The 72,089-nt window shown below is 42.8% G+C and overlaps 1 protein-coding gene and 1 pseudogene across 1 annotated transcript; one reads left to right on the top strand and one right to left on the bottom strand.

Annotated features, from left to right (window-relative positions):
• Positions 1 to 25,212: 25,212 nt before the first annotated feature.
• Positions 25,213 to 69,955, bottom strand: LOC147455566 (ras-related protein RABA1f-like). Its single transcript, XM_086514322.1, has 2 exons — positions 69,349 to 69,955; positions 25,213 to 26,240 (listed from the first exon to the last, which is right to left on the bottom strand). The coding sequence occupies exons 1-2, from the start codon at positions 69,564 to 69,566 to the stop codon at positions 25,808 to 25,810; spliced, it is 651 nt and encodes a 216-aa protein (XP_086370448.1). The 5' UTR covers positions 69,567 to 69,955; the 3' UTR covers positions 25,213 to 25,807.
• Positions 29,111 to 65,607, top strand: LOC147455567 (peptidyl-prolyl cis-trans isomerase CYP40 pseudogene; annotated as a pseudogene).
• Positions 69,956 to 72,089: the final 2,134 nt, after the last annotated feature.

The following is a 72,089-nucleotide window of genomic DNA, read 5'->3' as shown; positions in this document are numbered from 1 at the left end:
TTCTCAGACTAGAGAAGCCATATTACGTAGGAGCGCAATAAGAGATCACCTTTGCTTCAATTGTTTTGAGTCTGACCATGTGTCTCGAGATTGTTCGCTTAATGATCCAGAGAATTATGAACTTGCAAGACAAGATGATGCTCGAAGTATGGATACTAACAAAAACCTTAGATATTCACAGTTTGGGTCTAATACAAACCAGATACCACTACAAAACCAAGGGAATTTCAGACCTAGGAATCCAATCTTTACAAGAAATGGACAATCAAATAGACCAGCTTGTGCACATAGGCATGAGAAAATGACAATAGAGAATCTTTAAATGCCCCATCTAAATGAAATAGGCCACCATATATTAATGCAATGACAAAAATCTGGGTATACCATAACATCAAAAAAAAGTATGACAAAATAACTAGCAGAGTATCGGACCCTATGTAGGGATCGACCGGTCCACCCATCCAGTTCCGCTCTACTACGGACAAAGAGAATTTCACTTGGCCGTGAGCGACCCAGAACACCTCCAACCTACCTGAGCCACACTTAAGCTGGGGTCGCTTTTCCTTCCTCCATGCACCCGAGCTCTGGAAGGATCCCAAGAAAAGTACAAAGGTGGAAAAAGGAATTAGTCTTGTAGCAAGTCCCGCAGTGCTAAAGGCAAGAGTGACATAGAATGCTACCATTGTGGCAAGAAGGGTCACATGAAAAGAGACTGCAGAGAATGGAAAGCAGAAAAAGGCAAAGAGAAAGCTGAAGACCATGGTGAGAAGAACAAGTCCTCAGTGAAGATTCAAGAAATAAATGTGACCAACACTGTTGCAGAGGATGACAGTCTAGTGTTAGGAGACATCTACTTCTTGAAGAATACAATGGACTCAGCTCTTCTTACAGCATCTGATGGAAATGCACTGAGTGACTGGATTATAGACTCAGGGGCATCACTTCATGTGTCTCCAAACAAGGAGTGGTTTACTTCTTATGTGACCACTAAAGATCATGTTCGGCTAGGCAATGGGCAGACATGTGAGATCTTAGGTGTTGGAGATGTTCAATTGAAGTTTCAGAATGGCTCTTCTTTCACGCTGAAGAATGTGAGACATGTTCCCGCAATTACAAAGAGCTTGATTAGCACAGGTTTACTTGATGATGCTGGCTACGTCACCACTTTTGGACAGAACATGTGGAAGATATCCAAGGGTTCTATGACAGTAGCACATGGAGTAAAGTCTGGAGGACTTTACATGATTTATGTATCAAATGTCTCTAAAAATGTAATCAATGTAACCGAGCAGCCGAACGTTTCTTTGTGGCATAGCCGGTTAGGACATATGTCCAAGAAGGGAATGGAAATCTTGTCTCGTTCTGGTTATTTGCCTGGCTTTTCATTTAATGATTTTGAATTCTGTGAACATTGTCTGTATGGTAAGCAAACACAGAAGCCACATAAGCATAGAAGCAGTAGAAGAGATATACAGTTGGCACTTGTTCATAGTGATTTGTGTGGACCTATGCCTAACCTATCTCTAGGGGGAGCTTCTTACTTTATGACATTTATAGATGATTACTCGAGGAAAGTATGGGTTTACTTTCTCAAGCACAAGGATGAAGCGTTTAGTGTTTTCAAAACGTTTGTGACACTTGTGGAGAATCAGAGTGGCAAGAAGCTTAAATGCTTACGCACTGACAATGGTGGAGAGTATGTTTTCAAAACGTTTGTGACACTTGTGGAGAATCAGAGTGGCAAGAAGCTTAAATGCTTACGCACTGACAATGGTGGAGAGTATGTTTCAAAGGCCTTTCAGGACTTTTGTGAGTCAAAAGGTATAAAATGCACAGCTAATGCACAGCGTCAATGCACATCTGCCAAATGGGTTTTGGGCTGAAGCTGTATCAACAGCTGTTCATCTTGTAAATAGATCTCCTAGCAAGGTTTTGCAGAAGGATTCAGTGCCAGAGATGGTATGGTCAGGCAAAATGCCCTCATACAAGCATCTCAGAGTCTTTGGCTGTGAGGCATATACTCACGTTCCAAAGGAATCTAGGAACAAACTTGAGCCAAAGAGTAGAAAGTGCATCTTTCTAGGCTATGGTAATTCTGGTGAGATGGGGTACAGACTTTGGGATCCCGAATCCAGAAAGGTTGTCCGCAGCAATGATGTTCACTTTAATGAATCCAAATATCATTCTAAACCAGAGAGGGTTGAGGAGATTAGAAGAGTTGTCTTCCAAGAAGATGGACCTGCACGTGCAAGACAAAATGTTAGGGCTCATGAGGAGCAAGGACAGGATAGAGTGGAACCACAGGTTGTGGCTGAGCCTGAGCCACCTATTGTGCGTAGATATGGACGTGTCACGCGACCTCCTGATAGGTTTGTTCCATCTATGAATTATGTCATGTTGACTGATTGCAATGAGCCTTCATGTTACAAGGAAGCAGTGCAAATGAAGGACTCCGGGAATTGGCAATTGGCCATGCAGTTAGAGATGACAGCTCTGCATAAAAATAAGACATGGAAGCTAGTTAAATTACCACAGGGCAAAAAGGCTCTACCTTGTAAATGGGTTTACAGGTATAAGATCACCGCTCATGATAGTCAGCCAAAGTACAAAGCAAGGCTTGTTGCCAAGGGCTTTAAGCAAGAACAAGGCATTGACTTTGATGAAGTCTTCTCTCCGGTGGTCAAAATGACTACATTGAGATGCTTTCTTGCATTGGTTGCCATATTAGATTTGGTGTTGCACCAAATGGATGTCAAGACAACGTTCTTGCATGGTGATTTAGATGTGGAAATTTACATGCAGCAGCCATAAGGGTTTGTTGAGAAAGGCAAGGAAGATTGGGTATGCCAGTTGTTAAAGAGTCTTTATGGCTTAAAACAATCACCGAGGGCATGGTACCATAAATTCCACAAGTTTATGCTTTCTCAAGGCTACAAACGAGTGAGTTCGATCACTGTCTATATACAAAGAAGGCTAAGGATGGCAGTTGGCTGATCCTTATTTTGTATGTGGATGACATGTTGATTGCTGGCAAGCACTTGGAAGAAATTTCAGCTTTGAAGTCAAATATGGCAAAATCGTTTGACATGAAAGACATGGGTGAGGCAAGTCATATACTTGGTATGCGCATTGAGAGAGACAGATCAAAGAAGTTGATTTGGTTATCTCAAACAGAGTATATTGACAAGGTTTTGCAACGTTTCAATATGGAGAAGGGAAAGGCACTGAGTGTTCCATTGCCACCATATGTGAAACTTAGCAAACAAGATTGTCCTGTGTTTGAGGAAGAACAGGCTGAAATGGATAAGATTCCATATGCGTCTGCAGTGGGTAGTTTGATGTATGCAATGATTGCTACTCGCCCAGACATTGCATTTGCAGTGGGAGTAGTAAGTCGATACATGTCAAACCCAGGCAAGAAACATTGGGAGGCAGTGAAAGGAATATTGAGATACCTGAAAGCTACAAAGAGTATGCGTATATGCTATGGGAGTCAGGAGCTAAGTGTAAAGGGTTTTACAGACTCAGATTATGCAGGTGACTTAGACAACCGAAGGTCTACGTCAGGCTATGTCTTTACATTGGCTGGTGGAGCAGTATCATGGCGTTCTAGATTACAAGATTGTGTTACTCAGTCTACTACAGAGGCTGAATATGTTGCAGCATCAGAGGCATGCAAAGAATCAATTTGGCTTAATCGACTAGTAACAGATTTGGGAATCAAAGAAGAGATGCATGTGTTATATTGTGATAGTCAAAGTGCTATACAATTGGCTTGCAATCCAGTTTATCACTCAAAGACAAAGAATGTGGATGTGAAGTATCATTTCATCCGGGAAATGCTCGAGGATAAGCAACTTCAGCTTGTCAAAGTTCACACCACAGAAAATCCTGCTGATCTACTTACAAAAGGACTTCCCTCAGAGAGCTTTGCGCATTTTTGCAAGCAGTTAGGTGTAGGGTAGTACATCACTTCTCTACATCTCTTGTATATTAGCTTGTACAGTAGCTTCTCTCACACTTAAAGTACCACATTGGACTTTAAGTGGGAGGTTGTTGGGGTATAAAGCCCAATGTGGTTGCCCAGGTAAGTGGGCGGGCCGCCAGGTATGTACACATATTCTTTTGTAAAAACCTAATAAGAACTCACTATGCTCTACACATTACAGTAGAGCGAGTTCACCATATCGTCGTGCTCTTCTTCTCGCACTCTCTCTCGCGTCGCACTTCCGCTCGTACTCCTTCACCCTCTTCTTTCATAGTTAAAGTCCATTGAATCTAAAAATAAGTGTTCTTAATGCGTACTTGTGTAAAGAAATCAGTCTGACACAACCTATGTTCTCCTTGCCATCTCTCTCTCTCTCTCACACACACGCACACACACACACACACACACACACACACACACACACACACACACACAAAGGAAAACCCTCTCTTTTCATAGTTAAAGTCCGGTGAATCTAATAGTAAGTGTTAGATTCTCTGACATTGGTATCAGAACTGAGGTTTTTCTTTTCTTGCCTAAGAAAAGAGATCCTTGAGTAATCTATGAAAGGTTTGAGTTGTTCATTGCAATAGGGTAAGTGGGACTGGGATTTATTAACTTAGTTGGTATACATATTTACAGAGTACATGGGACACCATCAAGAAATATGGTCTTAATAATGCAGTCTTTCGGGACTTGCCTTCTATGACTTAACGATTATTGATCTATTAGCAAGCTCGATAGGAACCAGTGCCAACCTCACACTGTTAAACCCACTCCACTACTTGTTGCAATTAGCAACATTCTAAACAACAGGTGTAGTTACTCGAGTGCTAATTTTCAAAGGATAAGAGGAGAGGTAGCCAAGGTTTTGGAAGTGCCAAGGAAAGAGTTAGCATACACATATAAGAAAATTTAGTTATGGAACAACATAATTAAGAGAATGTAATTAATATTGAAAACTTAGATTTGACTCATGGTATAGCTTTTGATGATGGTTGCATAGTTGTCACGTCAATAGAAGCAATAGGAAACCTTATTTTGCAAGCGCAGGTTCAAAGCCAAATTCAAGCTCTTCAAGCCCAAGTTCCCTCAAATGTCCAAGAAGAGAGAATTCCTACGAGACCTCCAAAAGAGGAATCTCTTTAAGTAATGAAAAGGAGATACTTGAAGGACCTCCAAGGCAAACTATTCAATAAGGGAAATGTTGGGATAATTCACAAGGTCACTAGAACACCGAGCTGATCGGGTGGGAACCCGTGCTTTAAACAATTGAATGGGTGGCCACGGTCATAAAATGTGAACACACAATAAACAAAATGATGTCGAGCTTTGCAACAACAGTGCCGATAACCAGGAAGCTCATAGCAAGCGATGGCGAGTGTTTTAGCAGAGGGTAATGTGTCAAAAATTCCTCAGATAGCCAGGGCGACCATGTTCATGCAAAGTTTGCGCAATTTCATGCAGGTTGTCCACCTCTTGTGCCTTTGCATAAGCAGCTGCTCCCAAGAGATGCATCGAGTGCAAGCTTCGAAGCTGACCCCAAAGCTCTGATACCATGATAGGTGTAAACCTGCAGTTGCAATACATGCGGTGCATAGGCATGTTCCAAGTGCCAAGCAAGCTCTACAACATGCTCAAACACATACAAGCAAATAATATCGTGTTGTTCTTATTGCTGTGTCGAGCTCTTTCTCTCCTCTCCATATCTCATTCTCCTGCATCTTCTCCTCGCCACCATGAACCCCCATCGGATTCATCCTCCCTAGCCACAGTTCCCAACACATGATGCATCATCTTCATGACCTTCAACCATATTGATATGTCGCTTGTTCTTCTTAAAGCATTGTCCAATGAATGATTAGTCTTTCCATAATGGTGCAAGTATTTTTGTTGAAACAATCCTTGGTTTGATGGTTGTTGCATCCACATATAGCACAAGGTCTAGTGCTGGTAGTAGACCTGGTGGAATTGGCAATTGAAGTGCAACCACAGGCTACATATGCAATTGGTACGAAAGAGCTGATTCGTGGTACTCGTTTCTCTTCTTCCTGCAATGAGTTAACAATACCATCCAAAGAAGGCAGAGGAACCTTCCCCAGTCCTTCCCCTGACAACTAAGGTTGTTCCTTTGCCTTTGTCCATTGTCTTTCTATTGGTTTCTTCAGTAAGCAGACTTCCTTCTACACCTGCTATGTTCAAACCATCTGGAGGTGCAGAATTACTCAAAGCTGTGCGAAATGTGTCCCAACTTTCCGGCAATGTGATCAATAGGAACATAGCTCTAACAGGTTCATCAAACTTGACACCTTGAGCTGACAACTGACTATAGATTGTGTTGGATTCATTCAAATGATTGGACATAGGTGTCCCTTCTTTCATCTTCAAGTCAACAAGCTTCTTAAGCCAGTATACCTGTGAAGCTACACTCTGCTTCTCATAAAGATCACTCAGCTTTATCCATGCTTGATAAGCCGACATCTCGTCTGCTACATTGAAGTAAACGCTTTATGCCAAAGTCAGCATAATGGTAGAAAGTGCCAATTCATCCATTTCGCTCCATTCATCTTTGTCCATATCTTCTGGTTTTATCCCCTTGAGCTTTATAGGTTTTATCTTCTTCTTTTGTACCAACACGTGCCAAATCTGCTTCTTCCACAATGGGAAATTGGTTCCATCCAGCTTCTTGATATTTTAAAGAGCAGTGTCCTGTGATCCAGCCATAGCTACGCTTCACAGTAGTTTACTTTCCTGGGAAAAATTCGGCAAAGTTTCCCCTGTAAACTGACCTCTGAACCAATATCAACCTGTCAAATGAACCAAGAAAGCTTCAGATTCTGCAGAAATTTTGGCAGAGTCTCCTTTGTAAAATGGCTCTGGTGTACTAAAAACAGACCAAAAAACAGCTCAAAAAAAAAAACCACTGTCTCTCTAACACTGTAAGCTGTGGGTAAACCTGTCCTACACCTGTACTGTCTCTGACTGTCCTGTCACTATCCTGTAAGCATAGACTGCGACAATGCCTCAACGGCAGTAAAGCAAAGATGCAATCCCAACTGTCTAACTCACAGTCAATACATCCTAGCTGCCTATCTAAGGGTGCTCGAGGGATCGCTCCAAGACCTGTATCACCGAAAGGATCTCAACATTCGAGAATCCCCCAGCTCAATAAAACCTCACTCGACCCTCAACAAAGGCTTCAGTAAATCTGACAGTACATAGACTTCCCACAAAGTCATACATCCACAAATTTCCCACTATATGCAGTAACCGCTGCGGCGGTTGTTTGCTGCGTGACTCACAGCCAGCAAACCCTCAACAAACATACATCATCTTTGACAATACATCCCATGTGGAAGTACCTGCAATGTCACGATGAAATCTGGAATATCAAGCAGCAAACACAAGCTACCTGATGAACTAGTGGATGTTGCCTACAGTCTGTGTGTAGATGCGCCCGTGTCGTATGTGACACGCCTCCAAGAACTGTGAGCCGTCCTTCGATGTGTAGACAGCCACAAATCAACACTCTGGGAGTGTCGATATCCTCAGCACCTGCAGTCGTAGGCCGAAAACCCCAAATTTGCAGAGTCGGATCTACACCCGCCGAGACCACGTAGTTGAACATGGCCTGCGTAGACCTTTGTCGAAGCCGAATGGTGGCCGAGATGACCTCAGAATGAAATTCTGAGAACACCGAGCCCTTCGGGCTCGCCCACAGGATTTGGGGCCGTGTCTTCGCCTGTCGAATTTCACTCCAATTTGAGCTGGTGACTCTAGACTCCTGCAATGCTGCCCCGAGCCTCGATCTGAGCTCTGATACCAGTTGAAGGAGTACGAGCAGAAGTGCGACGCGAGAGAGAGTGCGAGAAGAAGAGCACGACGATATGGTGAACTCGCTCTACTGTAATGTGTAGAGCATAGTGAGTTCTTATTAGGCTTTTACAAAAGAATATGTGTACATACCTGGCGGCCCACCCACTTACCTGGGCGACCACATTGGGCTTTATACCCCAACAGAGGGTTTTCCTTTAAGAGAGAGAGATAACAAGGAGAATGTAGAATGTGTCAAGCTAATTTCTTTACACAAGTACACATTAAAAACACTTTAGCCATGAAGATAGTTCAAATAGAATAACCAATTAAGATTGACAACTCGATGAGGAACGGATTTACTTGGATCTGGTCCCCCTTCCAAAAGGTCTTGTATTATAATCCTCTCAAAAGAGATCTTTGTTACAATATATGTTTGTGCTCTAGTGAAGCCTTGCTTGAATTAAGAAGATGGTGTTCTTAAAGATTCCATGGTATAACCCTCCTTCTCAAACCCTAAACACCCCAGAAGGGAAAGAAGAAGATGAAGGTGAAGAGAAGTATTTTTCAAGCAAGAGAATTGATATTCCAGGTACACTTGCTCATGAGAAAGCTCTTAGTATAGCGTAGTAATAAAATAGTAGATACGGAGAAGAAGAAACTTTCATCGGCTTGGATTTGCCAAGAGCCAAGAGCATGAGCATAGAGTCTGTCTCTAGAGCTCCAGAGAGAGAGAGAGAGAGAGAGAGAGAGAGAGAGAGAGAGAGAGAGAGAGAGAGAGAGAGAGAGAGAGAGACCTTGCTTTGCCAATCTTAAGAGAGAGTGTGAGAGGAGCAAGAAGCCTAGAAAATACAAGAGCCCTCTCTTATATAGCTATGTAAGAATGCAACTAGTCTTAAGTTAGAATGCTTCATACTTAACCAATGAGGTGGGAACACCTCCTAATGCAACTCAAGAATGTTCCAACACTTTTTCCTCTTCCCTTGCATGCTAGAACTTTCCCTCCCCCCCCCCCCCCCCCCCTCCCTCTTGGGACTCATCTTGGCAAGTGGAGACACCAAACACACTCACACACACTTAATTAAGTTCACACAAAGTAAGCATGTGCTACCTTGGATATGTGTCCTAGACAATCTTAGTAAACAAAGACTATAGTTAACTTACTAAATGAGGAAATGTTGAGCTAACCTCAATCTTTAGCTTTTTCCTTTAATTTAATAAAAACCATAAACTTACCCTTTTATTAATTAGCTTGGGTGAAAGTTCTTTGCACAAACCTTGGAGCGTACGAAGTTGACTTGAGGCTACAACCTACTTGCTAAAGGACCTGCTAAATGAGTATTATCTTTGGCAAAAATGAAACTCACCCTTTGGGCTTTGAAACTTTTGCTTCTTGTGCAAACCTTAGCATAGTGCTTTGGAGGTGTTGCCAAGATGCTCCCAAAACCTGCTAAAGTTAGATTTGCTAAGTTTAGATATTTTGTGGCAAGTTAGAATTTCCCCCTAAGGCTTCCCAGACTTCATACTTAGAGTCTAAAGAGCTATTCTGATGACTTGAGCTTAGCACACTTACTTTCTATTTTTAGACTCCTATAATTTCTCTCGATCATCTTCTTTGTCATGTACCTTTGATCAAGGCTGCCCAAGATACATTTATCCTTCCTTGACCTGTACCTTTGACCGAGATAATTAGTTACCAATTACCCTTGCTCTTTTAGGACTTTTTCTCTTTTGGTCCCAAGCCTTGATCGGTTGGTCCAATTAGCACTCAATCAATTTCACTTGTTCTCTTTTTATTTTTCCTAGAGTTAAGTGGCCAAATGAAGTTGGAAAATACTTTATAGAAGGTTAGAAATTAATATTCATGACATTACCTCTCCCTCAAAATCATAGTCATCCTCAACTATGGGTGGAAAAATGAATTCATAATTAGTCGTGTTGCTTTGGGTAGGGGATCCCTTTTTAAATGGTTGACATTCTTTCATAGTGGTGAGTAACTCCACTTGGTGCTTCGAAGACTTAGCTTTTCTCTTTTTGAGCTTCCACCATGGTGGCCCTAGGAGGGTCATAAGTTCACTTCTCTAGGAGATTGGATGACCAAGAAAAGAATCTATGCATATATGAAAAAGAGCTTTAAGCTATCTTACATGCCCTAGATGCTTAGAAGCATGATCTCATAGGCACTCCAATTGTTTTGCACACATATCATCAAAGTCTTAAATACTTTTTGATGCAAACTAAATTGAGTGATAAGAAAATGAGGTGGGCAATCACTCTCTAACAATTTAATTTTCATATTGCTCACATGGTTGATAAGCACAGCCAACTCGTCGATGCACTTTTACAAAGGCCAAGGGTGAATGTTGTATCGATAGCTACTCACAATGATCTATCCTCTATGATAGATGAGTACATTGCGGATCCAAAATACAAAGATGTAATGTCAGCTATTGCACTAGGGAAGAAAGAGAATCCATAAATGTGCAAGATGGTTATCTTCTCTAAGGAAATAGGCTATACATGACACATAATCTACGTAAAAAGGTTTATGTACAAATCTCATGTTCCACCTTATGCAGGACGTAGAGGGATTCAAGGTACTCTGAGGGGAGTGGAGATGTACTTTTAATGGCCGACAATGAAGGCAGACATACCAGACTATGTTGCTAAATGCATTGTATGTCAAAAGACAAAGTATGATAGAGGGAAGCAGCCCGTTGGCTTGCTTCAGCCATTTTCTATACATGATTTTGGATTACCCAAGTCCATACATGGGAATACGTGAATATGGACAATAGTAGATCGGTTTAGCAAGCAAGCACATTTTAAACCGGTCAAAAAGACTATTAAAGCACACCATATGGCAACCCTCTTTATCTCACAGGTCTTTAAGTACCATGGCTTACCGACGTCTATAATATCCAATAGAGATCCAAGAATGACCAGTAATTTTTGGAAGGGTCCCTTTGAGAATTTAAGTACTAAGTTGAGTCTCATCGGCCTATCACCCACAAACAGATGGCCAAAGTGAGATAGCAAATTCAACCATCATTGATCTACTTAAAGCCCATGTCATGAAAGTAGATCAATGGGAAAAGTATGTGAACCATCATTGATCTACTGAAAGCCTATGTTATGAAAGTAGATCAAAGAGATCAATGGAAAAAGTATGTATCCTTAGTAGAGTATGTGTACAATAACATTGTCTATACTTCCATAGAAAAGGCACCCTTCAAGAAGGAAGATCCAAGATACCATTGATAGTCAAGACACTTGGGAACATATTCAATGTTGATAAGCATTGCAGAGATCTTAAAGAATCCTTTCAAAAGATCAATGAAGTTATATCCATCACACAACAGAAGTAAAAGGTTGTTGTTGATAAGCATAGACGAGCCTTGAACTTCAAAGAAAATGATTGGATATTGCTCAAGTTTCCAAAAGCACGCCTAAGTCATACTAACGGGCAAGGGAACACAAGGACGCCCAACGGGTCACTAGAAATATTATGCTAAGTTAGCAAAAAGATAGTATGGCCCATTTAAAATTCTTAAGCCTATCAATGAAATAGCTTATAAGTTAAGGTTATCGAGTACGTGGATCATTCATAATGCCTTTCATGTGAGCCTCTTGAAACTTTATAAGGACGAGCCACCTAAAGAACCGATAATTGAAGAACCACCTGAGTTTGAGGGTTAAGAAGAGATCTTGCTCAAGTTTAAGAATTATCCTTTTGAAGACGCAAGGTGGATGAAAGACATCCAATTAAAGGATAATGTAAATCTTGTAAATACTTACAATGACTCCTGTCAAAGATAAGAATCAAGTATAAACAAAGTATATTTTATAAATAATTTTGTCTTATTTTGACTCTAAGATTTCTCTTAAATGTTCATAAGTTTTAAGTATATGCAAACCATGAATCAAGCTAGCGACAACTTAGTCCCTCAAGCATCTAGTAGACCTTGCCGATCTACTATGAAAGATGATTAGGGCTAAGCAAAGACATGCTTGTGATAGCTAAACCTTCCAAACACCAAGTGATGGAGTTAGTCACCACCATAGAAGAATGTCGATGGGTAAAAAGGGATCTTCTACCCAAAGCAACAATACTAACTATGACTTTATTTTTTCACCCCATAGTCGAGGACGACTATGATTTGAAGGGAGAGGTAATGTCATGAATATTAATTTTCAGCCTTCTAAAAGTATTTTTCGACTTAAATTGGCTATTTAAGTCTAGGGAAAATAAAAAGAGAACAAGTGAAATCGATTAAGTGCTAATGGACCAACCGGTCAAGGCTTGGGACCAAAAGGGGAAAAGTCTCTAAAAGAACAAAGGTAATTGCTAGCTAATTATCTCAGTCAAAGGTACAGATCAAGGAAGGATAAATGTATCCTGCACAGCCTTGACAAAGGAGATGACCAAGAGCAATTACAAGAGTCTAAAAATAGAAAGTAAGTGTGCTAAGCTCAAGTCATCAGAATAATCTTTAGACTTTAAGTATGAAGTCTGAAAAGCCTTAGGGTGAAATTCTAACTTACCACAAAAATCTAAATTTAGCAGGTTTTGGGAGCAGCTTGGCGGCACCTCCAATGCACTATGCTAAGGTCTTTCACAAGAAGTGACAGTCTCAAAGCCAACAGGGTGAGTTTCATTTTTGTCAAAGATTATCCTTATTTATCATGTCCTAAATTAGCAAGTAGGTTGTAGCCCCGGGTCAACTTCATAAGCCTCCAAGGTTTGTGCAGAGATCTTGCACTCGAGCTAATAAATAAAAGGGGTAGTTTATGGTTTTTATTAAATGAAAGAGAAAAGCTAAAGACTAAGGTTAGATCATACTTTCCTCATTTAGTAAGTTAATTGTAGTCTTTGTTTACTAAGCTTGTCTACGCCACATGTCCAAGGTAGCCCATGCTTGCTTTGTGTGAACTTAATTAAGTGTGTGTGAGTGTGTGTGGTGTCTGCACTTGCAAAGATGAGTCCCAAGAAGGGGAGGGGGGGCAAGTTCTAGCATGCAAGGTAAGAGGGACAAGCGTTGGAACATGCTTGAGTTGCTAACATCTTGCCATGAGCAAGTGTACATGAAATATCAATTCTCTTGCCTGAAAAATACCTCTCCATCTTCATCTTCCTCTTTCCTCGCAGTTCCTTTCTCCCCGCTAAGGTGTTTAGGGTTTCGAAAGGAGGGTTATACCATGGAATCTTGAAGAACACCATCTTCTTGATTCAAGCAAGGCTCCACAAGAGCCCAAACATGTATTGCAACAAAGCTCTCTTTTGAGAGGATTATAATATAAGTCCTTTTGGAGGGGGAATTGAAAATCGGTCCTCATTGAGTTGTCAATCTTCATTGGTTATTCTCTTTGAACTATCTTCATGGCTAAAGTGTTTTTAATGTGTACTTGTGTAAAGAAATTAGCTCAACACATTTTACGTTCTCCTTGCTATCTCTCTCTCTTAAAGGAAAACCCTCTCCTTTCATAGTTAAATTTTGTTGAATCTAAAAGTAAGCGTTAGATTCTCTGAAATGTTATGAATATTAATTTTTAATATTATAAAAGTATTTTTCCAACTTAAATTGGCCACCTAAGTATAGGAAAAATAAAAGGAGAATAAGTGAAATTGTTTAAGTGGTAATGGACCAACCGGTCAAGGCTTGGGACCAAAAGGTGGAAAAGTCCATAAAAGACTGAGTGTAACTACTAACTAATTATTTAAGTCAAAGAAGGATAAATGTATCTAGAGCAGCCTTGATCAAAGGTTCAAGACAAAGGAGTTGATAGAGAAATAGTAGGAGTTTAAAAATAGAAAGTGATTGTGCTAAGCTCAAGTCGTTATAATAACTCTTTAGACTCTAATTATGAAGTGTGGAAATCCTTAGGGTGAAATTCTAACTTGCCACAAAATGTTTAAATTTAACAAGTTTTGGGAGTAGCTTGATGGCACCTTCAAAGTATTGTGCTAATGTTTTGCCCAAAGGGCGAGTTGTATTTTTACCAAAGTTTCTTCTAATTTAGCAGGTCCTAATTTTAGCCCCATGTCAACTTCATAAGCCTCCAAGGTTTGTGCAAAGTTCTTGCACCAGAGCTAATCAATAAAAGGGTAAGTTTATGGTTTTTATTAAATAAAAGGGAAAACCTAAAGAGTAAGGTTAGATCAATCCTTCCTCATTTAGTAAGTTGACTCTAGCCTTTGTTTTCTAAGATTTTCTAAGCCACATGTTCGAGGTAGCATGTGCTTGCTGTGTGAACTTAAACAAGTGTGTGTGGTGTCTCCACTGGCCAAGATGAATCCCAAAAAGAAGAAGAGGGGGGGGAGTTCTAGCATGCAAGGTAAGAGGGACAAGTGTTGGAGCATGCTTGAGTTGTATTAGGAGGTGTTCCTACCTCATTGTTCAAGTGTGAAGCATTCTAACTTAAGACTAGCTGCACTCTTGCATAACTATATAAGAGAGGACTCGTTGTATTTTTGAGGCTCTTGCTCCTCTCACACACTCTCTCAAGTGCCCAAGATTGGCAAAGCAAGCTCTCTCTCTCTCTGTCTCTCTCTCTCTCTCTCTCTCTCTCTCATTCTCTCATGGGAGCTCTAGAGACAGACTCTATGCTGAAGCTCTTGGCTATGGACGCAAATCCAAGCCAATGGAAGATTCTTCTTCTCCATCACTATTTCTCTATTACTAAGCAATGTTAAGAGCTTGCCCATGAGCTAGCGTATATAAAGAATCTATTCTCTTGCTTGAAAAATACTTCTTTCCACCTTTGTCTTCCTCTTTCCCCACAATTCCTTTCTCCCCGTTGGGGGTGTTTAGGGCTTGGGAAGGAGGTTTATACCATGGAATATTGAAGACACCATCTTATTGATTCAATCAAGGCAAGATCACAAACATGTATTGTAACAAAGCTCTCTTTTGAGAGGATTATGATACAAGTCTTTTTGGAGGGGGAATTGACCCCAAGCAAATCCGATCCTCATCAAGTTGTCAATCTTAATTGGTTACTCTCTTTGAATTATGTGCATGGTTAAAGTGTTTTTAATGTGTATTTATGTAAAGAAATCAGCCCGGCACAACCCATGCTGTCCTTGCTATCTCCCACTTCAAGAAAAACTCTCTCCTTTCATTGTTAATTTTTGCCGAGTCTAAAAGTAAGTGTTAGATTCTATAACACCCTAGTCAATTTAGGGAGTTTTAACCATAGTGATGGAAATGATAAGATAGAAAACATCATGATGCGAATATACCTACTACAACTAATGCCAACACTTGAGAATAGACATGACCTATTGTGCTTGTGTAATACGCTAGTGTGATAATTTTCATGGAGTTAGGGTTCAAATCATTTTTATTATATTTAGAGTCCATATGCAAAGTCTATTTTTTATGGAAAAAAAATCCACTTTGTTGAGCACCTATTTTGCAGGTCAGTTTCAAGCACTTTCAAGTGAGAATTTGAAGAAGTTTTGTATGAGTGAAATGTTTTTTGTTAAGCAAGGAAATTTTGTCTCTTTAAGCATTTTCTTTCTATGGTATTTTCTTTCTATGGTTTTCAGGTCATTTGGTGCCCTAAAAGTGGGTGGTGCATAGTTTTACCGATTTTTAGGCCATTTTAAAGCTATTTCGGAATCGTAGACTAGAATTTGAGAAAAGGATCGTGACTTTGTCCGTGGACCATCACAAAAGTTGTTAAGGTTCTAGAGATGAACAATTTTTTTTCACGAGTTGGTTCTAACTCTTTGTCGTTTTTGAGTTACAAGCCTCCAAAAAAGATTGTTTTCCATTACTAAAAAAGAAAAAAAACATTTCCCAACCTTTAATATTTCTCTCGCGTATGCGCGCATGTGTATTTGGCTATTTTTGGAAGATAATTGATGCACGAATGGATGATTCATGCGTCAATTTTGGAATTTGGATGCCATTACTTTTCCCCTTTGGCAAAACCACTTTTTCCTTGGTGGCGAGACTTTTATGTGATTGTGAGTGTGAGTGTGAGTGTGAGTGTGAGTGTGAGTGTGATCATGATTGTGATTAAGAGCGAGATTATAACTGCCATTCCACTAGAAAATCATAGGCATGTAAGGAATGCATGCATGAAAATTGTGATAGACATGACTTATTGCCTTGTGATCAAAGGAAAACTTGGGAGAGTTTTGATTTATCTCTTTGGAACACACCTTAGTTGCTCAATTTCCCTTAGATATTCCCTTGGAAGAAATTGAAAATTTGCAAAATGATGCTTGAAGGTATCCCAAATGCCATGTTGGTCAACATGGAAGGAGCCCCAACCAACACTTAGCTTAGAGATAATAAATGCACTCAAAGATACCTTGAAATCAAAAGAGCCTTTGCCTTCTAGTACTCTGGCCTCATCTCCAAATGTGAGTGACACATGTTTGTTAGAACTAAATTTCACCATCCAATACCTTGAAAGCATTTTGTCTATTTTGCTCAAAGCTTGAGCCTTGAGGCCAAATAGAGAGAGAGAGGAAGCGGAAACAAGAAAAAGAGAAGACATAAGTGTGTTTTCCCTTCTTTTCCTTCGCCTCTAAAAAGGGTAATAGAGCACTAAATTCACAATAAAGTATCTCATGCAACTTAGCATATAATAGGGCATCTAACAATTCTTAACCGGATGAAGAAATGTCTAATTTATAGCCATTAAAAGTGCCCAAAAGATGCCCAAAACCTAAATGATGTGTGTGCATCTCAAAACTAGTTTCTATTACAAAGTTGGATTCTAAGTGAAGAGGCCCAAATTTCATACAAGTGCAACAATCATTAGACCATCTAGGACCACCCTAGGGTTTGAACTCCATGAAGCAAATGTCCGTAATTGTCTAAACTCCTTGAAGCAAATGTCGTAAAGTTAAGGATTGATTTTCACAACAATAGATCCATCGTAAAGCTTAACAATGTTGAGCTTGATCCCCAAAAACTTTCATAACTCAAATACGATCCTTAAATTACACTATATGACTGGAACCATCTATTGAAATTAGGGTTGCAGGAAAACACACACAACTTGGAGAAGACGAAGGAAGCTCAAGGCACACAACAGAGAGTATATTACTTAGTGTGGAATGGAAAGATAGATAGCCATAGAGTGATGGGCGTATATACAAGGCACGGGGGAAAAAATGCCTCAGCAATCCTAAGTGTGTTCAACACATCACTACCACATGTATATGATAAAAAATCCCCCCTGGGAGTGATGCAGTGAACGAGAGGTGGCACATAGAGTATAGGGAAGTGCCCTGCCCTGAGGACATGATCAGTCCACAAAGGGGAGTAAGCCCAAACCTTTGCGGAAAGCTTTGAACTTCTCACGAGACAATGCCTTTGTGAAAAGATCTACAAGGTTGTCATGTGTTGGCACATAAGCCAAGTTGATCTCTCTTGCTGAGAACCTCTCCTTGACATAGTGGTAATGCACCTCAATGTGCTTTGTGTGAGCATGAAAAACTAGGTTCCTTGCCACTCCCAATGCACTCTGTCTGTTAGTGTAGATAGAGTTGGCAGTGTCCTATCCAACACCCAAATCAGCCTTAAGGTGTCTGAGCCATACACACTCAATCGTAGTTGTGAAGACCGACTGCCTTATACTCAGCCTCACAACTAGAAGTGGCCACAGTAGGTTTCTTCTTGCTCAACCATGAGATACATGAACTATCGAGCATGAAACAAAAACCACTTGTGGACACTCGCGTTTCAAAACAACCAACCCAATTTGAGTCCAAAAAAGCACGTAAGTCTGGTGACAATGATCCCCCCTTGGGATAAAACAAGCCAAGATGTAAAGTGCCACTCAAGTAGCGAAAAAATCTCTTGAAAGTCTGCCAATGCTTAGAACCTAGGGTATCCAGCCTTGTGTTGCATACATAAATAAGACAACCAACAATAGTTTGGTAAAGAGTGACATTGATAGGATACCAGCATCATGAAGACTTAACTTCAAACCTATTTCCATGGGAGTGGCATTAGGTTTGCAATCCTCAAGTCAAACTTACATAGCAATGTCTCTATGTAACATTTTTGACACAAGGCGATATCACCATCACACTGCTTAAACTGTATGCCCAAGTAATGATGCAACAGCCCCAAATCTTTCATCTTGAAAGTAGCATTCAAATCAACCTTAAATTTAGCAATAAGTCTCTCATTTGGCCTAGTGATCAGCAAATCATCCACATAGAGAACCACAATGAGAAGTACATCACCCTCACGCTTTACATACAATGTGATTTCTGTTGGACTGTTACAAAAGCCTCGTTTGACCAAATGAGCGTCAACCTTCTCATACCAAGCACGAGGAGATTGTTTCAACCCATACAAAGCTTTCTTACATCTACACACTTTATCCTGCTGTCCTTTTTTGACAAAACCGCAAGGTTGCGCTACATAAACTTCCTCAAACATGTCACCATTCAAGAAAGCAGTAACAATGTCTGACTGATGTACATCCCAACCAAAATGAGCTGCCAATGCACATAGAAAACGTACATTAGTCATACGATGAGTGGGAGCAAAAGTCTCTTCATAATCTATGTCTTTCTTCTGTTCATAACCTTTTGCAACAAGTCGAGCCTTATAGCGATCAATCTCACCATCCGGCTTATGTTTCAACTTGTAAACCCACTTTGTACCAATCGCCTTTTTGCCAGGAAGCAAATCACATAAAGTCCATGTGTCATTTTCTATAGGTGCATCATATTTTGATTACATGGCAGCCATCCAAATTTTTGAATTATGTGCTTCTTCAAAAGAGAGAGGTTCCTCAACATCATGTAAGCTAGACACAGCCAAAGCAAAACAATCTGATGCATAAGATGCATGGTGAGAACCTGAACGAGTACGACTAGACAAAGGTGCATCCAATTTACTGTCACGCAAAGCATGCACCAGTCATTTAGGCATACCTCTAGCCTGCTCATTCTCAGCCCTTTCTTCATCAAGTACATCATGTACATCTCCATCAGTAAGAGGCTGATCTCTGTAACATTTTCAGAAACCCCCATAGTCTATACATTTGCCTCATTGGAATTTAAATTCAAACTTCCACCACTGAAAAGAAGCAACAAAGTGTCATAAATGTCTGGTGAGCTTACATTACTCTCTCTAGTACATGACAGCAAGGGCTAAAATGAATCTTCCACAAACACAACATCACATGAGACCAAGATACGCTTTGTTTGCGGTCGATACAACCTGTAACCTTTGCTTTCAGCACTATAACCAACAAAAATACATTTGACAGTCTTATCATCCAATTCCCTGCGCTATGTTTGTAGCACCAAAGCATATGCCAAACAACCAAAAACACGCATGCGCTCAATAGAAGGCTTTCTATCATGCCATGCTTCATATGGAGTCATAGACTCCATAGACTGCAAAGCTTTTGTAGGACACCTAATCAGTACATAATAAGTGGCACAAATGATGGCCTCAAGCCAAAACTAATGTGGCAAAGCTTGAGTTTTTTCAGACCACCATTATCAATCTTCATGTTCTCAATGTTGCACAGATCTCGTTTTCTTTTCCGACTACCAAGCACGGTGTCTTTCTCTCGCAAACTTGTGATCTTCTTCTCAAGGCTTTGGATTGTCTCTTTGTTTGATGAAATCTTTTGAGAGAATGCTTCGTTAAGTTTCTTCAGTTGCATGTTCTCCATCACCAGGAGGTTTCTTTGCCTTTCCGCATTCAATCCTCTCATTTCCAAATGTTCTGTGTATACCAATAGCCCATCCTTTCCATCACCTGTGAAATGTAAGAGGTTAGTGATATTAGCAAAGGGACGTGGCGCATTTGTCATAGGATCCTTTGGAAAAATAGATCCATCGGTCCACAAATCCAAATGATGTTCCTTGTTTTTCCTTCTAAGTTATTTCTCCTGTTGAGATAAGAAAGACTCCCTCCTATGTTTCTGCAACGGTGCATACTCTTGCAATACATCGACATGAAGATAATGTGTGTTCTTTCGTGTTCAAGATGAAGGGGTTGAGGATTGCAAGTCCAAATTGGTGTTTTCATCAAAAAAAGAAGTGTTCTCCATTCCTAGAGTTGATAGAGAAATAGATAAACACTCGAAACTCATGAAATATCTCAAGTTTTGGGATGGAAGGCTATATTCTCATGTTTAGAGTTGATAGAGTTCGTGTGGCTTATGTTTCTGGAGGGAACGCTTGTAAGTTGTCATTTTGAATCATTAGTCATACGGTTAGTTGGATTCCTCTCTAGAGAACGAAGGATAAGAATGATAAAGACGGCGGCTACCTATACCAAAGAATGTCTTTTTGTCTTTTTGTTGGCGCAAAAAAGTATCACATAAAATACACAATTTAACATTTTCATTTTCTCTCTCTAAACCGGTGTGGAACTTCTTACAGGGCCCAAAAGTGAGTCCAACTTTCTCCTAATGCCTTCATTATTTTATAATGTAGAGAAACTACCATAAACTAGGTATAATAATTGTCGATTCCCAATTGAGGAAAGGTAAACAAGAGTATAGCATTTGATAGTAATCTAGAAATTGGAAAGGATTGGCAGCAGTTAAAAACAATTTTAATTGAATAATAATGTGGCAGCAATTGGAAAGGATTCCAATTGAGAGAAGAGATTGATAACAACTTGGTGACTACCACATCGAAGCTTTGAGGGATCAATAACTCCAAAGCACATTTGGGTGATGAAAATCTATCATGCTAACTTGAAAATATGTGAGAACTAATTTTTGAAAAAACCAATTTGATAATAAGGTTGATGGAATGTAAATTACATCGATTCTTACACTTCTGTTCTGATGATTTATGCTTATGGTAGGCAAAATTTATGTAAGGTCTAAGAGACTTATACATTCACACCATCCATTTATGCACAAATGACATGATTAATCACTTACATTTGATTGTAAGAACAATCCATCATTTTAGTTGGACAAAATTCTTGGATCCAATTAACAACTTATGCAAGCATCTAGGATACATTGACCTAGAATTGTGCATGTACTCAACATAAATGATTATGTAATCCAGCAGTAAGCCCTTCATTACTTTATAATGTAGAGAAATTACCATAAAATAGGTATAACAATTATCGATTCCCAATTGAGGAGATGTTAATAAGAGTAAATCATTTGATAGTAAACTAGAAATTGGAAAGGATTCCAATTGAATGATAATATGGCAAATATTGGAAACAATTTCAATTCAACAATAATGTGGTAGCAATTTCAAAGGATTTCAATTGAGAGAAGAGATTGATAACAACTTGGTGACAACCACATCGAAGTTTTGAGAGATTAATAACTCCAAAGGGAATTTGGGTAATGTAAATCTATTGTGCTAACTTGAAAATGTGTAAGAACTAATTGTGAAAATACCAATTTGATAATAAGGTTGATGGAATGTTAATTACATCAATTCTTACACTTCTATTCAAATGATTTATGCTTATGGTAGGAAAATTTTATGTAAGGTTTAAGAGACATACACATTCACACCATCCATTTATGCACAAATCACATGATTAATCACTTATATTTGCTTGCAAGAACAATCCATCATTTTAGTTTGATAAAATTCTTGGGTTTTATTAGCAACTCATGCAAGCATCCAGGATACATTGATGTAGAATTCCGCAGGTAGTCAACACAAAATATTATGTAATCAAGCAGTGAGACTTTCATTACTTTATAATGTAGAGAAATCACCATAAAATAGGTATAACAATTGTCGACTCCCACTTGAGGGCACGTAAATAAGAGTATAGCATTTGATAGTAAGGTAGGAATTGGAAAGGATTTTAATTGAATGATAATATGGTAGCAATTGGAAAGGATTTCAATTGAATAATAATGTGGAAGCAATTGGAAAGGATTCCAATTGAGAGAAGAAATTGATAACAACTTGGTGACTACCACATCAAAGCTTTGAGAGATCAATAACTCCAATGTGAATTTGGGTTATGTAAATCTATCGTGCTAACTTGAAAACGTGTAAAAACTAATTGTGAGAAAACCAATTTGATAATAAGTTTGATGGAATGTTCATTACATCGATTCTTGCACTTCTATTCTGATGATTTATGGTTATGGTAAGCAAAATTTATATAAGGTCTAAGAGATAAACACATTCACACCATCCATGTATGCACAAATCACATGATTAATCGCTTATATTTTCTTGCAAGAACAATCCATCATTTTAGTTGCACAAAATTCTTGGATACAATTAGCAATTCATGCAAGCATCTAAGATACATTGATCTAGAATTGTGCGTGTAGTCAACACAAATGATTATTTAATCAAGCAGTGAGACCTTCATTACTTTAGATGTAGAGAAATTACCATAAAATAGGTATAACGATTGTCGATTCCGAGTAGAGGACATGTAAATAAGAGTATAGCATTTGATAGAAAAGAAGGAATTGGAAAGGATTCCAATTGAATGATAATGTGGCAGCAATTGAAAAGGGTTTCAATTGAATAATAATGTGGCAGCAATTGGAAAGGATTCCAATTGAGAGAAGAGAGAGATAGATAACAACTTGGTGACTACCACATTGAAGCTTTGAGACATCAATAACTCCGAAGCACATTTGGGTAATGTAAATCTATTGTGCTAACTTGAAAATGTGTAAGAACTAATTGTGTAAAAATCAATTTTGATAATAAGGCTGTTAGATTGCTAGTTACATCGATTCTTACACTTCTATTCTGATGGTTTAAGAGACATACACATTCACACCATCCATTTATGCAAAAATCACATGATTAATCATTTATATTTGCTTGCAAGAACAATCCATCATTTTAGTTGGACAAAATTCTTGGAAACAATTAGCAACTCATGCAAGCATCTAAGATACATTGAACTAGAACTGCGCATGTAGTCAAAACAAATGATTATGTAATCGAGAAATGAGACATTCATTACTTTATGATGTAGAGAAATTACCATAAAATAGGTATAACAATTGTTGATTCCCAGTTGAGGACAAGTAAATAAGATTATAGGATCTGATAGTAAGGTAGGAATTGGAAAGGATTTCAATTGAAGGTTGATGGAATGTTAGTTACATCGATTCTTACACTTTGATTTTGATGATTTATGCTTATGGTAGGCAAAATTTATGTAAGTTCTATAAGACATACACATTCACACCATCCATTTATGCACAAATCACATGATTAATCGCTTATATTTGTTTGCAAGAACAATCCATCATTTTAGTTGGACAAAATTCTTGGATACAATTAGCAACGCATACAATCATCTAGGATACATTGATCTAGAACTATGGAGGTAGTCAATTATGTAATCGAGCAGTGAGACCTTAATTACTTTATAATATAAAGAAATTACCATAAAATAGGTATAACAATTCGTCAATTCCCATTTGTGGACAGGTAAATAAGAGTATAGCATTTGATAGTAAGGTAGGAATTGGAAAGAATTCCACTTGAATGATAATATGGCAGCAGTTGGAAAGGATTTCAATTGAATAATGATGTGGCAGCAATTGGAAAGGATTCCAATTGAGAGAAGAGATTGATAACAACTTGGTGACTACATATTCGAAGCTTTGAGAGATCAATAACTCCAAAGCACATTTGGGTAATTTCAATCTATTGTGCTAAGTTGAAAATATTAAAGAACTAATTGTAAAAAAAACCAATTTGATAATAAGGTTGATGGAATGTTAATTACATCAATGATTTATGGTTATGGTGCTTATGGTAGGAAAATCACATTATTAATCGCTTGTATTTACACATTGATTAATCATTAAAATAGAAGTGTAAGAATCGATATAATTAGCATTTCATCAACCTTGTTATCAAATTGATTTTTTCACAATTAGTTCTTACACATTTTCAAGTTAGCACGATAGATTTACATTACCCAAAGGTGCTTTGGAGTTATTGATCTCTCAAAGCTTCGATGTGGTAGTCACCAAGTTTTTTGCCACATCAACAGAGCTTCATTCTTCCAAGTGTGTTCAAGTGTGTGCAAAAATTAGTAGAAATGCCCTTTATATAGAGAGTTGAAGTTGCCTTGTTGGCCAAGCTAGCCCCATGCCTTCCCTGCTCGCCCTCTCTTATTAAAGGATGAGAGCTCCCACTTTGTCATCAGTGTTGTCCCTCTTTACCCTTTTGGGTGATACACCTCAAGTAGTCTAGTCATGCTCATACTTCAATATTCCATAAGAGCTGGGTCCATGGCTATGGGCCATCCATGGACATACATACCTCAAACTTGGGAATTTATTCTAGTAACATTAGGATAAGGATTTAATTGTGATAGGCGAGCATAGGATATCAAAATTAAATTCTGAAGTTGTTATAGAAAGACGAGCTTGAAGATGACAAGCAAAAGGGTGAGATGCACACCTGCTATATTTAGTAGTTTTCGAAACAAACTCTTTTAATGAAAATTTATGTCAAAGTAGAATTAGGCGAAACGATCACGTTTAGGTGGATGTAAGCATCTTAAAACTTTCTATTTTTGGACATAAGTGACAAAAAATAAAATAAAATTTTCATTTTGAAAAAACTCGCATCAATATATTCATCATTAGTTTATCAAAGGTGAAAAAACTACCAAAATTAAAAATTTTCTATTTCTTACCAAATTGGCATGATATTATTCCTTTATTTTTCCTTCTATTCAAAATCAAACATCTATGGAGAAACATTTAGAGAGAGCTTCAAGGGCCCCTATATTTGTAGTGTCGCTATTGTTATTTATGACCCTGAGAGACTATTGTCTAGATTTCTCTTCAAGAAAGAGTGAAGGTGCAACATTCAAGAAGAGTACCTTGAAAATAAGTTGTATGGGTCAATTCTCGTAAGTCAGCTTTCTAATTCATTAGTTTCCATTCAACAACGGTACCTTAAGAAAAAGTAAATGGTCGATTCACGTAAGTCGGCTTTTCGAATCATTAAGTCGGATTGATCTAGCAAACTCATAGTTTTCAAAGCGAAATTCAGATTTCTGAGAAAAATGGAGGTGCAATAATTTCTCATTTCTTAATGTCTTGTGTTTACTAAGTGTCAGTTTTTGTAAGTTGTTTGTGTGTGTGTGTGTGTGTGTGTGTGTGTGGCTTTTCAGGTAAACACAGGTCATTCACTTAAGTGACATAATAAATAGAAGAATATTTTTTTAGTCCAGCTTTACTACCATTGTATGATCCTCAAAATAATCATGGCATTTTGACTTTCACTGCACAAAACCATAACAAGCATAACAAGAATTTTTGTGAATCGGTGCTTATAAACATATCTGACAACATTATTACTTTTTGTATTGCCATTAAACAGTTGCAAAACACAACAGTAAAAAGATAACACTTACGACGACCTAACATGTGCAAAACATTTGAAAAACAGACATAATTGCGGAGCAACCATTACCTTTGACAACTCAAAGATGAGCACACTACATTGTTGTGACCAAACCTTAAGTAATCTACCAGGACCAAAATACATAAGCAATCCACCAGGACCAAAATACACAAGTCTACAAGCTATCTGGCACAAAGAAGTTGCTTGATACAGAAAACTCTATATTAGCAGCATACTAGTTACTGCAAAATTTCCCAACCAATAGAAACAGTATTTAGAACATGCTGAAATTACTTCCAAGCATGGCCAGCTCCAAAGATTAGTTTTGAAGCAAAACTTCCCATTCCATGATAAAGCCTCTTCAAAACCAGCCCACAAAGCATCTCCCCCCCTCATGACAGATGAACTCAGAGAGAATTGCAGGTGAATACACACTCTGAAATATCCATCTTCATCCTGCTGCATCTCAGAAGCAAGAGGATCATCCACTGACAGACGGCACCTAGCTTGTTACCCTCTTGAAACAACTCTATTTCCGCTCAAAGTTGCCATAAAATCTCTCCAATCAATCCAACAAAAAAGCTTGCTGGCTGGCAGAAAACCGACACATGGCAGCTTACAAAGTCCACAATGTGTTCATGACAACTTTATGGTGGCCCTCACCGCTATGCTGAACAACACCCAACTTTCTTAGGTGTCGTGGAGTCATTACTTGTATAACTAATCGTTTGCCCTTGGCTTGGTACAGCAGCAAGGTCTTCGCCTATGTCAAGCGCCTTTTTGCTAACCACCCTGTAAATCTGCGTAAGGACTTGCGTGAATGCATTTTCAACGTTTGTTGCTTCCAAGGCAGAGGTCTCCATAAAGAATAAACACTCTCTCTCTGCAAAAGACTGGCTGTCTTCTGTTGAAACTGCTCTCAAGTGTCGCAGATCGGATTTGTTTCCCACAAGCATTATCACAACATTTGAGTCTGTGTGCTCCCTGAGTTCCTTCAGCCACCTTTCCACATTCTCGAAAGTCATATGTCTAGCTATGTCATACACGAGCAAAGCACCCACTGCACCCCGGTAATATGCATTGGTGATTGCTCGGTATCTGCAGAAAAAATTACACACTTTAATGCATGTAGAAAGGTGCCATTACTATATCTCTGCAACAACAATTTGAAGAACACAATGGATAAGCAGTGGTATTTCATCACTCTCTAAACCCGCGTTTTCCATGCAGCAATGCTAAACCTCCGTCCTGCTGAAACATAAACAGTCTATGGAATATAAGGCAAATACTATTTTCCTTCGAAGAACGACTAACTTAAAATTTGAAGGTAAATGTTGTTGCCAAGATTAATGAAAGGCCATAGTAAAATGAGAAAAGATGTGCAGTGTGCCCATATACTAGCAAAAGCAAATTGCAAAAACTTGTGGAAGAACTACCAAAGGAAACAAAAAAAAGGATTGTTAAACACAACCAGACGTCACAGGTATATCCTGTTCAAAAAAGGACATTTATTCGTGCTTCTGAGTTTTGACAAAACTAGTCTCTATAGAGGAGCAACTGAATGTAAACGAGAGCCAACTCCTTGAACTTGAAGATTGAGCGTGACCAAGCTGAGCATAGGCAAAGATAGCAAATGCATGAGGGAATCCATGAAGCGGTTCTTAGTTGGAAAGACTCTTTTTGTATCAAGAGCATAGTTGCCACGAAACTAATTTCTTCAAATCAAGAAACTTACGAAACATTTAAAACGTTTTAAAACATTTTTAACCTTTCAAAACTTCTCTTAAATTTGTGTCTAAGTCGCATGGTATTTGTTGTCCATATGTTACTTCGCTAAAAAGTTTTCCACTTCAAAGTGAGTTAAGCTCTTAGCATACATAATTGGCTACTATGATCAAGAGGCTAGCGGATACGAGGCTGAGCAAGCCTGAATCTTGAGCAGAAGCCAGAGCAGACTCAATGTGGCAAGTGCACTAGGCCTAGCTACAAACAAGTTAGCAACATCACCTTGGATAACCAAGCGTTAGAGAAACCACCTTGCCATATACAAGGGGCCACATCGTACGTAATTTGCACGGTTCATCCCACAAATAGAGGCTATATTGTTAAATTCCTACCACATCTGCATTCGTACACCATACAAACATGTTCGCATGGGTAACCATATAATAGTAGACAATACACATGTGATGACGTGGCGTGCCCAACTGGAAAGGACTGGCCAAGAGGACAAACGGAACTGAACCTGGAAAGTGTGGCCAAGGGGTCTAAACCAAGAGTTTAAGGTTTTAAAGTAGAAACTTGAGCACCGGCCAAGGGGCCTAAAACCTAAAACTCAAAAGCTTGATCTCTGAGGCTGATTTCTATAAATTGGGCTAAGCTGCCGCGTTGTACTGCTGTACGAATTTCCGCGATTTCTGCTAGCTGATTTGGCAGGCTTTTGGCACATGCTTTTGGCCACAGATGCTTTTGGTGATCAATGCTTTTAGAGCGAGTGCTTTTGGGGCTCTCCTTTTGGGCATCCTGTCACAAAGTGATGGCGTAGAATGCTCCACTGGAAGAGAAATCGCCGAGTAGACAAGAGGAACTGATCCCAGAAGATGGGCTGTGGGCCTACCGACTTGAAGAACTTACGAGCACCGACCGTGGGGCCCAAAACCCTGAAGGACAAAAGCTTGAACCCTAAAAAAGATTTTTGTAAATCGTGCTCACGTTGACGTGGCAGTCCATACGGACGATGATGTGGCAGGACAATACAATTTTTCCCGCATTGTTGGTGCCTCATGACAGGCTGTACAAATTTTCACAAATTTTGCTGGCTGCTTTTGCAGTTTCTAGCGCTAGCTTTTGAGAGTAGATGCCTTTGGGAAGAAGTGTTTTTGAACTGATTGCTTTTGGGGCTCTGCTTTTGGGCATCCCTTGTAAGTTTAAAAAGAGCCCTTGGGCCTCTCACTCTGCATAGCATCTCGATGTCTAAGAACAGAGGACCCTCGGGAGTTGTACTTTTGCTACGAGCAATAATAAAGAAATACCAAAAGGGGCGCCAATCTTTGTGGCCAATGCATCTAGTCGCAAAACTTCGTCGTGCCGTGTTGACTCACTCTCTCTCTAGTAAAGTTCACTGATTTTGAAGTTTTTGCCCGTGTGTTGCTATTGATTTCTCGCTTGGAGTGTCCAAGCCTGTAACACATCCCCTTGCATGTTTATAAATGCCTTCAGGGCCACTTCTCAGAGGGAATCTGGACGCACACTCTCGGAGAGAGCTGGACCCCTTGGGAGTTGTCCTTTTGACGAAGTAGTCATAAAGAAATACTGAAAGGGACACCAATCTTTGGGGCCATTGCGTCTTGGCTCGGAACTTGTAACAGACTTGGACACTCCAAGTCAAGAATCTACTGCGACAGCACCACATAACCACTTCAAAACAGTTCACACTTCACAATTTATTTGACACTGGCCCGGCGGAGTTCCGTGCCTAGAGATATTGGCCCCAAAGACTGGCGCCCCTTTCGGTATTTCTTTTTGTATTAATCTGAGTTCAAGTACAAGAGTGCGGGCAGGCGCTCACACTCAGACTCTGCGTCCAGATGCTCTGAGTTGTGAGGCCCTGCTTGCTTATTTAAAGAAAAAAAGGGTTGCCAAAAGCAGAGCCCCTAAAAGCTGAAAATCAAATGCCTTCTAAAAGCATCAAGTCTCTCTCTCTCTCTCTCTCTCTCTCTCTCTCTCTCTCTCTCTCTCTCTCTCTCTCTCTCTCTCTCTCTCTCTCTCTCTCTCTCTCTCTCTCTCTCTCTCTCTCTCTCTCTCGCGCGCGCGCGGCTGTCTCTCTCTCTCGCGGCACACACGGAGGATGGGTAGAACATTACAGCATGTCCACGCCAATAAAATTTAGCCGACATTAGATGGCTGGATTTAATTGCTGCTCGTTAAACATCAAGCAACGGGTCTGCTTGCAATAAGTAAGCACAAGGCTTGCTTGCTTAGCAGAGGGTCCCTCCGGCTTCATTGTTGTCTTGCTGTGCCTCTGCAAGGCAAGGTTCATCACATCTTTAAGCCATGGTGAACCCTCATTGCTTTCTCGACATTAGTATTGGTGGTGAGATGGAAGGAAGGATTGTGATTGAACTCTATGCGGATGTGGTTCCACGAACTGCGGAAAACTTTAGAGCTCTTTGCAAAGGAGAAAAGGGCATTGGGAAGGAGACTGGATGTCCACTGTATTACAAGGGAGTTCCTTTTCATCGGGTCATCAAAGGTTTTATGATCCAAGGAGGAGATTTTTCTGCTCGAAATGGCACAGGAGGAGAATCTATCTATGGGCTAAAGTTTGAAGACGAAAATTTTAATTTTGAAGCACGAGCATAAAGGGATGCTATCCATGGCAAATGCAGGACCAAACACAAATGGTTCTCAGTTCTTCATTACAACTACGCGTACTTCCCATTTAGATGGGAAGCATGTGGTTTTTGGAAGAGTTTTGAAAGGAATGGGGGTTATCTGCAACATAGAGCATACCCCTATTGGTGATCAAGACTGACCAAATAAGGAAGTTTTGATTGCAAATTGTGGTGAATTGCAAGAGGGAGAAGAAGATGGTGTTGCTAGTCTATTTAGTGATGGTAATTTGTACCCAGATTGGCCAGAGGATCTTGACGATAAACCAACAGATTGTGCATGGTGGATTGCTGCACTTGAGGCCATCAAGAGTTTTGGGAATGATTGCTTCAAGAAAGGTGATTATAAGATGGCTCTGCAGAAATACCGAAAAGCGCTAAGATACTTCGATATCTACCGGGAAAAGGAAAACATAGATGAAGGTTCTTGTGCTGCTGAAGAGATTGCAAGAGAACATAGCAACAATTTAGACAAAATGAAGACACAAATTTTGACAGATAGTTCAGCGTGTAAGCTAAAGCTTGGCAATGCCAAAGGTGCACTCTTAGACACCGAACCGAGTTTGCTTTGCAAAATGGTGAAGGCAATGTGAAGGCATTGTTTCATCAGGGTCAGGACCTTGCACAAGACACGGAAGCCGTCAATGTCTCAGCTATTTGCAAGTCGCGAGCAAAGGCAACCTTCATGCTCACGAACAAGCGGATGGCGCAGATGGAGAGGGAAATGAAGGAGTGGAAAACAAAGATGGAAGGATGGTGGAAGGAGAAGGCCAACCTCCTTCAGATGGTCTTTAATGAAGGCGCACAATGGAAGAAGGAGAAAGAGAGCCTTAACGCAGAAATACAGACACTCAAAGAAGAAGTCTCAACCCTCAAACAGGAGAACCCAAACGCGGAGATACGGACACTCAAAAAAGAAGTCTCAGCCCTTAAACAGGAGCTTGCTGATAGAGTAAGCAGTGACTAGAGGAAGGCGAATTTCAGCCCTCGATAATAGATGAAATCAAGGAAATCAAGGAACAGGTAAGGATGATCACAGAGGAAGAGAAACTGAGTGTGGCAAAGACATCTTCATGGGCGGAGATGATAACAAGGACACAGAAAAAGGCAGACGAGGCTGAAAAATGGATTGAAGTCGCCAAGAAAGGGAAAGGTCAAGAAACTCCTTGTACACCGATTCTTATCAACATGACCCTCGAAGAGGAACAAAGAAGGCGGATGCGAGTACTGCATGTGAGAGTGACCACTCTCAAGGACATAAACAATGTGGAGAAAGAGGTCACAAGCCTTCCACCATTATGGGGATGGAGAAGCCTTTGCACACAAAGGCATGGAGGGTAGGTAAGAAAAGTGATGGCACGAGAGAGTCTTCAAAGGGGAGAGCTCTCATACTGCACTTCCCCTCATTGGAAGAGAAGGAATTCTTGAGGAAGAGGCCTACTCTCAAAAAGATAGGTATTTTCCTCGGTGATGACCTGACTCTCTCACAGCTCGCACCTATAAAAGAGGTAATGCCAGAGATTACAGCGGCAAGGAAGAAGGGAAAAGATAGCCTTCTACAGAGATGGACGGGTGGTGATTTTAGAGCGGCGCACTGCATGACGGTGCGAGACCTATGGGACCACACTGAAGATGGCTACTTGGAATTGTAACGGGTCTATGAGGTTAGACGTGGGTGCATTTGAGGACAGTTTCAAAGACAAGGATATTGTATTCTTCTCAAAGACTCATCAGGCTCCTGGACAGGTGATGCCACATGTGGTGGGATACAGATGGGAGACAACTCACAGGACAAATGCGAGATCTGAGCATCGGAGTAGAGGTTCAGGAGGAGTAGCAGTGATATTCAGAGAGGCACTACAACCATTACTGCATATTGTACGAAGAGATGATCATGCTAGATATATGTGGGTGAGACTAAGAGTTGACACAGGTCGATTCCTATATATTGCCATATGTTACTTTCCTCCCAGTACATCAGTGTATGTTGCATCCAGAGGGCAGTCGCCTTTCTCTATACTAGATGATGACAAATGGGAGTTTTCTAGGGACGGTGATATCATTCTCCTAGGGGACTTCAATGCCCGAACGGGCAACTCGCAGACAGTCTTCTACGACACTTCAAATGAGATGCTTAGAGAGCTAGATGTGGGTGAGTTGGGACTTGACAGATGCTCAGATGACAGAGAGCAATCGGAGTACGGGAGATACCTCATGGAAATGACGACTACACACGGATTAGCCATACTTAATGGTTTACAGCGATTTCCTGGAGCAGCCGGTTTCACATGCTTTCCACACAGACATGGGGCCAGTACAATGGATTATGTTATGACACAACCGAGCTTTGTCCCTTGCATTGAGGATTTCACAGTGGGAGCCAGGCCAGTGGGCATAGCAGTAGATCATGCTCTCTTGACACTGTCCGTAAAATTTCAGTATAGTACAACCCAGACATTAGGAGGCAGGTCACACACCCTCTATACATTTACACCAGAGACCGATTTCGTTTATACAGAGGAGATCTGGGACCGTCTATTGGAAGGCACAGCTGGCACAAATGGTACAGGCCTCTCAGTGGCGGAGTGCACCACTCTACTTACTGAGACACTGCATGGGGTTGCATCAGTGGCATACCCCCACACTCAGCCGGGCAAGAGACGACATTCTGGGAGGATGCCCTATAATAGTTGGTATGATGAGGAGTGCACAGAGATGAGAGCCCAGCTTCAGAGAAATCTTCTTTTAGGAGTCATCACTTAGACAGTCTCGGATTGCTTTCCGACGCCTTGTGCGACGGAAGAAGCGAGCTTACCTAGCTCAGTTGGAGCGAGACTTATATCAGATGTTCTTGAGTAGGGACTCAGGAGAGGCATGGCGACTCTTCCATGAGCACTCCCCTCCCCCAGTGATTACTTCACCTGATGTGTGGGGCCAATATGCGACATCATTATATACAGTTCCTGGATAGGAACCCCTTCCAGACCCTACCAAGCCTTGCCCAGCTACGAGCACTTTCTTTACATCTGAGATGGTACAAAGGGCCATCGACAGGATGAGGACCAAGAAGGCATATGATCATGACAATCTAGTAGCGGAGCACTTTATACATGCCAGGGATATGCTGATGGAGGTTCTCGCAGTGTTGTTCAATCGTGCCATGTGTGAGGAGTTACCTAAGACTTGGAGGTTGTCTAATATTGTGCCCATGCTCAAGGCTGGTGACCCTACAGAGCCTGGGAACTACCGCACTATTATGGTTGGACACACGTTGGCACGGTTGTATGCATCTATTCTGGAGCAACACTTGAGTAATTGGGCAAAGGGCGAGGGTGTCCGAGCAAAGGGTCAGGCCGGCTTCACGAGGGGTTTCTCCACTCTTGATCATATTCTGACACTCAGGACCATCATTGAGGAGGGCAAAGCACATGGGAGACGGATCTATTGTAGCTTTGTGAATTTTCGCAAAGCATTTGACATGGTATCAAGAGCTCGATTGATGCACAGACTACAGGAGATGGGGGTGCCCATAGAGGTGATTTGGGGGATTATGGCTTTGTACAGATCAGTGATGGGACATGTATGCACTCCGAAAGGGGTGTCTGATTTAGTTCACTCTACTATTGGAGTGAAATAGGGCTGCCCATTGTCTCCTACTCTATTTGGTATGTATGTTGATGAGGTGTCTGATTACATTGACAAAGAGGGTGACAGGGGTGCCCAGCTGGCAAGGACGTGGATCCCATTGTTGCTATATGCTGATGATATTGCTGATATCTGACTCACCAGAAGGTATGCAACGATATTTGGATGCACTACATAGTTTTGCAGAGGATAGTGGATTGTGTGTAAACCTAGGTAAATGTCACGAGGACGTGGCAGTTATTAACCATGTCACAGAGATGTGGCAACTGCTAACCTTGGTTGTTGGTTTCTTTCCAATGGGGTTTATTTTATTTGTTTAAGACCCTCTTTTTGAAGTAGCAAACGGTCGGACATTGTATGGCCAATGTGAACGGTAGATTCACCCGCAGACGGGAAGTGGTCGGCACTGGAATTCGTATGGTAAGAGGATGTCTAGGCTCAGAGCAAGATCATATAGGTCCCCCCGTCGCACTTAGCAAGTTGGTGGATACTAGGAAGTGAACTCAATTAAGGCGTAAAGTCAAGGTGGGACTACCAACCAAAAGTATCCGACAGTTGGGCCACATTGCATTTTTGGATGCGGTCCCAATGACGATAGATGGTCAGAAGACCAGTGGGAGCCCAACGGAAGCATCTCCTAAAATTTAGGGAACTGCTATTTTGGGCCACGAAATGTGTTCGCGTCATTACCTTCGGTATGACTAGGGGAACACTTTACAACTCTGCCGCGAAGTCAACTGACGCACCAGTTGAGATATTTTTAGCAGGGAAAGCCCAAACTCGGAAACTGGGCGACGTGTCAGCTTGTGAGCGATTCTGCCACTCTGGGAGGCAAAAACGAGCTGCATATCAACAAAGGGGGCGCCATTTTCAGCCACAGGCGGATTGCAACAGGTACAGAAGCTATGGAATGCTTACCTTGCCCTCTATGTACAGTATGGTGACGGGAGTGATGCCCCGCACGCTACATACTACTCTCTTTCTCCCCTACGTGCAGTTATGTGATGCCCCACAAGAGGGCTACTCATTTGACTGATGTACAGTTGTGTGGGTTCATGCTTTTGTGCTGAGGCAAGAGCCTCCTTGAGCAGGAACAGGGGTAGCTAACTGCTGCTCCAAAGCAGGCACTGGTGAGGGTCATAACCTCACCGTACTGGTGCAAAATCAGCGCTGTGTATGCACTGTAATTTGACTGTTTTTCAGCCATACGGACGCCAGGATCATTGGGAATCGTGCCCCACTGGCAAAGGACAGTTAGGGGACTGCTTGGGGCTGAAAACAGGGCAAAAACCAGTAAATACAGCGTGCTGAATTTACTGTTTTTGGACAGGAATCAGAGGGTATACGACAGTGCAAGCGAGTTCCAGCAGGGGAATTGGTTTCGCGCAAGTTTTGGGGCTGTTATGCTGCCGAAATTTGGCCAAATCAAATGGTATCTAGGTGGATACACGTGAAGGATTCCCAGGACCTTACCTTGTAATTTACCCTCCTAAAGAATAAAGAAATACCGAAAGGGGCGGCAATTTTGGGGCCTACAGGTTGTCGGCGTCTGCTCGGAGCATTCTAGCTTCCGAGCCGTGTGTGTGATGAAGTGTTAATTCTCGTTACAGGTCTCCTTTGCAAAGTGCTGTGTGTGTGTGTTTAAGTAAAGATTTTCGGGTGAAAGCCAACGCCTACCGCCCTACGGGCCGGTTTCAGTAAAACCAAGGTTATGGCGTTTAACACCACACCGCACTGGGTCAGGAGATCAGTACCTACTTTCAAATATGGTCAGGAGATTGTGGAAAGGGAACACTCGCATGTTGCGGAGTCGGGGGCTCCAAAGCAGATTCCTCCCGTGCTTGAACAGGTGGCTAGAACGCCTATTCCACAGGTTATGTCAGTTAAGCCCGCCACCTTTCAGAGCCAGCATGCTGTCTTGAATGGACAGGGAGCTGGATACCAGGCTATGCACTCAGTTTTTCCACCACCCACGGTACATCCTGGGTATTTCGGGGGTGGATCAGTGTTCCAAAGTATGGCTGGTTATGCGTCTGGAAGTCAGCCGTACATGCCAGGAACAATGTTCGGGGGTATGCAAGGCATCATGCCAAACCCCGTGTATGGTACTATCGGCATGCAGCAAGGTTTCCACGGCAACCAGGGCCAGTTTGGGGTGCCACAGGGTCATTTTGGCATGGCTGGTTTTTCTGGACAGCAGCCAGATATCGCACCTCTGACGCAAAATGTGAATGGCCAACATGTGCCGATCATGCCTAGTACAGTGCCCATGTTGCAGACTATCCCGTATGACAACTTGGGGGCACTAGAGAAGCCGAAGGCTTACAAAGAAGGTGGTGCAGCAGTAAAGTTCAGTACCTTCAGTGGTTTCGAGGACAAGACAAAGGCACTCACTTTCCTCCAGCAGTTTGATACAGCTTATGCGGGAGGGAATTTTACAGAAGCCTCGAAGGTTAGGAAAGCTGCCACTTTCTTAAAGGACAATGCGCTTACTGGACGACATTGTTAATGCAAGGACAGGCACCCGCCACTTGGGTTTACTTCAAGCAAATGTTTGCATCTGCTTGGCTATCAAATGAATTTGAAGCCGATGTCTTGACAGATTGGCACCAGCTTACGGCAGCTTCGTGCAAGAGCTTGCTGGAGTACAATAGGAGGTTTTGTAAAGCATTACTCTCAGTGACCTCCTACAGATTTGTGCCATTGACAGAGCAGATAGAGAAGTATTGTTGTGGGCTGCCTAAAGGGCTTCGCGATTACTGTACAAAGAATAGAGTGGCTACCCTTACTCAGCTTATGGAAGTTGCGAACACTGGTCTTGCCCTGTTGAAAGGAGAGGACAGTGGATTTCCGAGCAGTGATAAAGGAGGGCAGCAAAAGAAAAATTCAGCGAAGAAGCCCTTTGTGAAAACGGCTCCTGATGCGTCACAGGGGTCAGAACAGGCCACCAAAGATAAGGATTCAGCTGGGACTTCTGGAGCGCAGGCAAAGAAACAGAAAAGGAAGCCTTTTGTGCGCAAGTCGCTCGAGGAAAAGAAGGTCCTAATGGCTGAGAACAAATGCTTTATATGCGAGCAGCCTGGTCATATTTCTATCAATTGTCCACAAAGAAAAAGGCCAGCTGACTCAGAGGATAAAGAAGACCAGAAAGGCAAGAAGCCTAAACCCACGGCAGGTTTAGTGCCAGACATGGTGGGTGACAGGCCCAGCACAGATGCCAGTGAGTTATGCAGGGCATGGGGTAAAGTTAGGGATCAGACGGCACTCATCTTCTTTGATCCAGGTGCCAAAGCCAACTTTATCTCACCAGAGTTAGCTATGAAGCTCGGCATCAAAGCTGAAGAGATGGGGTACACAGCAGAGGCAGGGTTGGCATGTCCTGGCCACTCAGAGTGTGTTACTCCCATCATTGGAAAACTACGTCTGCATATTCAGTCGTATGTGGACACTGAAGAGTTTTACATCATGCCGCTGGAAGGTTGTGACGCCTTGTTGGGGATCCCGTGGATGTTCCGAGTGCATGGAGTCTTGGATGCCTACAACAAAAAGATCACTGTACAGCATAGGGGCAAAACTCACATCTTGGATGTAAAGCTTAAAGGAGAGTCAGTCCCTATTGTATCTGCTTCTGCTATCACTTCTGTAATAAAGAATCATCTTTCTGTGTACTTGATTTTTGCACGTGATGTCTCAGATAGGGATCAGTCAAATTTATCTGTGTTAGATAAAGAAAGGTCAGCATTTTTGCAAAAGTTTAGTGACTGTTTTTCTGATTCATTACCGTCGCAATTACCGCCAGAGAGACCTGAGGACCATCGGATAGATTTGGTGCCAGGGTGTAGCCCACCAAATAGACCTCCCTACAGGGTTAGTGCGGCGCAGCAGAAAGAGATTATGGGCCAGGTTGAGGAGTTATTAGAGAAGGGGCTGATTCAGCCTAGTTCTTCACCCTTTTGCTCCCCAATGCTCCTAGTGCAGAAGAAGGATGGCTCATGGCGCATGTGTATTGATTACCGTGCGTTGAATAAGAATACCATCAAGAATAGGTTTCCTATTCCTCGCATTGATGATATTCTCGATCGTTTAGAGGGTGCTGCAATTTTCAGCAGGATAGACCTGAAGAGTGGGTACCATCAGATTCGTATAAGCCCAGAGGATGTGCACAAGACTGCGTTTAGAACAACATTTGGTCTTTATGAGTTTCTAGTGATGCCGTTTGGGCTAACAAATGCTCCTGCCACGTTCAACAGAATGATGGACCGGATTTTCCGCTCGCATCAACAGTTTGTTGGAACAATCTTCGATGACATGATTGTGTATTCGAAGAATGAAGAGGAGCATAGGCGTCACTTGACCTTTGTGTTCGAAGAGCTGCGCAGTCACAGGTTACTTGTCAATCCTAAGAAAAGTGAATTCTTCCTGGAAGAGATCCACTTTCTGGGCCACATAGTCTCAAAGGATGGTGTAAGAATGGATCCCGCAAAGGTCGAAGCTATCAAGACATGGCCAGACTTGAAGACTGTGCACGATGTCAGAAGCTTCTTGGGATTGTGTTCCTACTATAGAAGGTTTATCAGAAATTTTGCAGAGATAGCATCGCCTCTTCACGCATTGCAAAAGAAAGAGGTCACTTTCAGATGGACCCAAAAAGAGATTTCAGCTTTTAGTCTCTTAAAGGAAAAGTTGACTTCAGATCCAGTTATTGTTTTGCCAGATCTCAGGAAGTCATTTGTGGTCCAGTGTGACGCGTGTGGCAGTAGCATCGGAGCAGTGCTAATGCAAGATGGACGGGTAGTAGCATATGAAAGCCGAATTTTGCAAGGGCCAAAGAGGACTATGCAAGTCTATGAGAAAGAACTCTTGGCCGTTATTCATGCGCTTTCTAGCTGGAAGCACTACCTCTTAGGTGCTGATTTTGTTGTCCAAACAGATCATCAGACCTTGCGATACTTCTTGACACAGTCAAAGTTATCCGAAAAGCATATGCGATGGGCAAACGTTCTTTCCATGTTCCACTTCCAGATTATGCATGTGGAAGGCAAGAAGAATGTTGTGGCTGATGCGTTATCAAGAAAGCCACAAATTTCAGCTGTGTCAATTCCTTATCATCATGAGTTAGATGACATGAAGGAACAGTATACTGCTGATGAAGATTTTGCAAGGATCTTTGAACAGTTACAAGAGGGGCAACATCACGAGCACTACCTCCTCAGAGACGGTTTTATGATGATGCATGGCAGACTTTGTGTCACTAGGCCACTGCGACATAAGGTCATGGAAGAGAGTCATGTCCCACCGTATGCAGGGCATCGTGGCATTGATGCAACAATTAAAGCGGTAGAGACGTTCTTTTATTGGCCTACCTTGAGGAGAGATGTGGATGCCTTTGTGCGAGCATGCATAGTTTGCCAAAAGGTCAAGTTTGACAGGCAAAAGGCACCAGGGTTGTTACAACCACTGCCGATTCCGGATAAGCCATGGGAAAGCATTGCTATGGACTTTATCTTTGATCTTCCAAGGACGCCAACAGGGAATGATGGTATATGGACCATTATCTGCAGGTTCAGCAAGCAGGCCCATTTTATCCCTGTCAGGAAGAAGATAAAATCTGATCAGATGGCACGCTTGTTCATGTACAATGTGTTTAAGTACCATGGTATGCCACAATCGATTATCAGTGATCGTGATCCTCGCATGACCAGTTTGTTCTGGAGAGGATTGTTTGAGAACATGGGTACTACGCTCAAGTTCTCGTCTTCGTTTCATCCACAAACTGATGGACAGTCAGAAGAGGCCAATTCTACTGTCTTAGATCTGCTGAAATGCTATGTGTCAGATAATAAGGGCAAGTGGGAACAGTATTTGCCTATGCTTGAGTATGCGTACAATAATACGGTGCATTCGTCTACTGGCAAAGCACCTTTTGAAATTGTTGAAGGCGGCAAAAAGGTTCCTCCCATTTTGCACACAAAGGACAAGATCTTTGAGGCAGATCGATATGTTGAGAACATGGATGAGATGTATAAGAAGATTAAAGTTGCCTTGGAGAAAACTCAGGCAAAACAGAAAAAGGCTGCTGATCGTCACCGTCGTGAATTGTTACTATCACCTGGTGATTGGGTTCTCTTAAAGTTCGAAAAGGCAAGGTTAAAGAAGATGAAGGGCAAGGAACGGCTGTTTCCTAAGCTCAGCATGCGTTACTATGGGCCTTTTCAAGTGCTTGACAAGATCAGCGATGTGGCTTACAGGCTGAAATTGCCTGATGCATGGAAGATTCATAATGCGTTTCACGTGAGTCTTCTAAGACCCTTCGTGGGTGATGTGCCAGAAGATATGCCAGTTGAGGATCAGCCAGAAGTTGAGGAACTTGATGAGATCCTGGTACCTGAGCAAGTTTTGGCACATAAGGACAGAAAAGTTAAAGGACAAGTTGCAAGACGCTATTTGGTGAAGTTCAAGAACTATCCGCCTATGGATGCAAAGTGGATGGAAGAGCATGAACTGTCAGAGTCACCAAATGTATTGCAGCTTTACCTTGAAGCCTTTGGGTTACAGCCTACTTATGCCCCAACCCAACGTGTGCAAAGGAGGGGTAATGATAGAGCTAGTACATCAAATGTACATATGAATTCAGTGCCATAGATAGAAATGGCAAAAGTATGAAGGCCTCATTAAGTCATTTGTATCTATGTATGTTACGACCTTTCTTGCGGATACATGCGATGATAAAAGAGTGTTAATAGCACAAGATCATCAGTGGCGTGTATTTATGGTATGCAATCGAGGACGTTTGCGATTTCAAGAGGGGGGGTATGTCACGAGGACGTGGCAGTTATTAACCATGTCACAGAGATGTGGCAACTGCTAACCTTGGTTGTTGGTTTCTTTCCAATGGGGTTTATTTTATTTGTTTAAGACCCTCTTTTTGAAGTAGCAAACGGTCGGACATTGTATGGCCAATGTGAACGGTAGATTCACCCGCAGACGGGAAGTGGTCGGCACTGGAATTCGTATGGTAAGAGGATGTCTAGGCTCAGAGCAAGATCATATAGGTCCCCCCGTCGCACTTAGCAAGTTGGTGGATACTAGGAAGTGAACTCAATTAAGGCGTAAAGTCAAGGTGGGACTACCAACCAAAAGTATCCGACAGTTGGGCCACATTGCATTTTTGGATGCGGTCCCAATGACGATAGATGGTCAGAAGACCAGTGGGAGCCCAACGGAAGCATCTCCTAAAATTTAGGGAACTGCTATTTTGGGCCACGAAATGTGTTCGCGTCATTACCTTCGGTATGACTAGGGGAACACTTTACAACTCTGCCGCGAAGTCAACTGACGCACCAATTGAGATATTTTTAGCAGGGAAAGCCCAAACTCGGAAACTGGGCGACGTGTCAGCTTGTGAGCGATTCTGCCACTCTGGGAGGCAAAAACGAGCTGCATATCAACAAAGGGGGCGCCATTTTCAGCCACAGGCGGATTGCAACAGGTACAGAAGCTATGGAATGCTTACCTTGCCCTCTATGTACAGTATGGTGACGGGAGTGATGCCCCGCACGCTACATACTGCTCTCTTTCTCCCCTACGTGCAGTTATGTGATGCCCCACAAGAGGGCTACTCATTTGACTGATGTACAGTTGTGTGGGTTCATGCTTTTGTGTTGAGGCAAGAGCCTCCTTGAGCAGGAACAGGGGTAGCTAACTGCTGCTCCAAAGCAGGCACTGGTGAGGGTCATAACCTCACCGTACTGGTGCAAAATCAGCGCTGTGTATGCGCTGTAATTTGACTGTTTTTCAGCCATACGGACGCCAGGATCATTGGGAATCGTGCCCCACTGGCAAAGGACAGTTAGGGGACTGTTTGGGGCTGAAAACAGGGCAAAAACCAGTAAATACAGCGTGCTGAATTTACTGTTTTTGGACAGGAATCAGAGGGTATACGACAGTGCAAGCGAGTTCCAGCAGGGGAATTGGTTTCGCGCAAGTTTTGGGGCTGTTATGCTGCCGAAATTTGGCCAAATCAAATGGTATCTAGGTGGATACACGTGAAGGATTCCCAGGACCTTACCTTGTAATTTACCCTCCTAAAGAATAAAGAAATACCGAAAGGGGCGCCAATTTTGGGGCCTACAGGTTGTCGGCGTCTGCTCGGAGCATTCTAGCTTCCGAGCCGTGTGTGTGATGAAGTGTTAATTCTCGTTACAGGTCTCCTTTGCAAAGTGCTCTGTGTGTGTGTTTAAGTAAAGATTTTCGGGTGAAAGCCAACGCCTACCGCCCTACGGGCCGGTTTCAGTAAAACCAAGGTTATGGCGTTTAACACCACACCGCACTGGGTCAGGAGATCAGTACCTACTTTCAAATATGGTCAGGAGATTGTGGAGTATACAGATGCATACACTTACCTGGGGGTAGTCTTTATTGGGCTGAGATTTTCCTTGAGAAGAGCAGCAGAGACTAGACTAACTAGAGTTGGTGCGGCTCTGGGAGGAATGGAGAGGATGTGTTCGCAAGTTCAGTTCCAGAAACATAGGACAAAGTTATGGCTCTTTGATACTTTGGTTGCCTCTACTATGTTATATGGGGTGCAGGTTTGGGGACCTTCTGTAGGCCAGGATGGTTGGAGGCGTATGGAGAAGCCCCTGGTATCTATGATCTCTCGGCTGATTAGAGCCAAGGCTTCCGTACCGCATGATATCATTCGAGCGGAATTAGCTGCCCCCCCTATGGAGATTAAGGCACTTACCAGATCAATCTCCTTTGTACACAGTCTGTGGGACAGAGACAGATATGCCAGGGTGGCTCTAGAGTCCTCCAGACAATTAGCTCTTAATGGGGATACATCATGCTGGTATGCACAGATGGCATCATGGTTTCAGACACGTGGTTTCACCATGGACAGGTTGCCTCCTTTTCAATACTCTCTACATGCACCCTTGAGGTCTCTGACACGGGTAGAGATTAATAGACTCATTCGTCAAGATCTGATCTAGCTGGACACGAGGAGGACATGGATAGAGCCGATACAAGAGTTGGGCACAAAGATGGCTTTCTATAGAGAGCATCTTCTCCACCTCATGGGGGATGGGTTTGTGATTCGACCTAGCTATATGGACATGCATCTTTCTCATGGTTTGCGTTGTGCCATTGGCCAGATACGCACGTCCTCACATCAGCTCGAGATTGAGACTGGCAGATTCAGAGGGACACCAGCAGATAGCATGATATGCCGTTTATGCCATCTAGAGCCAGAGACAGAGGTACATTACATATGTCATTGCACAGTGTACTACGAGATACGAGGCCGTTTTCATTGTCTATTCAAAGAAGGTTTTGGGCCTCTATCTAGGGTCATGAGTTATGAGGATCAGAGATGTCTTGGGCTATATCTACTTGAGTTACACAGACATAAGAGAAACTTTACTAAGGAGAGCTGAAGAGAGACAACCCCAGAGACGGATCACAGATTTCTTTACACTAGATATTGTACACCCAGAAGAACAGACAGAGGAGCAACCAACAGAGGAGAGGTCTGCCCGCACTACTGGCATTCTCATAGACCGAGCATTGGAGCTAGGGAGATCTAGACGACCCCGATGGAGAAGAGGAGCTACACAGTTTCGAAGGAGGCTACAGCAAGGATTCGAGCCATACTTTTTCGTCGTCCAGAGTGCAGATGAAGATGGATCTCTATGAAGATGAATCTCTACTTCCCTCCCATATTGTCTACACATTGTACTGCTTAGTTCACACATTTAACGCCTTTCACCTTTCACACCTATCAACTTAGTTTAGGATTCCGCGGTATTTATATTTTGTTATCCTAGTTTAATTTAATTTGCTAATTTGACTTTGTATCAAATACACCGCATTGTAACTTTTTGGTCTCATAGGTCACTTTGGCCTTTTCAAGACGTTAATATAACATTACATTTTCTCTCTTATGCTTTTATAAAAATAAAGCAAAGGAATTCTCTCTCTTTCTTAACTTGCATAGAAAAAGCAAGTCCAACAACGCAGCCTGAAAAGCAACCAATTACGTACGCTTTTCTGCCACGTCAACAGGGCTGTACGGATTTTCGTGAGTGGCGTCACAAATTGCAGAGGCTGCCAAGCCAGCATTTTCTCTGCACACGTGACTGTTTTCAGCAGTACAATCACCATCTCAGCCCGCCACAAAGGTGCGTGTGTGCACTGGGCAGCCACGTCATCATTTGTGACATACCCCCCTCTTGAAAGCATTGTAATTGCCCTCGATTACGCCTACAAAACAAACAGAGGCCATAAACTGTCTTAGCAGACACTGACTGTTAGTATCGACGCCCTAGGAACACACATCTAGCACATGTACCAATCAACAGTCACATCACACGACATCACAGGACATCACACGACATCACATGACAAATCACATTCAACATTCATTCGGATCCTAGACCATGATTTATCGACAATGTAGCTAGCAATCGCATCTAGATCCAGTCGAAACCTAATAGATGCCCGATTGACTAATACCTATTGCAACCATGTCTATTCGAGATCATTTAGACCAAAACGCTGCAACCATTTCGTCTATCAATTCCTGCACTTAAACAAGTCAAGAACAAGTCAGTTTCATATTTTTCGGAATTCCATTTCATAAAGTCATCTGGCAGAATACTGTCAACTCTTAGTGTCCTGAATCTAATATTCAAAAATCGACGCATATGTTGACAAAGGAGCGGAGTAACTCCCCTCTTGTGCAAACCCACTGCACCATATCTCCGGCCAAGCTGAATTCTGGGTTCCATTTGGAATAGACTATGCTAAACCAAAAGCTTCAAGGTAAAGATTCACATTCCGAGGAATAGCTGCTAGGTCTTCCTCCTCCATTCGCTTCGCATCCATTGCGAAGTAGGTCTTGAATTTAACCAAGAACCGTCAGTTCGCTTTACCTTCTTTCTTTCTTTCTGTGCCAATTTCTGTTCTGGAACGAGTATCTACTCGTTTCCATCCAATTCGGGTTGCACCTCTGGCTTCCCATCATCGAGCACATCGCCTTCAAAAGCTTTAAGAGACTCACATGAAAAACGTTGTGAATCCTCCAAGTATTCTGGTCCTAGGAGATATCGTTTATCTTTTCGGAAAATCTGGAAAGGTCCACACTATCTCATGCTAATCTTTCAAAGAAGCAGCTCTTTTTCCTTTTTTTCTTTCTCAAGAGTGCCTTCCCATAATGTAAGAGCACCCAATCATTCTCCTTCAATTTCTAATCGCAACAATGGAGATCTGCTGCCGTTTTCTGTCTTTCCTAAAATTTCTGTAAAGCCTTCTGGACCAAGTCCCTCGTGAACTGGTTGGCTTCAAAGAAACATCTTATCTTTCGCGCTAAGGGTGGAACCTTCATAGCAAATTCAAGAATCTCAAATGGCACCTTCCCCATCAAAGAGTTAATCGTGTTTCACTGAATTAGCAATCTGATTGCCCGTCAGTCTGCGGGTGGAACGATGACGAGAACTGCAACCGCGTGCCTATGTTCTCCCAAATAGCCGTCCAAAACAAACTAATGAACCTGGGGTCCTGTCGAAGACAATCGTCTCAGGCATGCCATGTCATCTGAAGACCTGGGCAATAAATAGTCGTGCCCACGCTGTGTTCCCAGGAGATGAAATCCATTGCAATACTTTCCCAGGTGCAGATGGGTTGGGCAAAAAGGCTGTAACATCCCTGTTCTTTATGCCTGTCAAACTTGACCTTCTGGCATACCAAGCAACTGTGCACAAACTCGTCCACATCCTTCTTGAGTCTCAGTCAAAAGAAGTATCTCTCCACCCCTTTCAAGGTGGTAGCCATGCCGAGGTGACCCGTAAAAGGCGGACAGTGGCATTCTATTAGAACCTTTTCCCACAACGGTTGTGTCACGCACAACATGGTTTTCTTCATCAAGTAGCTATCCCGAATGGAATAGTCCGCTACTATCTCCCCTTTCTGTATTCAACTGAATACATCTGCAAAATCTGTTTTGTGGCGTGCTGACGGACCATATCCTCGAAGTTCCTATGATGTATCGCGGAAATAGCCAGATAACGGCTTTCGGAACAAAGTTTTTGCCACCAATTTCTTTTGTCCCTGCACATGGACAATCCGGAAGTAAATCGTGACAAGATGTTTGCCCACCGCATCTGCTTTTTCCGATAGCTGCTTCCGTGACAAGTAGCGTAAACTCCCATCATCTGTGAAAATCGTAAAATCGGCTCCGAGTAGGTAATCTCGCCACTAAATAAGAGCATGGATAGCCGCCAAAAGCTCTTTCTCTCAAATCTGTGTTGTCAATTGCAGCCTTGAGAACAATCGGCTCTCGTAGACAATGACATTGGCCTTCTTGCATTAAGACTGCATCCAGACTATGACCATAATAAGTATCACAATATCCTTCAAACGACTTCTGCAAGCCCGGCAAAGTCAAAACTCGTCCCGTAGTCAATTTCTCTTTCAATGTCTGAAAGGCAGTCACCTCTGTGGGTCCCCACGCGAAAGGGACTCCTTTCTATGTCAAGATATGCAAAGGGGAAGCAACCTCTACAAACTTTCGAATGAACCGCCTGTAGTACAAACACAATCCCAAGAAGCTTCTAACTTCATGGACATTCTTCAAATCGGGCCAATCATGGATAGTCTCTATCTTGGCCTGATCTATTTGCACTCCTGCTGACAACACAATGTGTCCCAAAAAGTGTATCTCTGGTAGGAAAAATTCACTTTTCTTCGCATTAATCACTAAATTGTGATCTCGAAATGCCTGAAAGACCTGAAGCAGATGATCTCTATGTTCATGGACATTCTTCAAATCGGGCCAATCATGGATAGTCTCTATCTTGGCCGGATCCATTTGCACTCCTGCTGACAACACAATGTGTCCCAAAAAGTGTATCTCTGGTAGGAAAAATTCACCTTTCTTCGCATTAATCACTAACTTGTGGTCTCGAAATGCATGAAAGACCTAAGCAGATGATCTCTATGTTCTGCCTCATTCTTAAAAAACAATGATATCATCAAAGAAAGTGCCAACAAATAGCCTGTACTCTCGAAAATTCCTGTCCATCATTCGGTTAAATGTCATAGGAGCATTGCATCACCAAAAACTCAAATAACCCAAAAGTCATCCGAAAGGCTGTCTTGTAGACGTCTCCCGACAAGATTCGGATCTGATGATATCCACTCTTCAAATCAATCCTACTAAAACACGAGGAGCCCTGTAATCTGTCCAGTATATCATCGATCCTAGGAATCGGAAATCTATCCATGATGGTGATTTTGTTGAGAGCTCTATAATCGATGCACATTCTCCAAGATCCGTCTTTTTTTCTCGAAACCAACCACACAAGAGAGCAATACGGTGGAGTACTAGGCTAGACAAGACCCTTTTCCAAGAGGTCTTTCACTTGGTTCATAATCTCTTCGTTCTGAGCTCGGCTCACACGATAAGGTGGCCGATTCGATGGTGTGCTTCCTGGTATCAGATCAATAGTATGATCTTTAGGACGAACGGGTGGTAACTCGCCTAGCAGGTCCTCTGAAAAGCAATCTGCATCAATGTGGAGAAAATCTTGCCGTTCTTTTGTTCAGGTCAAAAACATATTCGACCTTTATCCATCGTTTAGTTTCTCCAAAAAAAGTGAGTAAAGAAACTGAAGTTCATCAAGTACAATCTCTGAGCTCTTCATTTGTCAAAGTCGCTTTCGCGGCCCGTTAGTCAACCACAGTGTTGATGTTGGGGTACCAAGGGATTTCGAGTAGAACGTCACAACCTTCCAAGGCGAATACGTAAAGCTCCTCGTGCCCTAAACACCCCTGTCATTGCAAACGAAGTTTGCCAATGCTCGGTGTAATGGCAACATCCCGTCCGGGTGCCACTCGAACTACCTCCGCCTGTGGCTTCAGCCTATCGGACATAATTCCAAATCGAGCCGCCAATTCAAAAGAAGTTGGCCTTGGCTCCTTCAAAAGAGCTTCCTGTTCTTTCCTTTTGCCTAAAAAGTGGCAAAGTTTCTACTTTCATTCATTTGATTCGGTTCAGGCCCCACGCGATGTGATACCAGTTCTACTTTTTATCTGCCTTTTCTACCACGTCTCTCGACTGCTTTGGAACTTTCTGGCCTTTCTTCATCCTATTCATTCAGTGTGCCTTGTTAGGGCACTTCGCGAAGATATGCCCAGTTTCCCCGCATCCTTATCTTCCCCTCCTTTATGTAGAGAGCCCTCTCTTGGGGGGGGTAAGCTTGGGTCGTGCATCCTTATCTTTCTCTTCTGGGTTGCTCTTTCTCTTTCTAGTTTCATTTTTCGAAGTCTGTTCGACTCTTTGTCTTTGTCTGTTCGACTCTCTTGAGGCGTATGCTTGGGTCGTGCATCCTTATCTTTCTGTTCTGGGTTGCTCTTTCTCTTTCTACTTTCATTTTTCGAAGTCTGTTCGACTCTTTGTGTCATGATCTCATCTATGGGGTAGATCAGACTCCCACAGTGAATGGCAAAACCCCGTTTCGCATGACTCATCAACTCTTGAATGGAAGCTGACTTTTGTTCCAAGCAGTATTCTCGGATCTCTGTAGGTAGGTAGACCCAAGGTAAACCGCTCAATCTGTTCCTTGAACAAGATCTTCTTGAATGAAGAGGCGGGTAGAAAGGAGCTCCAGAATCTCTCGCAATAAGTGTCCACTGTATCCTTCTTGGTGATCCGAAGATGGTTCCAAGCAGCTCGTATATCGCGTTCATACTCTCGAGTCGGCCAAGAAGAAATAAAAAGCCTCTTGAATTTCAGCCATTTAATTGGCGCAGTCTTGTCTAATAGAAGCATGGACCACCAAGTTCAAGCATTCCCCTTAAAATAAGAGACAGCTCTCAGAATCTTAGTGCTCTGAGTAACGCCCTCCCGCGAAAGCGATGTCAAACTGCTGTACAAAAGACAAAGCCTTCGAAGCATCTCTATAATTAAAAAAAGTGTCAAATTTTGATTGTCCACCTTCCTTAAACTCTCGGACTTTCTTGCTTTTGTCTTCCAGAAAGTCATATTGGTTGGCTTTGTAAAACTTCTTCTTCTTTGCATAAAAGCTGCTGTCATCCGAGTCCGAACTATCTGTAGACAAGTCCTCAATAGAACTGTCAACTGCGGGGCAGGTGGTTTTGTGGTCTTCTGCCACTTTGTGTGCACCTCTTCGAAAGAAGTCTTGCTCATATATTTAGCCAATTTCGGGTCCTTGGCAAAATTAAGCATCATCTTTGTTGCATTGCTGATCAATTGTCAACGCTCCATCTCTTGACGCTTCGCCTGAGTAGGCCGAGGCGGGCCATACTCCTCGCGTGAATCTTCGTTGTGATCCCTTCGCGCATCTCCAGATGCAGAGGGAGTCGATTCATCTTTGCCTGAAGCCATAGGTGCCGCGGAAAAAGAATTTAGTGTCACGTGACACATCCAACCCTATCTGTCCGTGGACAAGCTACAGCATGATCAGGGTTCAGTCAGTCCAGTCAGTCTAGATTAGAAGTGATCTGGCACTTTTGTGAGTCTATTCGTAGACCATGCATGCCCAGTCACTTGGTATAGATGCATATCCTCTGGTTGCACACAGCATGAACATCAGTATTGTAACAGACTTAGACACTCCAAGTCAAGAATCAACCGCGACAGCACCAAATAACCACTTCAAAACAATTCACAGATCACAATAGATTTGCACTGGCCCGGCGGAGTTCCGTGCCTAGAGATATTGGCCCCAAAGACTGGCGCCCCTTTCAGTATTTCTTTTTGTATTAATCAATCATCAAAGTACAAGAGAGCGGTTAGGGTTTCACTCTCAGACTCTGCGTCCAGATGCTCTGAGAAGTGAGACCCTCACCACTTATTTAAAGGTTACAAGGGATGCCCAAAAGCAGAGCCCCAAAAGCTTGAAAGCAAAAGCAGATTCTCTCTCTCTCTCAATGAGAGCCAATAAAAAAGCAAGTTCTCTTTTTCTCTCTTTCTCCCAAATCATAGGAAAAAGCAGAGATTTGCGTCGCTCAAAATTTCCCAAAAAAACCAAAAATAATAATAATAACACCTCCGCGATTTCCGGAAATTAGGGTTTTTGGCAAAAATTAGGGTTTGCAGGAATTTTAGGGTTTCTGTTGTCCGCCACGTCATCACTTTGTGACATACCCCCCTCTTGAAAGCATTGTAATCGACCGCGATTACGCCTGCAAAACCGACAAAAGCCATAAACCGTCTTAGCAAACATTGACTGTTAGTACCTACGTACTAGGAACACACATCTAGCACATGTACAAAATCGACAGTCACATCACACGACATCACAGGACATCACTAGACATCACATGACATTCAACATTCATTCGGATCTTAGACCATGATTTATCGGCAATGTAGCTAGCAATCACATCTAGGTCCAATCGAGACCTCCACGATGGCCGATTGACTAACCCCTATTGCAGCCATGTCTATTCGAGATCAATCAGACCAAAATGTTGCAGCCATTTCGTCTATCAGCTCCTGCACTCACAAGAAGTCAAGAACAAATCAGTATCATAATCAGGAATTCCATTTTATAAAGTCATCCAGCAGAATACTGTCAGCTCTCAGTATCCCTGAAGCTCAAAGAGACATCAGTGACTTTAGTATCAAAATCAAGGCATCTGTTGACAAGGGAGCGGAGCGACTCCCCTCTTGTGCATCCCACTACACCAGATCTCCGGCCAAGCTGAATTCTGGGTTTCGTTTGGAGTAGACTATGCTAAACCAAAACATCGAGGTAGAGTTTCACAATCCGAGGAGTATCTGCTAGGTCCTCCTCCTCCATCCACTTCGCATCAAATGCAGGAAAGTTCTTGAACTTAACCAAGAACCCGCCTTCGGACTTTACCTTTCTTCGTATCGTTATGTGCCAAAATCTGTTCAGGAACAAGGATCTCCTCGTTTTCTTCCACTTCGGGTTGCTCATCAGGCTCCCCATCATCAGGCACATCACCCTTAACAGGTTTCAAGAGACTCACCTACAATGCATTATGAATCCTCCAAGTATCTGGCAGTTTCAATCGGAAGGAGACATCATTTATCTTGTCAGTGATCTGGAAAGGTCCGTAGTATCGCATACTAAGCTTTGGAAAAAGCCTCTCCTTTCCCTTTTTCTTTCGTAGGCGTGCCTTCTCAAAAGTAAGAGCACCCAATCATCCTCCTTCAGTTTCAAGTCGCGACGATGGCGATCCGCTGCCTTTTTCTGTCGTTCTTGAGACTCCTGCAAAGTCTCGCGAACCTTGGCAAAAGCCGTATCCAAATCTCGCAAATATTCATCCGCTTTAAATTTCTAATCTTTCGTGCTCAGGAAGGAACCTTCGCGGCACTTTCAACAATCTCACATGGCGTCTTCCCCGTCGAAGAGTGTATCGTGTTATTGTAGGCAAATTCCACCAAAGGTAAGTTCTTTTCCCATTGAGTCTTCTAATCCGAGATACAAGACTTCAATAAATCTAAAATCACTGAATTGGCAATCTCAAATTGCCTGTCAGTCTGCAAGTGGAACGACGACGAGAACTGCAACCGCGTGCCAATGTTCTCCCAAATTGCCTTCCAAAACAAACTCATAAATGTGGGGTCTCTGTCGGAGACAATCCTCTCAGACGTGCCATGTAATCGGAAAATCATCGTGATCATTCTATTTTCTTGGGAGATCAAAAATGAAATCCATTGCAATACTTTCCCAGGGGTGGGTGGGTATGGGTAAAGGCTGTAACAATCCCTGTGCCTTATGCCTATCAAACTTGACCTTCTAGCATACCAAGCAACTGCGCAGAAACTCTTCCACCATCCTTCTTGGGTCACGGCCAAAAGAAGAATCTCTCTACCCCTTTCATGGTGGTAGCAATGCCGCGGTGACCCGTAAAATGTGGACAATGGCATTCAGTCATAACCTTATCCCTCAACGGCTGTGTAACGCACAACATAGTCTTTCTCATCAAGTAGCCTTCCCGAAGGGAGTATCCCGCTACTGTCTCCCCATCCCGTATCCGTGTGAAAATATCTGCAAAATCTGTATCTATGGCATATTGATCGACCATATCCTCGAAGCTCCTATGATGTATCGCGGAAATAGCCAGAACCAACGGTTTCCGAGACAAAGCATCTGCCACCACATTCTTCTGTCCCTGCACATGGACAATCTGGAAGTGGAACTATGACAAGATGTTCGCCCACTGCATCTGCTTTTCCGAAAGCTACTTCTGTGACAAGAAGTAGCGCAAACTTTGATGGTCTGTAAAGACAATAAAATCCGCTCCGAGTAGGTAATACCGCCACTGAGTAAGAGCATGGATAACGGCCAAAAGCTCTTTCTCATAAATCTGTGTTGTCATCTCCGGCCTAGAGAACAAACGGCTCTCGTAAGCTATGACATGGCCTTCTTGCATCAAGACCGCACCCAGACTACGACCACAAGCATCACAAAATACTTCAAATGACTTCTGCAAGTCCGGCAAAGTCACATCTGGTCCTGTAGTCAATTTCTCTTTCAATGTCCGAAAGGCAGTCACCTCTGTGGGTCCCGACGAGAAAGGTACTCCTTTCTGTGTCAAAATATGCAAAGGGGAAGCAACCTCTGCAAACTTTCGTATGAACCCCCTGTAGTACGAACACAGTCCCAAGAAGCTTCTAACTTCATGGACATTCCTCAAATCCGGCCAATCACGGATAGTCTCTATCTTGGCCGGGTCCATTTGCACTCCTGTTACTGATACAATGTGTCCCAAAAAAGTGTATCTCTGGTAGGAAAAATTCACTTTTCTTTGCATTAATCACTAACGTGTGATCTCGTAATGCTTGAAAGATTTGAAGCAGTGATCTCTGTGTTCTGCCTCATTCTTGGAGAAAACAATGATGTCGTCAAAGAAAGTGCCAACAAATAGCCTGTACTCTCAAAAAATCCTGTCCATCATCCGGTTAAATGTCGCAAGAGCATTGGTTAAGCCAAAAGGCATCACCAAAAACTCAAATAACCCAAAAGTCATCCGAAAAGCTGTCTTGTAGACATCTCCTGGCGCTATCCTGATCTGATGATATCCACTCTTCAAGTCAATCCTGCTAAAGCACGAGGATCCCTGTAACTTGTCGAGTATATCATCGATCCTAAGAATTGGAAATCTGTTCTTGATGGTGATTTCGTTGAGAGTGCTATAATCGAAGCACATTCTCCAAGATCCGTCTTTCTTCAAAAACCAACAACACTGGAGAGCAATACGGTGAAGTACTAGGCTGGACAAGACCCTTTTCCAAGAGGTCTTTCATTGGGTTCATAATCTTTTCATTCTGTACTCGGCTCACACGGTAAGGTGGCCGATTCGGTGGCGTGCTTCTGGGTATCAGATCAATGGTCTGATCTTCAGGCTCTCTGAAAAGCAATCGGCATGAGTGTGGAGAAAAATCTTGGCGTTCTTTTGATCAGGTCAAAACATATTCAACCTTTATCCAGCGTTCAGTTCTCTACCAAAAGAATGAGTAAGAAACTGAAGTTCATCAAGTACAATCTCTAAGCCCTTCATTTATCCAAGTCGCTTTCTCGGCCCGATAGTCAACCACGGCGTAGTTCTTGTGGTACCAAGGGATTCTGAGTAGAACGTCACTCGCGTGCCCTGAACACCCCTGTCATTGCAAACAAAGTTTGCCAATGCTAGGTGTAATGGCAACATCCCATCCGGGTGCCAGTTGAACTACCTCCGCTTGTGGCGTCAGTCTGTTGGGCGTAATTTCCAAATCGACCCGCCAATTCCAAGTGAAAAGAAGTTGGCCTTGGCTCCTTCAAAAGAGCTTCCTGATCCTTCACTTTGCCCCAAAAGCGGCAAAGTTTGTACTTTCATTCATTAGATTCGTTGCAAGTCCCACGCCATGTGGTACCAGTTCTGCTTTTCTATCTGCCTTTTCTGCCACATTCCTCAACTGCTCTCGAACTCTCAGACCTGTCATCGTCTTTATCATTCTGTTCTTTCTGTGCCTTATTAGGGCACTTCGCGGAGATATGTCCATGTTCCCCGCATCCAAAGCACTTCCCCTCTCCGATGAAGCGAGCTCTCTCCTCAGGAGTAAGCTTGGGTCGTGCATCTTTTTTTCTTTGGGTTGCTCTTTTTCTTTCTACTTTCATTCCCAGAAGTCTGTTCGGCTCGTTGTGTCATGGCCTTATCTGTGGGGTGGGTCAAACTGCCAGAGTGAATGGCAAAGCCCCGCTTCGCATGACTCATCAACTCCTAAATAGAAGTTGACTTCTGTTCCAAGCAGTGATCTCGGATCTCTGTAGGTAGACCCAAGGTAAACCGCTCAATCTGTTCTCTGAACGAGATCTTCTTGAATGAAGAGGCGGGTAGAAAAGAGCTCCAGAATCTTTCACAATAAGCATTGATTGTGTCTTTCTTGGTCATCCGAAGATGGTTCCAAGCAGCTCGTATATCTCGTTCAAACTCTTGCGTCAACCAAGAAGAAATAAAAAGCCTCTTAAATTTCAGTCATGTAACTGGCACAGTCCTGTTTAAAAGAAGCGTGGACCACCAAGTACGAGCATTCCCCTTAAGGTAAGAGGTAGCCTCCCGCGAAAGCGATGTCAAACTGCTGTATAAAAGACAAAGCCTTTGAAGCATCTGAGTATCCTGAAAAGTATCAAACTTGATCGAGTGGCCACCTTCCTTAAACTCTCGGACTTTCTTGCTTTTATCTTCGAGAAAGTCATACTCGTTGGCTTTGTAAAAATTCTTCTTGTTCGCATAAAACTTTCCATCATCGGAATCTGAGCTGTCTGTAGACGAGTCCATAGTAGAACTGTCAGTCTCTGCGCGAGATTTAGCCTTCTTTGCCTTTTTCTTGCCCTTTCCGAAGCTTTGTTTCTTGCCTCGCTTTTTGCTTTTCTTGTCTTCTTTGCTCGAGTCTGAAGAGCTAGAAGAACTGTCAGAAGAAGAAGAAGAAGAACTGGGTAGGTCTTCAAACTTGACGCGCTTCTTCAATGTCTTTGCCTTGTCAAATGTCGACCGACGACCCAAATATCCCGGGAAGTCAGTGCCTTTCTTCTGCTTTTTGCCGTGCTTTTCTCTCTATCTCTCCGTCTCATACACTTGCATGCACAGTGTCCATTCACCTTGTTTGTGATCATAGCATTCTCTCATTAAGAACGGAAGGCACTACCTTCCATAAGAACTAAAAGGAGCCTTGAGGTCGCACAAGAACCACAAGAAAAATTTTTTTGCTTGTTGAGGTCGCACAAACCCAAGTTCGCTTGGGCGTGTCGATTCCTAATCGTGTTTTGTTGAAGAGTGACAGGAATCCCAAGAAAGAAGGGCTTGTCCAGCCTCCCCTTGTGTCTCTTTTCACTCATTGAGAGCGGACCGTGCACTTAGCGGCCGGCCAATCGACGTGAGGTGGCAAAAAGCAACCTTGGTGTGAGCGCAAGGCCGCCAAGGGGTGCGCCCGCGGAAAGAAGTAGAACTCGGGTGAAGAGAAGATCCTTCTCAAACGCGGTTTGCAAGCGAAAGAAAACCTCAAGAACCTCAAGAACTCAAGAACCTCAAGAACCAAGACCCGCAAGAACCCAAGTTCCTCGTGAACTTAAGAACCCACAAGAACCCACGATTGCAGAATGGTCATCACTCGAAGCGGAATGGATACTTCGCTTGGAGGTGATGAGCATGAGAGAGGCGAAGAAGAATTTGCCCCACCAAGAGGTTTTTCCGACCCTCCCCCCCTTTCCCATCTACGACCAAGATTGCACTAACTCCTATGGAGGAGTTGGAGCTGATGTTTATGGAAAGATAGTTAGAACGCGAAGAAAGAAAAGCAGAAAGAGAAGCAAAAAGAAAGGCCTACGAAGAACGAAGGGCAGCCATAGAGCGTGAGCACGAGCAAGCACGCTTGGAAGCCAAAGAACGACAAGCCAAATTGGATCGTGAGCGCGCAGAAAGACAAGCAGAGAACAAAGCAAGACAAGCAGAATTTGATCGCGGGATCAAAGCAAGAAGGAAAGAGTTCTTGCGACTCTTTTCTCAAACTCAGGCACAGATGCAAGAGATTCGGGAAAAGGACTCTCTCAGTCTCTTCTTCTCCAAAGCATGATACATAGGATTTGCATGATTGTGTGAAGCATGATGATGACAATGTTTGAATGACAATGATTTGCATGATGATTTGGTTGATAAAGACAAGCATGATGATTTGCATGATCGAGATGTGATTTCTCACAAGCATGATGATTTGCATGATCAAGATGTGATTTCTCACAAACATGATGAGTTGCATGAAGATGATGTGATTGTTCACAAGGATGATATGTTAGTGGATGCTTTTTCTAGCGAAGCTAACCTCGTTGTAGATTCGCTCAATCACGAAGAACCGATCTTGGCTTTCGAGTCGAGGTCCAAAGAACCCCCACAGGACGATTCGATCATTCAAGAAGAATCGATCTTGGCTCTCGAGCCTAGGTCCAAAGAACCCTCACAAGAAATATTATGTGTTCACATGATTGATACGCACGCATTGTTCAAGTGTTTTATTCGTGATCGTTTCCTATATTTTAGTCAGCGTCGTTATGTGATCCCTTTTCCTAAGCATGACATATTGTATGTTGAGCACGTTTCTCTCATGGATGAGCACGAATGTATGCGGACTTTTCATGAAAAGCTGAAAAGTATGCATTCAAGGAAGTCACATTCCATGTCTCTTCCTTGGCATGACACATTCGTAGAACGAGCACATGAAAGTATGAGCACCAAGCATGGGCATTCCCGTTGTGAATTGCCACATTTGATTGCTTTAGATCAAAAGAGAAAGATTCGATCTCATTGTTTGCGTGTGTGTGGTGAACGGTTTGGCACTCCGTCTATTTGTCCATCTACATTGCATGCACAGTCTGAGGAAGACAAGATTTTTTCCACTCACTTTACATGGCATAGGTATGTTCATGGTTTTGTGTTGGAAGTGGTTTCAAGAATTTTCAGCCGTGGAGATTCTTGAAGAAGAAAGAAGCATGACTCTTGAAGCATCGAAGGAGCCACAAAAGACTTTGTGTCGCTTTCGGCGCGGCCCAAAAAAGCAAGCATTGCAGACCTTTATGAAGTTCAAGTACCGCACGACCCACACATCAGAGTGGACTGGCGAAGAGTCCCTTCCAAGATTCCGGATGCTATTAGAGATCTCCCTCGACGCCATACAGTTCGGTACCAGTACCTCACTTTGAAAAGGAGGGGATGTCACGTGACACATCCAATCCTGTGTGTCCGTGGACAAGCTACAGCATGATCAGGGTTCAGTCAATCCAGTCAATCTAGATTAGAAGTGATCTGGCACTTTTGTGAGTCTATTCGTAGACCGTGCATGCCCAGTCACTTGGTATAGATGCATATCCTTTGGTTGCACACAGCATGATCATCAGTATTCCCTTCAAAATCCATCAGATTCAGTTAGGGGAATTTTCCAGTGCATTTAGCCTATTTTCCCTATTTTTGGTATTTTTCACTTATTATTTTTAAGTGACTTCCCAACAAAAGTAGGTAGGGCAATTTTGCTAAGTTAATATATAAGCAAACCCAAGTTAGCACTAAATGGCAGAAGAGGCAGCAGGAGCACATGCTCAACAGGCACCTTCTCAACAAGAATCCATCAACCTAGCGTTTTTGGACATCCCCAGCAGTACCCCCAGATCCCTGGCGTTTTTCAGCCCTTGCATCATCGCCATCAGCAAATACCTAGCCCTAGCGTTTTGGGTTTCCCATCAACCCTTGTGTTTTTGCATCCCTTCAGCACCTTCACAATCCCTTGGCGTTTTCAGCCATGATCGCCAGCAACAAATCCAGAACAGCCTAGCATTTTTGCTAACGACAGCAGGCAGCCCAGCATTTTGGTTTTCAGCCTGATTTGGAGCAAATGTACAACGTTTTCAGCAGGCCTTAGAAGCAGACAGTTCAGCCCTAGTTGGTTGCAGATATCCCCCATTTGCAGCCATTGAAAACGCAGCCAAAACAGTCATTTTCAGCCACCGAAACAGCCCCGAAATTCAGCAGATAGAAGACCGCAGATTTCAGCCCTAAAGTCATCGTCGTCATCACCGTCGTCGTCATCGACATAGTCCCAAGTTGCATCAGTCCATTGCATCCACATTGTACCACTTGTGCAATCAATAGTAGACCACTCTCGCCGACGAGAGTGGGACCTTCGGAGGAGGGTTTTACAACGTCTCTGGTGTCATATCTCTCTTCTCTCTCTATCTCTCAGTCTCATACACTTGCACGCACAGTGTCCATTCACCTTGTTTGTGATCATAGCATTCTCTCATTAAGAACGGAAGGCTCTACCTTCCATAAGAACTAAAAGGAACCTTGAGCACAATCCGGAGCACTCATCTTGAGCAAAGCGCAAACAATCATTCCGCTGCACCTAACATTTAGGGATCAGATTTCCCGTAGAAGAGAAATCGGCAGTGCTCTGATACCACTGTAACAGACTTGGACACTCCAAATCAGAATCTACCGCGACACCATCAAAAAACCACTTCAAAACAGTTCACAGTTCACAATTTATTCGACACCGACCTCCGAAGTTCCGTGCCTAGAGATATTGGCCCCAAAGACTGGCGCCCCTTTCGATATTTCTTTTTGTATTAATCTGAGTTCAAAGTACAAGAGTGCGGGTAGGCGCTCACACTCAGACTCTGCGTCCAGATGCTCTGAGTTTTAAGGCCCTGCTTTCTTATTTAAAGAAAAAAAGGGTTGCCAAAAGCAGAGCCCCGAAAAGCTGAAAATCAAAAGCCTTCTAAAAGCATCAAGGCTCTCTCTCTCTCTCTCTCTCTCTCTCTCTCTCTCTCTCTCTCTCTCTCTCTCTCTCTCTCTCTCTCTCTTGCTTTTATAAAAATAAAGCAAAGGAATTCTCTCTCTTTCTCAACTTGCGTAGAAAAAGCAAGTCCAACAATGCAGCCAGAAAAGCAACCAATTCCATACGCTTTTCTGCCACGTCAGCAGGGCTGTACGGATTTCCGTGAATGGCATCGCAAATTGCGGAGGCTGCCACATCAGCATTTTCTCTGCACGTGGGACTGTTTTCAACAGTACAATCACCATCTCAGCCCGCCACAGAGGTGTGTGTGTGTGCACTGGGCAGCCACGTCATCATTTGTGACAGAACTCCGTCGTGCCATGTTAACTCTCCTCTCTATTCAAGATCAGTGATTTTGCAATTTCTATGTGTGTTGCTATTGATTTCTTGCTTGGAGTGTCCAAGCCTATAACAATAGTATCACAACTCAGAACAATTCTTCTTCTACGGAGGTTCCGATCCTTTCTGTAGCACACATGGGTTCTCGCAGAGAATCTGACAGGAACAATACCCCTCCGACTCTTGGTCGCCGTGGAGGTGAAGAAAAGTTGAGTCCCAGCGTGGGAACACAAGGAACCAACGGAGATTTGACATATTTTCAGCGGAAAATCTCGACAGAGTGGAGCACAAATGTCAATTGTAGGTTGGCATGTGTGAAAAGATTAATCAAGTACTCCAAAGACCCAAAATATGTGAATCACTTAAAGAATTACCCGCTTAATGAGATTGACTCGAGATGGCCAGAGGCCACCAATTCTCCTCTCAAGACGATAAGAGGCGGTCCAGTGCAAAAAAGCAAGAGGCCGCCAATTCTCCTCTCAAGACGATAAGAGGCGGTCCAGTGCAAAAAAGCAGAAACTGTACTCGCAGAAAGAGTTAGACAAAGCTCTTAAAAAGAAGAGAAATCGATTGATTTTTAAAAGGCTTGAAGCTCTCGGAACAAGAAGAAATCAGCGGATTTCCACGGTTATTTGGGCCGGAAATCGACTTTCGAGGTGGTATGCAAACCCAAGAAGCGTATTCGTTTCGAGGATGACCCAAAGTTTTCTTCGTCTTATAGAGTTCCGACAGTCTGATAGTCTGTCGTCATCTAGTTCCAGATAAAGCGAAAGAATTGAAAAAAATGACAAAAAAGCGAGAAATGCAGATTTTTGAAAAACTCTAGAAGGCACATGGAGCCATCTAGCAGTTTAGAGGAGGAGACTCCATCCTCTGTTGACAGTTTAGACAATGAGCCAAAAACAAGAAGACTAAGGAGTTCAAGGATGGGTCAAGCAAGACTGTGACAAACACTAACTTTATTTGTTGGTTTCCTTTCCTTGATTTTTATTTAATTCTTGGGACCCTCTTTTTGAAATCACAAATGCCCACACATTGCATGGCCAATGTGAAACAGTCATTTGCCGAGAGTTTCACCCCCCTTAGTCAAGGCGAGGCAGCCACGAGATGGTTGGGGCGATCGGCACTAAAATTTGAGTCTGGAGTACCAGCTTGTACTGTGTTGATGCAATATAAAGAAATACAGAAAGGGACTCCAAGGTTTGGGGCCAATACTCTCGAAGGTGGAATTTCGCCACTCCGTGTCGCGTGTCATCTCTCTCTCTCAGTTCAGTTCTTAATGCAGTGCTAAAAGTCTATTCACTCTATTCTTTTCTATTGGCACGTGGTTGCCCCTCTTGTGACAGTGGTATCATAGCATCAGGCGTGTGCTTTTCTGGAAGCATACCGGTCCTACCAAACAACAACACAGCAAGATAGCAATTCCAAAGTTCATTGGAAATTTTGGCTTCGTGCAAGGCTCACACACACACAACTTCTTGCGAAGCAGGCTGATAATGTGGCAGATTTCTGAAAATCACCTTGGCTGATGACGTGGAAGAACTGCACGGATTTCAGCTTTTCATGTTGGCGGTGCAGACGTGGCAAGACTGTACGGATTTCTGTAAATTGCAGTGGCAGCTTTTTGGCTTTGCTTTTCGACCAGATGCTTTTGAGTTTGAAGGCTTTTCAGTGTAATTGCTTTTTAGGCCAAGGGCCTTTAAACATGAGATTAGGGCTCATTCTCTGGCATGGTTCCTAGAGGAGGTGCAGAGTCTAGAGGACCGGCTTGTACTGCGTTGATGCAATATATAGAAATACCGAAAGCGGCACCAAGGTTTGGGGCCAATACTCTCGGGGGTGGAATTCCGCCACTTCGTGTCGCGTGTCGTCTCTCTCTCTCAGTTCAATTGTTAATGAAGTGCTAAAAGTCTGTTCAGTCAGTTCTTTTCTATTGGCACGTGGTGTCTGTCTTATGACAGTGGTATTAGAGTATCAGGCGTGTGCTTTTCTGAAAGCATACCAATCCTACCAAAGAGCAGCCACAGCAAGCTCGCACTTCCAAAGTTCATTGGAAATTTTGGCTTTGAGCAGGGCTCACACACACACACACACAAGAACTTCTTGCGAAGCAAGCTGATGACGTGGTAGATTTCTGAAAATCACCTTGGCTAATGACGTGGCAGAACTGTACGGATTTCAGCTTTTACGTTGGCATTGCTGACGTGGCAAGACTGTACGGACTTCCGTAAATTGCGCTGGCAGCTTTTTGGCTTTGCTTTTGGACCAAATGCTTTTGAGTTTGAAGGCTTTTCACTGTAATTGCTTTTTAGGCCAAGGGTCTTTAAATATGCGGTCAGGGCTCATTCTCTGGCATGCTTTCTGAAGGAGGTGCAGAGTCTGGAAGACCTGCTTGTACTGTGTTGATGCAATATAAAGAAATACCGAAAGGGGCGCCAAGCTTTGGGGCCAATACTCTCGGGGGTAGAATTATGCCACTCCGTGTCGCGTGTCGTCTCTCTCTCAGTTCAGTTGTTAATGAAGTGCTAAAAATACGTACTCTTGTAAAAAAACCGCAAAGTACTAAATTTTCTAGGACATTTTCAATAAAAAACAAGAGAGAAGGCAGCAACTTATAGACATTCAAAGACACGTTTTACAAGACAACCATATACTGTGTAACTATTGCAAGAGATTTGGATTTTTATTTTAAATCAACATTGTACAGGCTTCCCACACCTCCCCCCCCCCCAAAAAAAGCGTACGGATCGTTCCGTACGGTACGGATCCGTACATAACGTCCATATGGTACGGAACGGATCAGTACGTACGTTTTGATCCAACCTTGACACGTACAAGAACTTGCGAAGCAGGCTGATGACGTGGTAGATTTGCGAAAATCGCGCTGGCTAATGACGTGGCAGAACTGTACAGATTTCAGCTTCACGCTGGCGGTGCTGACATGACAGGACTGTACGGGTTTCTGTAAATTGCACTGGCAGCTTTTTGGCTTTGCTTTTGGACCAGATGCTTTTGAATTTGAAGGCTTTTCACTGTAATTTCTTTTTAGGCCAAGGGCCTTTAAATATGAGGTTAGGGCTCATTCTTCGGCATGCTTCCTGGAGGAGGTGCAGAGTCTGGAGTATCAGCTTGTACTGCGTTGATGCAATATAAAGAAATACCAAAAGGGGCGCCAAGGTTTGGGGCCAATACTCTCGGGGGTGGAATTCCGCCACTCCATGTCACGTGTCGTCTCTCTCTCTCTCAGTTCAGTTGTTAATGAAGTGCTAAAAGTCTGTTCAGTCTGTTCTTTTCTATTAGCACGTGGTGTCCGTCTTGTGACAGTGGTATCAGAGCTTCAGGCGTGTGCTTTTCTGAAAGCATACCGGTCCTACCAAAGAGGAGACACAGCAAGATCGCACTTCCTAAGTTCATTGGAAATTTTGGCTTCGTGCAGGGCTCACACACACACACAAGAACTTGCGAAGCAGGCTGATGACGTGGTAGATTTGCGAAAATCGCGCTGGCTAATGACGTGGCAGAACTGTACAGATTTCAGCTTCACGCTGGCGGTGCTGACATGACAGGACTGTACGGGTTTCTGTAAATTGCACTGGCAGCTTTTTGGCTTTGCTTTTGGACCAGATGCTTTTGAATTTGAAGGCTTTTCACTGTAATTGCTTTTTAGGCCAAGGGCCTTTAAATATGAGGTTAGGGCTCATTCTCTGGCATGCTTCCTAGAGGAGTTGCAAAGTCTGGAGTACCGGCTTGTAATGTGTTGATGAAATATAAAGAAATACCGAAAGGGTCACCAAGGTTTGGGGCCAATACTCTCGAGGGTGGAATTCCGCCACTTCGTGTCGCGTGTCGTCTCTCTCTCTCAATTTAGTTGTTAATGAAGTGCTAAAAGTTTGTTCAGTCTGTTCTTTTCTATTGGCACGTGGTGCCCGTCTTGTGACAGGCTTATTCTCTGGCATGCTTCCTGGAGAAGGTGCAGAGTCTAGAGTACCGACTTGTATTGTGTTGATGCAATATAAAGAAATACCAAAAGGGGCGCCAAGGTTTTGGGCCAATACTCTCTGGGGTGGAATTCCGCCACTCCGTGTCGCGTGTCGACTCTCTCTCTCAGTTCAATTATTATTAAAATGCTAAAAGTCTGTTCAATCAGTTCTTTTCTATTGGCACGTGGTGCGCATCTTGTGATAATCAGAGCATCGGGCATGTGCTTTTCTGAAAGCATACCGGTCCTACAAAAGAGGAGATAGAGCAAACCAGAGACTACTGGAATTTTATTTCAAGTATCTTCGGGTCTTGACCCCGGACTTATTAGCTACTCCCACCCTTACTTCATCGCGCATCGAGCGCGCTCCCATCTTCTTCGCTCTATTTAATAGGGCATAAATTCATAAAGAACCCAAGACATGGCGTTCATGGATTCAGCAAAATATTTGCAGTTTCTTCTCGATGAGCTTCACGACATTCTTTCGCGGCATCCTCAGCAGAATCTTCCGATGCTACAAAGTTTTCAACAATTTTTTAATATGTTACCTGCCTTTGGACTAGATGCTTTAGAGTTTGAAGGCTTTTCATGTAAACTGCTTTTAATGGCCAGGACCTTTAAATATGAGGCTAGGGCTCATTCTCTGGCACGCTTCAGTGAGAAGGTGCAATGCGTGGAGTACCGGCTTGTACTGTGTTGATGCAATATAAAGAAATACCGAAAGGAGCGCCAAGGTTTGGGGCCAATACCTCTTTCCCTTCTTCTTTGTTGGTGCCTCAGAAGTCCCAGTGCCAGCATTGTCCTTCTGGATAAGTCTGTAAATGGCCTCCTGCTCAAGCTAATCCCGCCTTTTTGTGCTTATCTCAAATTCATAAGGCGTGAGGGCGTTGTAAGTTTTGGTGTCAGGATCATAAAGACTGCGTTTGCCCTTAGTGAGACTAGTTTATGACAATGCAAGGCTGATTTGCTTGAGCCTTCAGCCTCGCCTCAAAGATCTTGGGTGGAATTCCGCCACTCCTTGTCGCCTGTGCTCTCTCTCTTTCAATTCAGTTGTTATTGAAGTGCTAAAAGTCTATTCAGTCTGTTCTTTTCTATTGGCACGTGGTGCCCGTCTTGTGACACGCTACACTCAAAAGAGACATAGTGGACACTTGGCAACACCAGAAGCTGCAGAAGACTTCCCACTGCCACCTCAGCAAAGAATTGGCGCAAAAAGTCATTTAGGGCTGCCTATCTCTCTCACTGTGACTTACAGTGTGTGTGTGTGTGAGCAATTGGTGCAGGTGTTGAAGCTTTAATGGAAAGCTTTGCTTCTCCCTTGCACTATGTAGCGCAATGATTCTGCTCTCGTGCACCTCTCTCCCCTAATGAACACAGAAACGTGATGCCCCACTCGAGGCTTTTCATTTGTATGTACAATTGTGTGGGTTCATGCACGATTGCCGAGGCAAGAGCCTCTTGCACAGGTACTGGATTAGCTAGTTGCTAATCCCTCGCAGGTACAGGTGAATTCGGAGAGATTTCACACGAGAAATCTCATCCGATTCAAAGGGCAAGTAGCCCTGCACGTGCGGGAGCTCAAGGACTTGCTACGAGTGCGACCGGCTCGCGAAACGGAGACCAAAACAGAGAAATACAGCCTGCTGTGTATTTTTGCAGGTTTAGGATTTAGGTCCTAAACGGTCCCTAATACCCCCAGGAGGTCCGGGGAAGTGAGGGGACTGCTGTGCGCTTGATCTGGCGCATTTACAGGGCAGAAAACAGAGAAATCAACGTGCTGCAGATTTTCACCAAGCCTTTTGGCATTGCTTTTGGACCAGATACTTTTGAATTTAAAGGCTTTCCACGGTAACTGCTTTTCAAGCCAAGGGCCTTCAAATATGAGGCCATGGGCTCATTCTATGGCATGCTTCCTAGAGAAGGTGCAAAGTTTGGAGTACTGGCTTGTACTATGTTGATGCAATATAAAGAAATACCGAAAGGGGCGCCAAGGTTTGGGGCCAATACTCTCTGGGGTGGACTTCCGCCACTTCGTGTCGCGTGTCCTCTCTCTCTCTCTCTCTCTCTCTCTCTCTCTCTCTCTCTCTCTCACAGTTCAGTTGTTATTGAAGTGCTAAAAGTCTGTTCAGTCTGTTCTTTTTTATTGGCACGTGATGCCCGTCTTGTGACAGTGTCCGTATGCGTGCGATGGATTTTATTACAGATCTCTCTAAGACTTAGACTGGAAATGATGCAATTTGGACCATTGTGAACAGATTTAGCAAGCAAGCTCACTTTATTCCAATCAAAAAAAAGATCAAAGCAGATCTTATAGCTTGGGTTTTTCTAACACATCTTTTCAAGCATCATGAGATTCCCAAGTCTATTGTGAGTGATCGAGATCCTCGCATGACAGGAAATTTTTGGTGTGCCTTGTTTAATAGCCTCGGTACGAAGTTATATTTTTCTTCTGCATATCATCCTCAAACGGATCGGCAAAGTGAGATTGCTAATTCCACAGTATTAGATATGTTGAAATCCTATTATCGACGAAAAGACAATCTATCTAGGAAAAATATTTGCCTGTTGTCGAGTACGCATATAAGAACACCATACATTTGTCTACGAGGAAAGGACCTTCTGAGCTCTGTATGGTAAGCCTTTGCTTCGACCAATCCTTTTAACTAAGGATGAGATAATTGCAACGGATGAGTTTGTCCAAGATATGGACATGGCCTATGGGCAAGTTAATATTACGCTCTTAGAAAAAACATAAGAAAGTTGCAGACAAGCACAAAAGGAATTTGAACTTAACAGTCAGTCAATTGGTCTTACTCAAGTTTGAGAAGGCAAGACTAAAGAAACAAGCAACTCATAAGAAAAAAGTGGTAAAACTTTCCAATCGTTACTACTATGGGCTGTTCAAGATAATTGACCAAGTGAGCGATCTGACATTCCGATAAGAGCTACCGCCTAATTGGAGGATCTATAGTGCTTTCCATATTTGTTTACTCCAGCTACATGTGGGCCCACCTCCAAGTAATCCTATTGCTAAGCAACCCCCTAAGGTTGAAGAAACAAAAGAGATACTCCAACTGGAGCAGATTATTCATCATCGGGAGCGGCCAAAAGTCCAATAAGATTACACGAAAGTATTTGGTAACGTTCAAGAACTATTCTACTTTGGATGCTCAGTGGATGATCGAGCAGGAATTAACACCTTATACCGAGATTCTTAAAGGATATGTACAAGCACTACAGTTGAAGACAATTGTTTAGAAGCCACACGAATGTTGCTAAATTGACTATTTTCATATTTCTTCTGAGTGATTTCTATTTAATGAAATGAGAATATTTAAATATGTGCACTTGAACTGTTAAGTTAAGATCTGTAGATCTACAAGAACTGATAAAAGACATCAAGAAAATCTTTGATGTGTCATACGATGGGTGACATTAAGCATCGTGAAAAGAGTTGCTCCATAAGTTTGGTGGGAGAGAGCGGGAAACAAATATCCCTGATGCGTCACAAGATGGGTGACGAGAGCATCAAAATTTCAAATAGGGAATACTCTGTTGATCTAAGAGGAAATCCGAGCTGGGTTAGAATTACGCGTAAAGATGCAAGCACATGGATAAAGATGGGTTTTGAGAAGCTTTGGTTAAAAATCAGAAAGCTTTTAAGTGCTTTCCAGGAAAACAAATACTTTTCCGTGGAAATCTATGTTTGCATTGCATTTGTGCATGAGGATGCATCCAGGGAAGCCTGGGGAGTGTTTTGCAAGCATCAACAAGTTTTTATCGAGTTTTTGAACACGTTCACACTTTTGTAATAAGTGGCCGGCTGCCCACTTATTAAAAATAACCAAGGAAAAAGAGGAGCCCCCTTTCTAGCTCAAAACAGCGATCCATCATCCCTCTCTTCTCTCTCTAGAAAAAATGCCGCCAACACTCTCTCTCTCCAGCTATTCTAGCACCCCTTGTTCTTTCTATTGATAGGAGAAAAGAATCGACCAGCGCTAGGAGGAGCGCTCTGCCGCTTTGAATCTGCAAGTACTCGCGACAAGTTGGAGTTCAGAGGTTGCTTTACTGTCACGAGGACGTGGCAGCTATTAACTATGTCACGAGGACGTGGCAGCTATTAACTATGTCACGAGGACGCGGCAACTACTAACCTTAGTTGTTGGTTTCTTTCCAATGATTTTTGTTTTATTTTTGAGACCCTCTTTTTGAAGTAGCAAACAGTCAAACATTGTATGGCCAATGTGAACGGTAGTTTCACCCGCAAATGGGAAGTGGTCGGCACTGGAATTCGTATAGTAAGAGGATATCTAGGCTCAGAGCAAGATCATATAGGTCCCCCCGTCGCACTTAGCAAGTTGGTGGATATTAAGAAGTGAACTCGATAAAGGCACAAAGTCAAGGTGGGACTACCAACAGAAAGTATCCAACAGTTGGGCCACATTGCCGGTCCCAATGAGGATAGATGGTCAGATGACCAGTGGAAGCCCAACGGAATCATTTCCTAAAATTTAGGGAACTACTATTTTGGGCCGTGAAATGTGTTCGCATCATTACCTCCGTATGACTAGGGGAACATTACAACTCTGCCGTGAAGTCAACTGGGCAACCAATCGGGAGATTTTTAAGCGGCAAACCCGAAACAGGAAAATGCTTGTAAATGCGCCAAGTGGATTCTCATGGACTTGCCTCTTACAGAAAAATGGGCACTGAATTTTATGCTGGGAGAGGCCTCATTTTGATTTTTGTCACAGGTTAAGAGCTATGGAGTGCTTTCTTTCCCTCTCATGTACAGTGTGGTGCTACATCACATAACTGCACGTAGGGGAGAGGGAGCAGTGTGTAGCGTGCAGGGCATCACTCCTCCCACAAGAGGGCCCTTCATTTGACTGATGTACAACTGTGTGGGTTCATGCTTTTGTGCTAAGGCAAGAGCCTCCTTGAGCAGGAACAGGGGTAGCTAGCTGCTACTCCAAAGCAGGCACCGGTGAGGGTCATAACCTCACCGTACAGGTGCAAATTCAGTGCCATACGGACGACAGAACCCTTGGAATCGTGCCCCACTGGCAAAGGACAGCTAGGGGACTATTTGGGGCTCAAAACAGGGCAAAAACCAATAAATGTAGCGAGCTGAATTTACTGTTTTTGGGCTGGAATCAGAGGGTATACATCAGTGGAAGTGAGTTGTAGCAGGGAAATTGGTTTCGCGCAAGTTTTGGGGCTGTTATGCTACTAAAATTTGGCCAAAACATATGGTATCTAGCGAGATACAGGTGAAGGATTCCCAGGACTCTTCTTTGTAATCTACCCTACTAAAGAATAAAGAAATACCGAAAGGGGCGCCAATTTTGGGACCTACAAGTTGTCGGCGTCAGCTCAGGGCATTCTAGCTTCCGAGCCGTGTGTGTATTTAAGTGTTAATTCCCGTCGCAGGTTTCTTTTGCACGTTCTCTCTGTGTGTGTCTAAAGTAAAGAATTTCGGGTGAAAGCCAAAGCCTACCGCCCCACGGGCCGGATTCATTTACCATACTAGGAGCGACAGGTAAAGTTTGTGCATATGCTCTACGATTCTTGCTATCATGTTTGTGTTTTTGGGAGTACTCCATCTCAGAGAAGCAGCAAAGAGGCTTCGGCCTATGCTCGGGGATTCCAAAAACGGAATCCGAGACGATGTGCAGGCCTTCAACGCTCTGAGTATAGACCGAAACGTATTTGAGTCGAGAGCTAGTCTCTCCGCTTTCCCTAATGAAAAGGAAACAAACATCGAGTCTAAGATCTATAACGAAGGAGTTACTCGCGTTCTTGTGCTTGTTAAAAGATTCTCTTAAGGGGGGGTAGCCTACCTTCTGATCCCCAATACTGTGTCAATCTTCTCTCTTCTCTCTTCTCTCTTCTCTCTTTTGGTCAAATTCTATTTATTTTCTGCTAATAAATTGCCCGTGTGCGCTCCCGTTTGTGACAAGTAGCACAGTCTGTGGTCTCAAGTTGAGCAGGCTACTAGAAATGTCTTGTACTTGGGTCTTTGCAAGATATATTCGTCATGAGATACTAGAGGATTATCATCATAGTGTATCAGTGTATATTAAAGAGCCAGGTTTTGGATAATTGGGCGGATCAAAGATTTCATGAGATATCTCATACAAACTAAGTAGTAAAATGGGGAAAATTTAATATATTATGCATTCTGCACGCCATAAAAATTGTCTTATATCCGCTCTCTATCCCTCATGTCTATATCACAAGGACTTTTATCCCCTTGTAATGACAGACACGGAATGTACCTTGCTACCTAGGCTGGTGTTTAGCCTTACTGGAAACATAAGAAATTGCACATATCTAACTCCTATCATCGCAATTGGTTGGCAGTATTCATGGGGTGTCAATCACCACTCCAAATGCCTAGCACAAAAGCAGCCAACACCTCTAGGTCCCATCTTTCACAAACCTCGTAGAAATATGGATCGGGAACAAGAAGGCCAAGAGAGGGCAAACAGGAACATGGGACCTTAGGGAAAAGGGGAGGGAAGGAGAGGGGTGAATAGTTAGGGAAGAAAAAAAAACATGAAGGGTCCATTGAGGAGCTATGCTTTAATGGCCGCAAGGCCCCACCAAAATGCCCAAAATGAAAGACGCATTACTTGCTTAACCTTCAATAAACCTTTTATTGGCCACTTTCTAATCTTGAAGCGAGCCTTTCTAGAATAATACCAAAATGGACCCAGATTCCCAAAAGAGATACACATCCATGCTACTGCACACAACACAAAGAAAGGAAACAAACCAAAATAAAAACAAATCCAGCACAGTTTTTTGCTCGACAAGCATCAACACTATTACCTGTACCATTGGTCCAAACGGACATTATTATCTTCACCAGAGAAGTGTTACCTTGATCAACCATGTAAAACAACAAAAGAACTTTGCCCTTTTCGAATGATTATGCAAAGACCTAAGCTCTCTCTCTCTCTCTCTCTCTCCCTCTCTCTCTCTCTCTCTCACCTTTCTTGGCCGGCAGTATCCCAGATCTGTGCTTTGATGGTCTTGCCATCGACATTGATGGTGCGGGTAGCAAACTCGACGCCGATGGTGGACCTGGACTCTAGGGCGAACTCATTGCGAGAGAAGCGCGATAGCAGGTTGGACTTGCCTACACCGGAGTCACCTGTTAGAACCACCTTGAAGAGGTAATCATAGTCGTCATCAGGTCTGTAGGCCATCGCCACACTCAAACTGGGAGTCTGCTAGGCTAGGACCTAAGAAGAAGCCATGCAAAATTTGAACGTTGAACACCTTAGAGAGAGAGAGAGAGGGGAAGTTTTAAAGTCCCGACTCCTTTATCCAACGGTGAACCATGGAGGTCACCACCCTGCACTTTTCGGCGACCAAATGCGGAGCAGTGTTTGATCTCACAACCCCACCCCAAGACTGCGAATTTACTGTATTCGCAGGATCGCTCCACTTGCACAGCACCGCAATTCGAACTCGCTCTTAAGGTGTCGACTCTCACCCTAGGGATGAGGGTTCAAATCTGCAGCACAAGGAGGTGGGCTGTCCTAAGATAAGATGCAGCATCACGAGATTTCATCGAACAATGGCCTTGATCATGCGATGCAGCCCCTTTCACTTGGGATTGTATGCCCAACACCCCATGGCATATGAAGATGACGGTTGCCATGTGGCCGAGAAGAGAGAAGTAAGAGAAGGGACAACTTTGGAGGTAGGGCCCAGGTCATCCTCAACACTATTAGCACGGGACTTAATTGAACCCTGAGGGGTGGGATTGACAACATAGAACTGGGGCACAATTCCTATGACATCATGATCCATTCAATGGTTCTAAGTTACTTTTTAAATTTGAGTTTACTTTTGCCTAGAATAGCTTACTTTATAATGAAGTGAAGTGGGAAGGGAAGCAATGAAACCTAGCCACGTGTTTGGGCATCAGGTTGTTGTTCGAAACTTGATTTGTGAGGGGGTTGGTCAACAACAGTGACTTTTGTGGGACGTTCGTTTGGCTGGGTTCATTTAAAACCCCATGGGAGATAGAGTGGTGGGCAAAACATATTGTTGACTATCCTTTTGGCTTCACTAAAAATCTAAATGTTATTGTATTATGTCAAATAAAACTTTACTAAATGATAAATGAAATTCATTATACACGACCCATGCCTTTCTTAAAGGACCAAGTACTCATATGAGTTCTATCACGGGCACTCTTGTGGTGTTGAGAGCTCGAAGAAAGGGCCATACATGGTTTTGCTACTAGATTCGTCAATTAGTAGTATAGCGAGAGTAGATTTTACTTAGTCATATAAGGCTACCAACTTTTCATACACTTTTCTTCGCTCTTCATTCTACTCTTCAAGCCTCTGCATTCTCATGATTCCAGCATATTATATCGTAAGCTTTGTATGGGGAAAGTCAGCCAGGTTGAGAGACTCGTGTATCATAGCAACGAGCCCAATCCGATCTTAAAAACATGTGAATTTGGCGGCAATGATCCCCACCTTTGGATAAATCAACCCAAGGGTCTACGCCTTCCAATGCGTAATTCCTTGGCTATGCATAAATACTCATTAGTGAGACATGTGAATCTGGTAGCAATGATACCCACCTTTGGATATATCAACCCAAGATACAGTGTCACTCCTGTAGTGAAAGCTCTGCTTAATTGCCTTCCAATGCATAGACCCTTTGCTATGCATAAATACTCATTTGTGAGACTACTGAGAATGCATACTAAAGATATGGCCTCATAATGCGTACATAAATAAGGCAAGCAATAGTTTGTTGATAGAGTGTGACATCCAAGTAATCTATTCACTATAGAATGATGAGCAAACTGGAAAAAATGACTTTGCCAGCTAAACCAACACATACACATCAAAAGACCTCCATATGGGCATGTCGGGCATGACATGACCTAGGAGGTGGAAAATGTTAGCTGTCAAGCTAGCAGACGTCACCTAAAGCCTATCATATGGCACACTTTTGTAATCTTTCCATCAAAGATGGAGTTTGGTTCTACATTTTTGTAGTGCTCACTTTTGTAATTCTTATGTTATGGTTGTTTATGTGAGCTATCATTGAATAGATTGTGGATATACGGCTTCTACATTGTATCTAATTTGTCTAGACACTTAATCTGCTAGGACCAAAAATTTGACCATTGGCGAAGTATAAAGGTCAACTTTTATAAATTGAACATGCTCTTATGAGACAAGGAATTGAGTGTTCGACGACTTATGTACCATTGTATCTATTGCATACTTTATTTGCTCGTTGCTCCCTTGTGTAAAGTTAGAGTGTGTTTTTGAGAGTGACTTTGCATTGCTAGGTGAAAGCTCTAAGAGTTAACGTATGTCACTTGCCACATTTTTGTGTTTTGGGTGTAGCCCTTCACATGATGGTGTTACCATATACATGTGGTAGTGATGTGTGTGAACACACTTAGGACCGCCGGGGCATTTTTTCCCTCACTAGGAGGTCTTTCCCACCGTGCATTGTATATACTCCCATCACTCTAGGGCTATCTATCTTTCCATTGCACACTAAGTAATATACTCTCTATTGTGTGCCTTGAGAGTCCAAGTTGTGTGTGTTTTCCTGCAACCCTAATTCCAACAATTGGTGTCAGAGCAAGTTGCGTCCTTTTGGGCTTAGTCACCAGCACACACCTGCTCACTTTCTTCGATTTTTGTGAGCTTTGGCGAGCGTTCATAGGTCAACAAATATTATGG

The sequence above is a fragment of the Adiantum capillus-veneris genome, chromosome 6 (assembly GCF_014529385.1).
Source record: "Adiantum capillus-veneris isolate H3 chromosome 6, ASM1452938v2, whole genome shotgun sequence".
NCBI classification, from domain to species: Eukaryota; Viridiplantae; Streptophyta; class Polypodiopsida; order Polypodiales; family Pteridaceae; genus Adiantum; species Adiantum capillus-veneris.
Note: the sequence above shows the minus strand (reverse complement) of the source record. Positions and strands in the feature narration are given on the sequence as shown.

What these genes read in the sequence shown, in the direction of transcription:
- LOC147455566 (XM_086514322.1), bottom strand. Translation starts at nt 69,566, where the DNA reads ATGGCCTACAGACCTGATGACGACTATGATTACCTCTTCAAGGTGGTT. An exon ending in GATACTGCCGGCCAAGAAAG is followed by an intron (nt 26,241 to 69,348) that starts GTGAGAGAGAGA and finishes TTTTTTCTGCAG; the next exon opens with ATACCGAGCAATCACCAATG.